This window comes from Diadema antillarum, unplaced genomic scaffold (assembly GCF_040938485.1).
Source record: "Diadema antillarum isolate AM-2024a unplaced genomic scaffold, OU_Dant_1.0 seq00000581_RagTag, whole genome shotgun sequence".
NCBI classification, from domain to species: Eukaryota; Metazoa; Echinodermata; class Echinoidea; order Diadematoida; family Diadematidae; genus Diadema; species Diadema antillarum.
The window spans coordinates 111,382-183,470 of record NW_027271515.1 but is presented as its reverse complement, the minus strand read 5'-3'; the positions used below and the strand labels follow the sequence as shown (position 1 = coordinate 183,470).

Sequence of the window (72,089 nt, the reverse complement as noted above, 5' to 3'; positions counted from 1 at the left end):
CTCAGGTTGAGGTCCATGGGGTATTAATCACATTTAGTGATAGTTCTAATCTGTATTGCATGTATTGTTGCTGCCAGTCCTCTGTGGTACATTCTCATTATTTTCTGAGCAACACGTTTTTGCTTGTTTGTTTACATTTCAATGAACTTCTGTTGTTGTTTTTGAAAGAAATGTAGGTAGGCTATTGTTCTTTAAACTGTAATATTCTCTGTAAAAAAATAAAAAAAAATAAAAAAGAGGCGTATATTCCTTGGCAATGTAGCCCACATTACAGTATGTGTGGGACCTTGATATTTTGACCTGGCTATAGAAACTTCAAAAATTCATAACTTTTTCTTTTTCTAATTTTGCTCAAACTGTCACTGATATGTTCTAATAATGTTGCTGAATTCTCTCAGTCCACATGATTTCAACGTGAACTTGCGCAGTACATATTACTTTTATGATATCATCAAAACATATCTAATCTCTTTTCTGTTACTCTTAAAAAAATTACAACATACTACAGTTATGTGGTCATGGCTTTATAACACTGTTTAATTGAAATATCAAACAATCGCAAGAAATATTTTGATGAAATCGTAAAAGTCAAGTTCACAATGAAATACATGTGGATTGAGAGAATTCAGCAACATTATTAGAACAATAAACATATCAGTGACCGTTTGAGGAAAGTTAGATAAAGAGCAAGTTTAAACTTCAAAAATTCATAACTTTGTTATTAAGCTCTATAATATTATCCACAATATTTGTAAGATACATGAATGCCTATATTTATTGACTAATTCAGCTAAACAGTTTGAATGCATGACAATTATAAATTTGACATTGGTGTCAGATTTTTACTTGAATGGATTGATCCAGGTTAGCTAATCTTTTATCTCAGCTCGTTATGGGCCTATTGGCAAGTATTTCGTTGAGATTTTGTTTTGGTACATGTACAACACATTAGCAATAGCACGAGCAAGAAATTACGTAGGCCTGAAGGGAAAAGTCACCAATCATAAAGTATAGTAATTTATTACTGTAGATGAATAAGCCTTAGTAGATTTATCATCAAACTTCCAAGAAGGCAAATTTGATGAAATGCGTGATAAGCAGGCACCATGTATAAGTAAACTCGCATTCACATACAATGTAAAAGCTTATTTATAGCTATTATCTTTTTTCTTAAACAGATAAAGTTAAGGCTCGTTATAGTTTGGTACAATGTTGATTAAGACTTAGGCATGTATAGCCCTTCATGAAATATTATAGAAATATGAAAGAAGGAGTTATATGACACATTGTATAAGTGGTACGCCAGAGGTCAAGAAAACTATACATGTAAGGTAGACTGATATAGAAAAAAAAAAACACCTACAAACTTGTTGAGCTTTTAATGCAAATGGGGAGTGCATTTTCAATGTACAAAAACAGAGAATGATTTAGGCCTGTTTTAGTATTTCTTTCATAAAGAGATTTATTGAGAGAAAGGTGAAAATAGAGGGAAAAATCATGTTGGTCTTGACATGATTCAGTAATTATGAAGAGTAGACAGACGGACAGAAAGAAAAAAGATCTAGTGAGAGCTTGAAAAGAGAGAAAAGAAGAAAACGAATAAACAGAAAGGGAATGGCAGGGATATGTTCCTTGGTTCCTCATGCAAGGAGGTGGTCACTCATTGCAGACAGAACAGAAGGGAGCATTTCTTGCTCTAGAAAGTACATTCCGAGGTGTTACATAACAGTTCAAACCACCATCTGGCTTTCTACTCAGGTTGACCTTTATCTCAGTGGGGGTCAGCCAGACAGGCCCCCATAGGACATGTCAATCACGGTTACCATGACAATCCTCTCAGAATGAAGCTCCGCCTTATAAACATGAGGACCCAAAGGTTGTACAAACCCTTGTTGGGAGAAGCTACAACACAGGGCCTATGGGACAGTGCTGAAGTGGTGCATATAGTAGTCTTGGCGCAGACTCCTTTACGACCAACAAGGGTTTGTGCCTGCAAACTGGCATGCATGCGCACGGAGGTAAGGGTGGACTGGGTGGTCGGTCGAAATGTAATTCTGTTTCGTATGACTGACAATTCGTTTGTGATGGAGGATTGTAACTAAGCTAGTTTATCATTATTTAGTTATTTTACGGCCAGAATGTAGACTGGATAGTCATGTCTCACTATATATTGATTAGTATGTCTTTATATTCAGCATGTGCGGAATAATTAACAACTAGAATAGTCTAATATTGATTTTTGTGCTAATCAAGGGCAGGGTTTAATATGAATAGTTCATGACAGTGAGACGGACTGGACACTAGACAAAGTGGTATATTCATTATTAGCATGACCAGATGGAAATGATCAGTTTGGGTAAATGTTGAGAGTAAAACTATATCAGTTGGGAGTACACCAATTGGGTATAGACGAGTATAGACCAATTGGGAGTAGACAAGTTGGGAGTAGACCAATTGGGAGTAGACCTATTGGGAGTAGACCAGTTGGGAGTAGACCAGTTGGGAGTAGACCAATTGGGAGTAGACCAATTAGGAGTAGACCAGTTGGGAGTAGACCAATTGGGAGTAGACCAGTTGGGAGTAGACCAGTTGGCAGTAGACCAGTTGGGAGTAGACCAATTGGGAGTAGACGAGTCGGGATTAGACCAGATGGGTATAGACCATATTGGGTATGGACAAACTAAGGGTTGGACGATATGATAACTAGACAAAGTGAATGTAGACTAAACGACTTGTAGACGAGGTGGGAGTAGACTAACTAGTAGTAGACAAAATAGATATTAGACGACATGGCAAATAGACATTGTGAGTGTAGACGATTTGGCTAGTAGATCAATTGTTTTGTAGACGAAATGCTCCTTAGACGAGTTGGGTATTAGACAATACGGGTAGTGGGCAAAGTGACTATTAGACAATATGGGTACTGGACAAAACGAGTTGTAGACCAAATGGGTATTAGACTAATCGGTAATAGACGATATGCCAGTAGACCAATTGGAAAATAGACAAAGTGGCTGTAGACGAGGTGACTATAAACCGTCAAATCACCTCATGAGCAACGTTCGAACAAAAGTAGGCCTATACAGCTCTCTCATATACAAGTTAAGAGAGAGGGGGTGGGGGTGGGGGAGAGAACCATGCTCTTAAAAGGTCAAAACAAAAAAAATAACTCAATTCCTTATGAAGTCAAGGACCTTAGATAAAAATGTGAAAAGCTGAGCAGATCTGTGATCCGTCAGAACCTATGCATCCCCACAGCGAGAATGCTGAACGGAATCTTGATACATGACGGCACCAGAGCCGCTAACCACGTGTGTCCGTACATCTTCAAGAGTGTCCTCACGCGGCGGAAGTTGGCAGGAGAGCGCCCGTCGACATCGACGAACTGGTACTCTTCGGCGAGCTCGACCGTCCAGAGAATGCGACCTGACTTCTTCAGTAGGTTCGGGTCGTTGAAAAGGGCGACGATTGCCTTGCCACTGAACTCGGTACTCTCACCGTTCGAGAACAGTTCTCTTTGCTGTGTGTCATGAAAAATAAATCACAAATAGCGCTTGACATTGCATATCAGAGTATATTACGTCCATTGATGCGAGTCGATTCATCCATGTTTTACGAACCGCAAACACTTCAACATCAAAGAACAAAAACATGTGTGTCCGAGCTAGTGATAACCATGGGAAAATAGAAATCGGACAATCGAAACGACTCAGTTGTATCGATATTTTATATAGTATACTGTATATTCATCGGTCTATAGTGTTCCACACTTTTGATACTCACGGTCACTTTGACGTCTCCGATGTCCCAAATCATGTCCGGATCAGTAAACGTGTCCTCCACATACTCGGTACGCACTGCCCCCGGCCACAGGGACACCACGGTCACATTATGCTCTTTCAACTCGTGGGCGCAATCAAAGGCCATTTTGTCTACCTGTTCAATATGAGTTTTAATTCGTAAAGTTATTCTGTTATAATGGTCTGTGCATCCTACCATGTTGTATTTTTCAGGGCCGGCGGAGCGTTTTCAAAAGTGTGTGTGAGTGTGTGTGCGTGTGTGGGGGGGGGGGGGGGGGGAGGGGGCACTTCCGGGTTTCATGAGCTAACCAGCAAAAAAAAAAAAAAAAAAAAAAAAAGGGCTTCTGCGCAACTTTTGGTGCCACTTCCTGGTTTCTTCCGCTGACAAGCGAAAAAAAAAGGTCTTCAGCGCAAAAATAAAAAATAATAACCTTATACCGTGCTCACGCTTCAAGGTCTCTATCTATTTCTTTCTAGTGCCACTTACGCACTTCCGGATAAAAAAAGTGGGGGCCCAGAGTGGCGACACCTAATGTATTCCTTTGTATGTTCAAAAAAGTGGGGGGGGGGGGGGGGCGAGCCCCCCTGGTCCCTCCCTGGTTCCGCCGGCCATGTTTTTATTGGTAGGCCTATGAAATTCGGTAGTGCTTAAATTGCTAGAGGCCTGCTATTTCTGTTGCATAACATGCACCTTCACCTGCATGATCTTAACCCTATAGTCATTGTATTGTTCCTTTCGACTAAGGTTAATCATGATCAAAGTAGACCTATACTTTTTAGTGTGGTTACAGCATTTCCAAAAGATCTCTGCACTGTATGCCGTCCATAAAACAGCAATTTTCTTGTGCTGCATAGCCTTTGTAGCTATTTTGCCTGCGTTGAATTGAACATCTTTATAACGATAATCTTGTGTGTGTGTGTGTGTGTGTGTGTGTGTGTGTGTGTGTGTGTGTGTGATATTAAGGCCTACTATTATTACGCAACATTTACGATAAAGATCACTGTCTACAGTGGCTTTTTGTTATTTTTTAGTAAAATTATTCGCTATTCGCCATCAATGTATAGTATTTCCTGTGTTTTATGTACAATTTTAAGCAGTTCATTACTTCATTTAAAACTCCTGTTCACAGCTTCGTCATGTACATGTACATGCACATTTACCACTGTATTCTGGGGGCTTTACGCCTTTTCAAGCTATCGCTTTTTGTAGTCCCCGTTCTCCTCATCAATATTCCTTTTTTGCCATGTTGATCTCACAATGTATTTGTTTTTATGATTGAGATGAATAAACGAATTGAATTGAATTGAATTGAATTCGGTATTATTTGGTCATTATTTTGCTAGAGCAAGACAAAGCAACACAACTTGACTAAGCAAATTAAATTCATGCCAAAGAGAATCTCCTTTAAAGGAATTGTATATTTCTGGTTGAGACCTAACTTCAGGTTTCTGCCATTTTTCGGTGAGATGATGAGAAACCTCTTTGAAAATATGAAAGAGCATGTAATGTTTATTTAATGAAAATTTGTTTTGAAATGCCTGAGATATCATTTGTAAAGAGCGATCGTTATAGAAGGTGGGACCGGCACCTTTTATTGAGATCGCTTTGTTTCACTTTGTTTTTGGATGTTTCAGCCATTCCAAAACTGATTTCCATCAAATAAACTTTGAAGTCCTCTTAGAATGGTATGTTCTATACTCTTTCATAAATGGTTTCTTTGTATCTTGCAAAAAGTTAAAAGCCCAATCCTCATGTCAATCAATACTATATACCATCCCTTTAATCGGTCAATGCGTAATATACTCACCGCCGCTTTGCCCACTCCGTACAACACGTTGACGTGGTATCGTATTGCTCCTATTGACGAGATGTTCACGATAAGTCCCTGTTTCGCTGGTACCATCAGCTTGGCTGCATGTACAATACACACGTAGTGATTCCTGTAGGGCAGTTATGAGCAATGAGTTATCAAATTGGTAATACTATAATCTAAATCACTTTCAATATTCCCATTTATTGTAATTCATATTATTCTTAATTGTAGTTATGACGATGGTTTGAACTCTGTTTTTTAACTGAGAACGGAGATGTCAGTCCTGCAAAATAATGGGCGTCTTCTCAAGAAAGAACTCAAGACTTTTTTTTGTTCCAGAAACTCTGTGTTATCTGTCAATCGTGGTTCTTTTCAAATAGAAATTAATGAATTTGAATGTGAGGAAGATGTCTCACCTTCTTCTTCGCCAGGAGAGTCACTTGGTGACAGACATAACGCATTAAAAGACTTCATCCATCATCATCATCATCATCATCATCATCATCATCATCATCATCATCATCATCATCATCACCAGTGTCATAATATGGCACATAAACATGGCTGCATACTAAAATGATTAGAACTCGTTACCCAAATTGTCAGATTGGATACCAGTAGTGCAAGTAGCAGGCCTAGTAAAAGACTAAATAACCCGACGTATTAGTGATATCATTAGTGACAATTATGATCTTACTGACAATAACAATGACCATCAACAATAATGGCAAGCACTGATGCGATTTTTACCCCCCCCCCCCCTCATGGGGTTTCAGTTCACTGAGACAAGAGGAATATTAATTGTGGATGGGGTTAATCAGAATGCTTTCACATTTTCACAACAAAACTCGTAGTTTATGCTGAGATATCTGCTGACACCACACACTTCGCATAAGACTTGATGGGAATGGGGGTATAAAAAAAAGAAAGCATATACTATGACAATACAATCCATGTTGAGGACCGACGGCTTGTCTCCGAGGTATTATTTCCTACCCTTTTGACTTTCCGCACCCCGTAAACGTCAGAACTGCGTGCGCCTTCATGGTTCTCATTTTTTTTTTCTGGCTATAGGCTATATTGCGGTTGGAATCATTAAGCGAATCGATATGAAAGCATTGGTACAAGACGTATTGTTACAGAAATGATATCGATATTGGTTACCTTAAACCCACGTTGTTAACCTCGTCCCACATTTGGATTGGTTGCTCCCAAAATGGCACCTGAGACACTTGAGTAATCGCCTAATACAGTTAAAGCAATAACAAAGTAAAGTTTAATGAGAAGCGCGGTTGTGTCATTGCGTTTGATAGTGCTGTATTAATACAAGCAATAAGGATATATTGATTATTCAGTATTTTTGCAAAACACATTGCTATAAATTTTGTGGACTATGGTTGTATACACAGCATGCATTTGATCCTTTATTACGATCTACATCATTCTTTTCGAAGTATCAACGAAAATGCGTACTCCTCGACTATCCTCTTTCTCATGTCACTGCACAAAATTAATCTTCATTTTCCTCACTCAGTCGTATCTTTTTAGCTATTATTATGTCGGTCTAAGTTTCTAAAATAACTTGAAAGGATAATCGCAGTGCAGAGTATCTAGAGAAAGGAAAACGAACGGACAGGGAGAAGACGAAAAGAGTGAAGCAGAACGAAAAGAGGAAAATAAGATATCAAATCAGAGAGAGAGAGAGAGAGAGAGAGAGAGAGAGAGAAAGGGGAAGTAAGATGAAGATATTGCTACCTTGGAAGCAGAAATTCAAAAAGTGTCAAAATAAGCGGTTACAATCATGACAATATATCACCATCGATACTAATGGAGTTTACGTTCTTTTCTTTCTCAATGACGCAATGTCATGATTAAAACATCGACAAGGATAAAAACATCTTACGTGAACGGCCGAGAAAGCATTGTTGACGAGAATGTCAAGTCGACCATTCTGCTCTCTCTTGATCCTCTCAAACACGGCCTCGACCTCCGTTTCGTGGGCGTGGTCGCATTGGATTGGTATGCAATTCCCCCCTCTCTCCGCCACCTGAGTTCATGGCGATAACAACAATAGTTTTGCAATCGTAGACTTAATTTTGATATAGCGCATTTCCTTGTATCTCGGACGCTACATACCTTAATTTGAATGAACACTGCTTTCGAATGCTAGCTATCCTAGCTATCCTATAGCTACATCTTTATGGGCTTTGATTTCCTTTAAATTGCTAACTTTCTCGAACTTTTTCCCAGTATTTCCCCCCCCCCCCAAAAAAAAACATACAAACTTACGAGTCACATCAGACGACGATATAAAGTCCATTACCGTATCGATCTAGTGTAGTGATCCAGATATTCTAAAACAATCTTTATACGTCCAACACATTACCGTGCATTTGTCGTGCAAATCATGGAAAATAATTCCCTTTTCGTATAATACCAACACCTATATTATGTTACTATAGCTCATTTGAGACAATTTACGTTTCTTGTGCTTTGAACGTCGTAATGTGCATGTCTCTCAAAATTCCTAAGGTTGATGGAAATTGCCAATTTCACAAGAATAAACTTATAGAAAGAGGTATACACGTATAAAAACTAGAATGATACCCAACTTCTTTTGCCGTTTCTTCCAGTGATCCTCTGATAGATCCTTCGTTCGCCCTCAAAGTCCGACCTATAATGATATGCGGGGGGAAAAGACTTCTCAATGTGCTTAAAGGAAACTCCGAAAGCCTCGTGTAATTTTATTGAAGGATATCATGTCCACAATCATGTATATGAACAATTATATTAGAGTCGACACTAGTGCATGGCCATACACTTCTTTTGATAGCGAGCAGATGTCATCACAATTTGGTAACAGATGTGATACAGTATACGGTGGATGACACTGTGACACACACATAAAAAAAATATGTATATACATATATACATAAAGATCTTGTGATGTTCCCGCTTCTATGACTTTCTACACATTGATTACGTTTCTTTTTTTCTCGAATGCTATACAGGTCTTTGTCGATACCGTCAATAAACAGGGAACCTCTCTCATGAATTCAGTATACCGAAATAAATAACACATGTATGCCATAAAGACAGTGGAAAGATAGAAAGAAATATCAGCTAAATGTGTAAGAGGGATCGAAGTACACTGTCTTAATGAATTCACTGTATATTCTCACTTCAAACCAATATACATCTAGGGCTCGACAATAACCTGCTACCTTTTTTTTTCTTGGTGGCCCGTTCGGGCCAATGAAATATTTTGATTTGAAATTTTGGTGGCAAGAACTAGAAATGCATCGGCCTGAAATGAACAGGAAACATGACAACCCATTTTGAATATTTTGAATTTTAGTTGCCAAATCGTGACTCCAAAAGATAACTTTAATGAAAATTAGGTGGCCTGACATTCCGTCCAGCGATGGCCCCACGGCTAATGTCGAGTCTTGCTATCAGTCAAATAGGAATATTACATAAAACCTTGCAGATGGTATGAGCTTACTATCCATCATACAGAATGAGAATCTTATTCATCAGGTAAACAGGGTTATTAGAAAAAAAACAAACACACAACATTATATGATATGTATTACCCGTGATGTAGACTGTTGCACCAGCGCCGCCCAGCTGCAGTGCGATGCCCTTCCCGATACCCCGGGTAGCCCCTGTCACCAGACAGACTTTCCCCTTTAAGGGCTTCGCCATCTTGTCTGCTCACGAATAGTATCTTATCTGTAAAAAAAAAAAAGATGATTCGAAGTAGAATAGAATGACGCGTCATACCTTTAAAATTGATATGAACCGATGATAAAAGCTGTATATGCGTATTCTTCTCAATGTTTCATTGAAATATGAAGCTGATCTATTATTGTGTAGCATAATCTGAACACGACAGGACGTTGGGACAATCATTTTCCTCAACCTGTGAGGTTTTCGACAAAACTTGAATTTCACTCCCTCACGACAGTGGGGTAAAAATGATTAACGCATTTTGACTTTTCGGACAACCGTAAAATTTACAACTCGCAAGCTGGTGCGACAGGTGCAGTTCGGATGTGCACATCCGAGAGAGCGACGGCGTTGGGTCACTACAGTTTGTGCACCCCTGGACGAAAGGTGTAATATTGTGAACATACCCACCATAAATTCAACATTGATGGAGTTGTATCAATACTTACATTGTACATATAATGAACGTACCGGATCATCCGCAAAGTGCAGAAGACTGATACGATGACTTCAACACTCTCTATAGCAGGCCTACTACAAAGAACAGTGCGGATCCAGAGGGGGCGCAACCGGCGCACGCCCCCCCCCTTTATTTTTCGTGAAAAACATAAGAAATCAAAAGAAAAAACATGAAATGAAACCCGGAAGTGCCACCAGAAACATTAGTCACGCCCCCCCTTACAGAATTCGAGGAATTACAGGATTCAGCATACGATCTAATTGGAAATCTAAATTTTACTCGAACAGAAGTTATCGCTAGGATTTTTCATAGTTTGTGTTAGTCAAGGTACATCTCTAGGAGATCACCGACGGAAGAAAAATATTTGGACGTCTTATGTCGAAGCGAGATACAAATTACTTACAATATCCGTCCCAACACTCTCTCGGAGTTCAAACAACCACAGCAGTAGACTTTTAAAGCTATAGGGCTGCATACACTAGCAATCATCGTCAACGCGTTTCCCTTGTGGAAGTTCAGACAGGTTAATGTAGCAAACTTTGCACTTTGATCGAATATCATACACACAGCTATCATATTCACACGATATTTTTTTTTTCTGTAGCAACGGGAATACATTAAAAACTTAGGTCACATTCCAGACCTTGTTTGTCCCCGTTGCACCTGAATGATTTCGCTTGAACACATGTTGAATAAAATTATTATTTTGTTGTGATATGTCGTTTTCTGCGCTCTGCCTTGCTTAAATTCACAAAGTGGGGATTTATATCCCTCTTCTCTATAAGTTTCCCCATTGTAAGATTACTTTTTTTCTTTAAAACTGAAATGATAACTAGCCAAAGAGACACATGTTTTGTTTGTTTGTTTGTTTTATGACAACGTTGTTTGAATAAAGTGTATACCAACAGCACGGTGTAAGCATAACCTCTTCAGGATGGAATTGCTGTATGTTATATAGGCCCAGATTCGATAACCACAGTTGATTAATAATTTATACAATTCTATAGATTTTTTTATCTATAACATAGATTATCAATCAACTGTGATTATCCCGGCGGATTAATCAAGGATTAATACGTTTGAAAATGCTGTATGCATAGAGCGAGACCAGGGGTCACAGTGCATTACCAGATGAATTAAATGGGGACAAAGGTTCAATATAGTGACTGTACAGCGTATGTATATACATGAATGTATGTAATATGTATGTTTATATAATCATTGTATTCATGTATGTAATATGTATGTTTGTATAATCATTGTATTCATGTATGTGAGATATCAATACAATATGCATATGATATATACTTGTATGATAAAACAAGTACATAATTTATGCATAATGTATTGATATATTACATATATATGAATGCAATGATTTTACCAACAATATCACTTTATAAAAAAATTGTTGCCAGACAAGGATTTCTGGTGGCAAGGTGGCCACCGTTAATGTTGAGCTTTGTGTGTGTGAGTGTACATATATATATATATATACACACACACACATATATATATATATATATATATATATATATATATATATATATATATGTATATATTATATCTATATATATACATATACATATATATATATATATATATATATATATATATATATATATGTATATATATATATATATATATATATATATATATATATATATATAGTGGGATGATGCTGATAATCGTACCGTACGCCTCTGTCATCTTAGAAAGAATTATCACACGGTAAATTTTGCCAGTAATAGTTAATTTTGTTATATATTATATAAATGTGTATATTGTATATTTTTGTGTTATGTGTCTATAGGGACACCATTTACTCTTTACTATACCCGGGTTCCATGCCTGCCATTGTGATTGTTTGTAAACCAGCTGTAGGAGTTAAAGACCGGCAATGACCACGAGAATGCTCATTGTATTGTATTTTTCAACAATCCTCCACTGACACACTTGTATGAACACTGAACCTAATTCTTTATACCATCGGACCCTACCCTACTCCTGCCTGACATGCACCACCACACACACACCTTCCCTCCCAATATATCACATGATCACTCTCATCCCGCCACAGACAACCACAAGACACCCCAAGAAACACACATACGTCTGCTGAGCAGGTAACTACATTATTAAGTTTAGTCATGATATGTGTTTAATATTTTTTATTGTATGATATGCCTGTATTTAACATACTGTATACCCATTATCATATATCTACAATGCACACTGTACTTCCAGTTATAAATTGTTGAATGTTTTGCAATTGCCAAATATGTTGCCAAGTATGCCCTGGAGCTGTTAACTCATGCTGAAATTGTGTTCAATGTATTATGTTCATTACTCCGTAATATGATCTGTCATGCGCCAAACATCCATTTCATATCATAAACAGACAATAAAGCTGAAGAAGACCGAAAGTCGAAAGCTTCCACCAGCCGGCATCCTGCAACATCTTCTGTCATCATTACATTGTCTTGATTAAATCTAATATATATATATATATATATATATATATATATATATATATATATATACATATATATATATATATATATACATATATATATATATATATATATATATATATATACACTTGGTGCAGACGTTGCTCTTGATCTCCCTTTTAATCAATCGAGCTTTCGGTCTGTCATCAGGCTATCGCACTATAAATAATAAATATGTATTTGTATATATATATATACATATATCAATAATAATGTCACAATAGAGGAATGCATTATTACATTATAATACATTATTATTGCTATTTCTAGTACTGCCAATACGCGGAGCAACTACAATATATATATATATATATATATATATATATATATATATATATATATATGTATAAGTGTATATACTTATAATACATATATATATATATATATATATATATGTGTGTGTGCGTGTGTGTGTGTCTGTCTGTCTGTGTGTGTGTGTACAGCAAACTTGTAGTCGTTTGCCCATTACAAGTCTTATTGTCATGTCACGATTAACTTTTTTTGTTAATTGAATATTGAATTTTGCATGGAGGAAAAAGATACTAAAAGAAAAGCAGCTTGAGAAAGATATGACTAAAAATTTGATTTTCATGTTTATTCCATTTATTCACACTTCTTCAGTTAAAGGACAAGCTCACCTTCATATACATGTGGATTAAGTGAATGCAGCAATATTATTACAACACATTAGTGAAAATTTTGGGGAAAAAATGGACAATCTGTTCAAAAGTTATGAATTTTTAAATTATCTGTGCAGTCACTGCTGGATGAGAAGATTACTTAAGTGTATGATGTCACATGTGTCCAATGATATCAGGAAAATATAAAGAGAATTTCACAAAATTAAATTTGTTGAAAAAAGTGCACATTTCCTCAACCTGTCACTGATGTATGTTAAGGGTATTATTATTCCCAATGCCTTCTGAAAGAGGCAAGTCAAGTGTTATTATTTATGCAAGAAAAGTTAAAATATGTTGAATTTTCTTTGTTTTCTTGATATCGTTGTTCGTATGTGACATCACAAGCTGTAGTAGTCTTCTCATCCAGCAGTGACGGAGCAGAAACTTCAAAACTTCATAACTTTTGAATGGGTTGTCCAATTTTCCTCAAACTCTCATTGATGTGTTCTACCAATATTGCTGCATTCACTCAATCCACATGTCTATGAAGGTGGACTTGACCTTTATTAGGAAGGCACAAAACAAGAATTCTACAACAAACAAAATGGATGAAGTTGGAAGGAACAAAGTCTTGAAAAAAAAATAACATCAAAAATTCTTTAAACAGATTTTATTCTGCTGCCAGAACACTGATACATTGCATAGCATCAGGTGAAGCCCAGCATGAAATTGAGTTACAAATCTTTCGTAGTGATGTAGCTGGAAACCATACAGTATACAACATATGTGATTTTATTAACTTAGAGTAGATGAATAATATCAGAGTATAATACACACATACACACTCACAATGTTCTGTTTCGATAGGAACCAACTGACAAGGAGCTTACATGCATTGTATCACCTGCCATCTAATTGCAAAAATGCCCTTATAAATCCTGAGGCACATAATGCGTCCACTAAGTTCAAAACCAACAGAAAGTCGGTGACTAGGAGTTGCTGTGACGGACCAAAATATGTCATTTGGGCTGACAGACTCAAATCATTAGAAGTTTGTTTTACCTGAGATAGTGATCTTTTTTTTTGTTTAACTGTCGAAGTTTGGAGGCTTAAAAGAAAGCTGAATTTGAGATATTAGGGGTTTTTTCTAGACCATTTTTGTTTCCATTAACACTTCTGCACAGCACACCTGAGTGACCCAATCTTTAAATCCCTTTTTCTCCCTTTTCTATAAAAATGCACCTCCTAACTCTCTAATTTTCAATCACTTTTTGAATGGCTTAGGATGGTCCCTTTTTAACATGTTATATATCAATTTAAAGCTTAGAGCTTATTCTTTTAGACTATATAGAAAAGTGGAAATTAGTTTTCACCTATTTTTTGTGGGCTCTGAGCTGTGCAGTGACACATAAATAACAGCGCAATAGCAAACAGTAATACTGTATAGATAATGTCACTCAAGGGACATCTGCTTTTATAGAATGGGTTGAGAGAATCCTACAGTCTCATCAGTTTTACTGGCAGCAGGCCCAATCACTGAGGCACAGTAAACATGCTATTGCGCATACCTGTATCAGCGAGTTCACGAACTCAGCAAGAGATGGCTTGCTGTGCACAAGGGAATAGCAATAACAAGTAGCCCAGCTTAGCGCACTTGGCAAGTGTTCGTGCTTTCATGCATTAGTAATTACTGATGCAGGGTTTCTATGGCAAGCAACAAAAAAAATTCAATAAAATAAAAGGCATCAAGTACATTTGCTAAGTGATGACAATTGTTGAAAATACAATTAAAACAATGAAAGTGGATTTCTGGTACAAATTTACCACCATTCTATAAAACAAATAATGTACATGAACGTGTCTTTTTGTGTGTCAGAAGGAATAGTGTGCATTCAGTAATCATGGACTTTAGCCTAAACCCACTCAGTTTCGTCATGTGGGTTAAGCATTCTATGCTTACCTTATGCACACAATTCCTATTGATGCACTCAGACCTGTGCATCATTTGTAGATTGTATTCAGTGATAGATGAACTGGTGTCAAGTGTCATCATAACAGTTGATGAATGATTCCATATACAGTCAAACCTGGCATAGTGACCACCTGTCTATAGTGGTCACCTACCGTGTATGACCACCAAACTCAATTAATCCCAACAGAAAAGTCATATTAACTACCCTGTCTATAGCGGTCACCTGTCTGCAACGCCACTCTTTTCATCTTCCTTGGGTGGCCACTGCATAGACAGGTTTGACTGTACATCAATACAAGGCAAGTAATCGGTTGTCTGCAGAGAAAGTCTTCACCACCATTTTCAACTGTGCAGACACATCAACATTCACACTCTTCACAGACAACAGTTGGTCTTACCAATATCAAACAAATTTTTCATCATAATGTAAAAGAACCATATCATATGATATACTAAGTTGCATCCACACATGTTCACAAGTATCAATAATGCCCAGTGAAATACTTGCACTGATCTTAAGGTCTACTCTGACATTCTATCATCTTGTATATGACTGACAACACTTGCATAAAAGCTTGCTCTTCTGTAACAGTTAAACTGGTGAAGTGTACTGCAATGTTTAGAAATATGATCCAGAACAAAAAGGAATACATATTTCATCTTATGAATAATCTACCGGAAAGACATCAAGTTTGAGCACACAGGATAGCATCACATCTTGTTGGCATGACAACAAGATGGGGAAGATAACATAACTATGCAGGTGATGCTGCTGGAAGACACCATATCATTTCTAAGTCGGCAGCATGAGGCGATGGTCATCTGCTTTCCCTGAGACGTTTCCACACTGCCGCACGGAGTTCTTCCAGACTCCCTGCCAGCGTCTCCCTCGTGATGCTCCGCAGGGCGGAGGAGGGGCAGAACGAGATGCAGTGGTGGAGGAGGCGGGTGCAGGACAGCATCAGTTCGGTGGTCAGGACCTCGCCCTATCCATCAACAAAAAGAGATCACAAAATGCAATCAAGTCACAATAACTCCCATCAATGACAAGACAGACATTAGGAGATAAGCTTCTTCTTTCCACTAATAAGTTTCTTCTTTGGTTGATATTTTTCCGCCAAATTTTTCCACAATAAGTTTCTTCTTTAGCGGATACGACACTCGAATGATGCCCTGAGGAAAACCATGGATATACGACACTTTTCTGACAGATATAATCACCCCGATCATAGAAGAACCGAGATAGCTCCTCAGCCAATGTTCTCAAGTAGTGGTATATGAATTTACCTGCAAGAACAAAGTTGGGTTTCCATTGTAGCAGGGATGTGATAAAAGGCTGAACAGCACAATGTTTAAATTCAAGATGTATTCAAGAGGGAATGGAGAGGTAGCATTTAAAAGTACAATCTTTTCTTGAAACATTCAAAAAGTGAAAATAATAACATTCTACTGTGGACGTATGCACAAGAATGACAATGTGCATCAACCCTTGGTAGACCAAATGTGTTCAAGTATTCATGTGTTCAAGGAATGTCTCAAAATGTCTCGAACTCTATCAGATTTTCAGATTAATGTGCCAAACAATTGGTCATCTTAACAGCAAAGGATAGAGTCACAGACTTTAAAATTGTTCATTCAACATTCCGTTGACATCGATTAATTAATTGATTGATTCATTCATTTATAATCAATTAATTAATCAATTTATCAATCAGTTCCTTCCTTAAAATATTCCTCCAGTCCCACCTCCTCGAGTCTGACATGTTTTCTGATTCCTCGGGTTGGCTGGGGCTGCTCCACTCCCACCCGGCAGTACAGCTCTCGCATTGCATTGTGGGACTGCAGTAGGGTGGCCATCAGCTGAGGATGTTGGGATAGCAGAGACTGCATTTGACCTTTCACCTCCAGGAATGACCTTAGAAAACAAACCAGAAAGTATGAATTTACAGCTCATAGTAATGTCAAATGTGTGGTCAACCAGTAAATGTTGTACAACAAAGTGAAGAAGAAGAATGTGCTGCTATGATTCAATTCATAACTCAACACTGTGTGCTCATGGCATGTAATGCTATTTGCCAACTTACATTTCAAAGTTTTCTCAAGGAACAGCATTGTGCTAGTACTATACTCAGCTTAATGCAAATTGTGGGGAACAAATTAATTAGTTGGCAAATTGATAAGACCATTTCTTGCCATCAACATTGAATCTATATGAACAGTAGCACTGTTTAGCATGAAGAAAGGATAGGAGAGAATTTTGATCTTTTCCTTGAAACCTGCATATTCACTTTGTACATAATTACTGACTGAAGACCGAAAAAACAGAGGCTACTCCTGTTATAGCAAAGTCCTTGTGACCAGCAGTTTTCTTTCATTTTATCAAAATTTTATCTAAGCCAAACAAATTAAGAATTTCAAAGTATGTGGACAATAATTTGGGGACCGGAATCTTTACTTCATCACGAGTATTTCTTTATAAACCATGTTCATTTATACTAGTAATGGGAGTTCACTATACCATAAACCAGGGCTCTACACTAACGGTGGCCCGGTGGCCAAGGGCCACCAAAAATGCATGTTGGGCCACCAAAATTTCAGAATGTAGAATTTGGTGGCCGGATCAGGCCACCAAAAAAGGTCGGATGTTTGCCTTTGGGCCACCAAAAATAAAAGTTAGTGTGGAGCCCTGCATAAACTGATAGACAAGTACGGATCTGTTGTGATCTCAAATGCCTGTGTAGATGTGTTTGTGTGTGTGAGAAAAGTCTGCATAGTCCATTTCAACATGTTGAGAACCAACCTCAGGATGACAACAGGGTATAACGATGAAGCAGACTCAGAAACCACCCCTCTAGGAAGGACTCTCACATCTAGAAATAAACAACAATAATACAATGTAAGTGAAATTAGGTCAAAGCACATTTCAGAATGGAAATCAAATCTATGCTTTAACAACACTTCTCAAAAACATTAAGTCACAATAACTACACACAAAGAAGAAGCTAAAGTGCTTGATCCAAAAAGAGGATTAAGTTTGCTTATGTCTTTCTCCCTCTCTTTTTCTCCACACCCTTTCTCTGTCTCTTCCTCTTCCTTTCAATCCAGCCATCCGTCAATCTATCTATCTATCTACCTACCTATATATCTATCTATCTACCTACTGTAAAACAAGATATATTTGCGGCATAAAATTTTCGTGAATTGCCACTGGCAAATCAATGCATATAGTGTAGGCAAGAACTTTCACGTGCATTTTAACTTTGCGAATCTTGGCTCTTGTGAAATTTACAAAATTAACAAGTAAGCGAACATCCCTTGTTTTACAGTATCAATCTATTCATTTATCTATTTATTTCCTCCTCACCTTACATCACACTGTCCCTCTTGTGTTTAAAGTAATTTTATAACATATCACATGTTCTTTTGTGATCTTAGGCCTTAAATCTTCTTCCATGCAGGATGAACACACATTGGTACATTGTGATCCCTACAAGAGTCTTCATCATTCCTTGGTTCAAGACTCCTTTATGCACAGATGATGCAGAAAAACTGATGAACTCTTTCTTAGGATGAGAGAGGTCACTGACCTGACAGAGCCTGGAGAAGGTAAGGGATGTTCTTGGTGATGAGATGAGTTGTGGTTGGATGATCCCATCTTTTAGTCTGTCCCTCCACCATGCCCCAGGCCTTGTCTGCTATTAGACATTCAATCAGTCCTACACTGATCTACATAAGTTAAAATATGAAAGAGAAATATAATGGTGTTAGTTTTTACATTATATGTTTCAATGTGCATGATTGTTGCACAATGGTGATGTCTATCCAGTCATGAAAAGGTGTTTTCCAAATATAAGGATTATATTTTTTTAAGTCTGGGCATGTGATTGGGAGACAAAGTGCAAATTTTTGTGATACTTCGCAAAATTTGGAAAGGTTGCCAAATACAGCTTCTTTGCCTAACCCTCTGGAAACCAGCATGCCCAGTTTTCTTACATAACACAGACATTGTATGCAGCACACTTACCGGTGACTGAGTTACAGTGTATGAATGAGAGACTGGACATGAATAGATTTTCATGTCAGAAAAAAGAAAGCTTGTAAGAACACTCAATAGATGTCCAATATCAGTTCTGATACAGGGCCGAATGAAAATTGAATTAAGACATTTGCTACACAAAGACATATAGATGAAGAAATGATCAGCTTGGTTGTGTTCTAACCTCTGAAACAAATGGTAAAGATGTCAACGACATTCAAGAGATTGTCCATTGCTCATTTCAATGCTTTGCTTTTCGCACTAGCACAGGATGATATGATTCCTTTGTATTTCTTACAAACTCCTCTTCAATTCTCTATCTTCCAGTAAATGATCGACAACATTACTTTCTGGAGTCCTAAATGCATTTTGATGTGTCCTCATTAATCGTCATATGACAGGCTTGATGGTATCATACATATGGACAAGTTGGTACCAATGCATGCTAAAAGCTCAAAGGACAAAATGATGAAAGCGAAATACTACAGATGCAAATATATCATCAAAGATTGAGGAGGGGGGGGGGGGTGTAGGAGCAATCAACTACAAATTAGGGGCTAAACAACTCTCAAAAGATTTGTCTTCTTGGAGGACTACTCATACCGACTGCTGCTCTTGGCGATCCTTGGATGCCAGATGCAGGACCGCATCCAGGGTGGCACTTCTGTCTTCTGGTCTGCACTGCTGCATGACTGCCGTGTGGATTGCGATAGCACACAGCCATGGAGGGGTTGCCGTGGAAACACGAACATCAGTTCTGACTCCCAGAGCCATGGATTTCGACAAACCAGATGAGGTAGAAAGAGTGGATGATGACGTTGATGATGATGCTGATGTTCTTTTATGCATGCTTCTGCCTTTCTTGACGATACCCTGAGCACTGTTAAACAGATCCCTGAATTGCTGGAAAACCTCTGGAGCTAGTTTTTGCCCGTAGCCGTGCATGATGAACGGCCACAATCGACTCCAATGAACCTGAGAGATTCAATGACAACAAAACATGTATTTTACGATGCAAGCAGGTGGTTGGCCATCACAATTGTTTGAAACACACATCATATAGAATCCAAAAATTGAGTGAAAGTCAAAAGGACAAATATCATAACTTTTCTGTGGTGAGCATGAGATCATGGCAAAGTGTCACAGCAAAGTTCACATAAAAGTTACAGAAACACACTCTGGTCTGACATTTTTCTGATAATGATTCACTTGTTTCTGGCAAAGAAACCATGCACAGAAAAGTTGTGATATTCCTAATGTTGCAATTTTCCCCTACCAGTATGACCACCCTGTAATATGACTGTATAAGTAAGCACATTCCATCACTCTATTGTACTCACCAGTATGGAGGAGATGACGAGAGGACAGGATACCAGAAAAGGCCGCAGGAGCGCATCACTGGTCTGTCTGGACACCAGCATCACACCCTGAGAATAATATACAAGTGATATACTTAATAGACAGCTTGTTCCCTCATTCCATCAGAATGTCCACACACTTTCATATCACCCACTCACAGGAAAAGTTGTTGGAGATCCCAATTTTCCTTGACTCATTACTGCATGATTTGTAAGTATGATATTTGAATTTTGAGAAAAGGAAGACAAAATAAAAGTTTTAGAGTCTCTTAATGTAACTTCATGAATCACACAGTGCAGTAAGTATATTAAATCATTATCATCATTGGTATTAAAAAAGGTGGGGATAGGGATTGGGGTACGAGTATACTATCATCAATACTATAGTATTAGTATCAATTTACTGTGCGACTGTTTCATGAAGAAAACTAAAGTAGGTACCTTGACAAGATGTGCAGTTATCAGGTATGGTAAGCTGCCCCATGCCTCCTGGCAGTGTCTTCTCTGATGAATGAAAATAGACAAGATATCATGTAAAGAGCAACCAACAATACACTCGTTTGGTATACCCCATCTCTGAAATAAACACAAATTCAAACAAATAAAACAAATTCAACATACGATTGAAGCCAATCTGAGGATTGATAGAATAAAAACTACATATCATACTGAAAGGTCAATATCTACAATGTTTCGAAAGTAACTATACAGTTGAAGAGAAACTATTTGTACTGCACATGAATTCTACTATGGAGTGTGAAAACACTGATGCACACTCCATGAGTTTCTTGAAAACAGACCTGTATGAGGCCAGCATCATATGCACCAGACCTCATGATGGAGAAACACAAACAAATGAAGGGATATCTGCTACATGAACATATGACATTAGGCCATAGCAAATCTCAAATGGAAATTACATCTACGTGGTGACAATAATTATATTAACCCGTGGAAGATGAGTCCCGAGTAAACTCGGGCAAGGGTCTGTGGGGAATGTGTGTTGTAGCAAAATCAGCCCATCCTCATCGAGTTAAAACATCAAATCATACCGTGTACAGATAAGCAGTTGTGAACTCTCAACTGCTTGATCCAAAAGAGATTGTCTGACTAATTATGTCTCTATTGCTCTCTTTCTATTTACACACTTTTTGTCCTTCTTCCTTTCAATCCAGCATCTATCCTTTAATCTATCTATCCGGCTGTCTATCCATGTATCAATCCTATTTATCTGTCTCTCTATCTACCTACTCATCTATTTATCTATATATTCATTTACGTATCTATCTTTCCTATCTATCTATATACCTATCTATCTTTCCCATTCATCTATCTATCTGTCTGTCTATCCCTCTGTCTATATATATCTATCAATCTACCTATCTATCTATTATACTTATCTTTCTTTCTATCTATCTATATCTTTCTATCCATATTTATCTATCTATCTCTCCTTTCTATATCTATCTATCATCTATCTATCTATATATCTGTCAATCTATCTATCTATCCATCCATCAATTTATTCATTCATTCTTATCGGCAAACTGGATGCAGAATGGCAAAAAGTCAGGATAGCTTACTTAAGCCGTTCAGCTCAGGTGAGCTGGTACTGTAAAAATGAAGAATGTTCACGTGCATTTTAATTTCGCGAATTTCGCAAGCGGTAACATTTGCGAAATTAAAATGCACGCAAAAGTTCTTGCCTACACAATATGCACTGGATGCCAGTGGCAAGTCACAAAAATTTCATGCTGTGAGAAAGGCTGTCGGCTCCAATTCGCAAAATTTTCATGCCGCGAATATATCGTGTTTTACAGTAGCTCATTTGACCCATTGAGGACAGGCTCATTTGGCTACAACAAGCATTTCCCATAGACACTTGCCCGAGTATACTTGGGACTCGTCTTCAACGGGTTAAGCCGTTCAGCTCAGGTGAGCTGTTAAGTACAAAAGAGGCATGTGATGTCAAATGGCAGAATGAACTCTGTCAATTTGTGGATTCTGGATCTTACCAAGAGTTGGCTGATGAAAGTGGACAGCTTCTGCAGGCTGCTTTCACTTGGCACTTTGCCAGGATGAGATGAGAAGATCAAATAGGGTGGCAGGCAGCACATCAACCTTTTCAAAACCACCCATCATGGAGAAAAAGAGCACATATAAAATATATGTTTTTATCAGATGTGGAAATGAAACGAAATGAATGAAAACAAGGACAAAGTGTTGCAACTGATTGACAAATTACGCTTCATTGACATAAATACACACAGATAATCTAGTATTTTAAGTATAATAGCCAAGATAAAAATCATGGGCATAGATACTCTGGTGGGATTTGAAGCCACAACATCGGGATCATGATGGCTAGACAGACATCATATCCACTAGACTACCAAGCATTTTTGTCAATCCGTTGCAATAAAAACAATTTGACTAAAGAATCATTAATTTTAATACGCTAGTTCGGAGTTAGGTCACGGGCGCATTGGTACGAATGACCTTTCTCTTTTCTCAGTCGGTTAGGGGCACTTAACTCGTTTTAGAGCGACATAACGCATAAGCTTTACATAACAATTTATGGGATTCACAATCCTGTTCAAACAAAGAATAGAGTTGCATAGACCAGATGAGCAGAACGATCCGTCAATTTACACTTGGGAAAGCATCCATTTCATTATTTTGCATTGAATGTATTGACAATCTCTTTCTATTGATATTGCCAAATACTACTTTTGCTGTCAGGTGGATGTGCTGGCAAACAACATTTATAAGTATCTCATGAATAATCAGTACATTACAGATGCTTATCCCAGTGAATTTAAAAACCATTATGCCTGTTGGTCCGAATGACCTTGTTTCTGCTCATGCGCAAAGTGGAACTATGAACTGGCTTATAGATATGCAGTACCTGGCATTATAAGGGATCAGAATCATCACTGGCAATAACTGTGAATAACCAAATTTTGAACACAATACATTGTTTGGCAAAACAAGCATGAACATAAATCTAGATTCACTTTATCTCTTCAACTTAATAATGTGTCACTTTAATCATGTCAATCGTGTCCTCACCTTGTAAATGACTGGACTTCAATGGCCTCTAGATGGAAGCAAACACCACTGGATGCAGAGTCACTGGTCCCTTTGGAGGTAGCACTGTCCAGTCTCTTATTGAGAACTCCAAGCAGCCAAATGTCATGTGACTTGTCCTCCTGACCACCTGACACATGGGTGGTGGCATTATCCAGGCAAATCAATGGAATGAGCTCCTGTCAGAAAAAAAGGTATGTAAAGGTGAATGAATTACTTACAGTGCAGATGGTTAAGTATTCTATTTAACAGTCATTTGAAAACACAAGAACCAAATGCTCCTTGAGTATTATCATGGCTATGTAAAATTTGAACAAATCTCACAATTCAGGGCATGCAGGGAAGAAATATGTGTTAACTGTCACTCAAATGGATTGTTACAATGACTGAGTCAAGCGCATCTTTCATGAATTCACACACTGCATCCACCGGTCAGCTAATATACAAACAGTGAATAGTCACGAGCGTGATGGAACACAATTTCGCACAAGGTGAAAGATAGAGGTGCTCTATTCAATGAGGCGAAGCCGAGTTGAATAGTGCACATCATCTTTCGCCGAGTGCGAAATCCTGTTCCATTACACAAGTAAAGACCATACACTATTTGTTTTATACAACACCAGATATGGTCAGATATGGTCCACACAGATTCTTGAGTTTAGCACAGAAATGGCAACGTTTTTCCGTGAAAGACGAATGAGTGGCACAGTACAGTCAATTGTACACAAAAGCAATCGGTCAAAGTTGTGTTCAGTAAAATGAGTGACTGAATGTGTGCTTGTAACTGATCTAGTGCGCATGGCATTTACTCTGACGTCAAAGGCATGCAATGGTGAAAAAACTGAGTATTGCTCACAAGTTTAACACAGGAGTCGATGAACATTGGGGATGTCAGCTGTACACTATTCATTTTTGCTCGCACAAAACTGCATGTCACATGATGAGCAATCAACCAATCAGATAGCTAGAATCTTTTCAGATGTTGTATAAAGCCAGTCTGTACCTGGAGCATCTGAAGCAGTTCCCTCCAGCAGGTGTGTTGGTTGCCATGGGGATACCAGGGAGGGCACGGGGCAGGGTGTGGCCCCAAGAGGTCAGCCTCACTTGACCCTGCTGCGGTGCCATCCTGGGGGTTAACTTCATTGTGTGTTGCCACGCCCATGGCCCTGGTCTGGTGGTCCAGCAAGCCATGCACCAGGTTCTCACACACCAGTCTGTGGGACCCTTGACAGCCCCCCTGGGTCTTTGGGTGGGGTAGGAAGTGACAGAGGAGAGCCCACTGGTGAAAGTCATGCCTGGAGTTAAAGTGAAACAAGTTTTTACAAAGCACATCAGCAAACAATTTGAAATTTAAGTTCCTTTCTTCAAATTACCTTTGTTCTCCATGTTGTTTCCTCAGATCTGAGTTTCATATAACCAAGATAAACATAAATGCTGTTTTTTCTCATCACTCACAAATATATTGACTGGAACATGTTTCATAATTAGTCAGATACGATTTTAGTGTCCTACTGTCTTGAGTTTGCCTTGTATGGATGGTGCATCAACACTTTTTTCTTTAAGATAGCATGCATTTCTCCTCATTTCAGTTATAAAAATGGTGATCAATATTTCTAATAATACAAAAATTACACAGTAGAAAGAAATAAAAGCAGGATGAAGCATAAAAACAAAAGAAAACTCACTCTGTCTATGCTGATAATTATGCTTACCATGATATTTAATTCATCATCATAGTCACGACAGGAATATGAAAATTGATAGATTATTGCATCGTATGAGGAATAAACACAAAATGTACACTCACCTCTCAGAGTCATTAAGGTAATCTTCATGAGGGAGCACACACAGTTCATAGGCTATCCACTTTCTCAATGAGAGCTAGAAGGTGTAAGCAGTAAGAAGTACAAGACCGTGTGAACATAGAACTATAACAAATGCTTGAAAAGTAGGATCGATCACTTGGTCTTGTGATGATTACAAGAACAAACATTACACACATTTCTAAAGTGCAGAAACTGTAGGTATGTATTACTATGGGTATAGATTCCTGTAGCTGTAAGTACTCCTTATGCAGCTTGCATGACAAACTGATAAATCTTACCAAAGGGAACAACTTACTACATCTTTAATAAACAAGAAACTGCCTTTTTTCTCACAGGTTTCTTCAGGCTAGGGAATGAATGGCCACTCATTCCATGATCACTCCATAGAAACAGCGACAACAATGTATAATAAATCAGTTAAGGCTCAACATTTCAAACACTCAGTTACTGGCATGATGGTGTGAAATTAATGCCCAAATGAAATAAAAGTCGATGCTTAACAAGTGACATGTTGAAATATGAGCACAAGTACTACCTTCAACCCCTCAGATATACTAACCGGAGTTTTAGAAAGTTGACTAGGAAGTAATCGGGTTGACAGAATTCTCTTCCCACAAGAAATCAAGGCATCTTCCTCTGAGTATGAGAAACACACAAACAGGAACAAAACATTGAAAGGACATCAGTCAACTTTCTATTTTTGGACAAAAGTTTTATTCAAAATGATTGAAGGGTCTGTAATCTGTAAGTCTGTGATGTATCAGTACAAGTTGTAACAAAATGTATACTTGGAGTCAAGGGGGCCTGAGCTTTTGATCCTAGCAGAATCTTCTTCAGAGGCAAAATGACAAACATGTATGGATGCAATCACATGTAAGGACTACACACAAGAAGAACAGTCTGGGCAGGGTTAGGGGGATACAGAACAATGAGAACAAAAGGGGGTGGGTTAAAAGTCAAAGGCAGGCCAGGAGCCAAACAAGTATGGAGGGGGGATTAAAGCAAGGGCCATGAACAGACAAAAGGCAGAAGTGCGCCAGTGATGATCCCAAGGATCTAAGGGGGCAACCTGTGAAGGATAAGGATGAATAGGGAGGCAACATCAAACAAGATAAAGAACAACACCATGGTAAAGAATAGAAAAAGAGTGAAATAGCAACAGCATGAGTGAAGGGGGGGGGGGGGTGGTTGAATAAGCAGCAAAAAATTCTTGATACATTTTCTACTGAGAAGATACATAAGACAAGGGGCCTGTTTCCTAAGAGTTATGACTGATCTTGCGCTTGATTCATTGAGTGCAGGGAATTGAGTGTAAGATCAATCTCACTATCATTCTTTATGAGACATGCCCCAGATGTACAGTTTGATATATTAATATATTGGATCATACAAGATTATTATACTGCTAATGTGGAATATTTCATGGTATGGAAATTTTCACAAAGTGAATGGTCTTCATAACTATGGCTAGGATCTTAACATGTGAATATTTTGGGGAGGTATTGAAATATGCACAAGACTATTCTCATCCACAAAATCAAATGTAAGTGACCTTCAAACTTTCAAAAGTTTTCACCTTTACGGAATAAGATTACACATGATATCAGATAAAACATACACGGTGCTTGCAAGTTCTTCTTTACTTACACTGGGTTTGACTATTTTTTGGACTACGTGTAGAAACATGCAGGTTATCTAGTTTCAAAAGTAGTCAATTTATAAGCTTGTGATGGATGAAAACCACTCAATACCTAGCATTTCAAGTGACAATTTGACAGTGATATAAACATCTTTTTCTCAGAGAAGCACACATACCTTCTTGAAGACATATGTCGACTGCATAGTCACTGCTCTCCCTCAACACAGGATTGACCCGAGGCATAATAAAGCAGAACTACAGGAAATAAAGACATTGCAGAGACATACTTTCTGTGAACAGACTATAACAAAATCAAACTCATAATAAAAGTGAATCAAAGTGGCAATCAACTCCCAAATTCAATTTGGCTGTGATAAAAAGAGAATTTCAGACATAAAGAATAAGGATTGTTTCATATAAAATCAGACAGCTGACAAGAAAGTTTTAGAAACTTGAAATTTGACATGCTTTTGACATTTGTCAGAGTCGCATATTTTTTAATTTAGGTGGAGTATGGCTGCACACTAACCGCTTTCTTCTACTGGTCTGACCTGTCTGTCGGATAGGTACCAAATTTTTCAATTTTTTACTGGTAAATTCCTGAAAAAGTTACTGGTCTCACAATGTTTGGTCACAAATGGAGTTATGGATCAAAAGTTATGACCCATAATAGAAATGCGCCATAAAAACTTAACATTGGGCCCTAAAGTTCATTGACCCCTGCCTGTGAGCTTTGACCTCGCGGTGTCCTTCATACATGGTAAAATGTGAAACTTTGTATGACCCCTCTTCCCTCAAAGGTTTAATAGCAATTGAAGCCCAGAGTAAAGAGTTATTGAAGTTTTTGTAGCGTTACGGACAGACGATGGACGGACGGATGACGGACGGACAGACGCCGCAGGTGATCCCTTAGTCTCCCCTCACCTCCGGTGGGCTCCACAAAAAAGAAGAAAACAAACCACAACATTGTTAATGTCTGCAGTCGCTAAGTGAGACTTTACAATGAAATATCTAGCAAGTAAGGCACATGCAGGATGGAAATAGTATGTGCATGAAATTTTAGGAATTTTGAAGGTGAGAATGGAGTGCTAATTTATGTACATCATGCAAGGGCTCATTAGTAATGGAGATCACAGACTAGCAACAAACACTGTCCATCAAGGGTGAAACCTCACAAAAGAATCAAGCATCATATACTGTAAAACACGATATTTTCTTGGCATGAAATTTTCGCGAGTTGCCTCTAACATCCAATACGTATAATGCAGACAAGAACTTTCACGTGCACTTTAATTTCGCGAATCTTGGCTCTTGCAAAATTCCAGAAATTTCATGCACCAGAACATTTCTCGTTTGACAGTAATCAGAAGCAACGTGGGATACGTACCTTGTCTAGAAGTGTTTGAGGTATGTCGCCCTCTAGAGAGCTACTGGCCATCTGCTCAGGGTTATTGCACTTTCTTGTGATCAGAAAGAGATGCAGGATGACTGATGTAAACCTGGAGCAAAAAAAAAAACAGACATGAATACCAACTTTAAACCTAAACTAGAAATGTCGCTATGGCGACTGGTATGCCTCCGCCACAATGCATGATTCTCCTAATAGGTCTAAATAGTACATGTGGACAATGTGTGATTACATTTTCACAAAATTGGCAAATGTTAAAATGACAGGTTTGTCACAAATGTGTTGAATGCTCACCTTCCATCACCTAGGTTTAATTGGATGAATAGGAGAGCATGTATTTGGGATTTACGGACTTTAACTTGACTTTGACCCATTCATACATTTATGCATTGAGTAATTTTCAAGGTATGGAGAAAAAGTGCAATTTCTGTATTGAATAGTAAATTGTTACCATTTTCATCTGGCCTTTGACCCTAAAACTCATAAGATAATCACTGTCAGGCAGAAGATGCATAAATATGTAGTACGTTTCAAGATAACTTGAGCCACTTCCGAGATATGGAGGAAAAACTTAGTTCAGCACTTTCACTTGATCTTTGACCTTTTGACCTTTGAGGCAAAAACAAAAGAAAAAAAAACTTTCCAGAGAATCTCTATTAGGTTAAACATGCATACACCTAGTGTAAAAAAAAAAATCCTGCTGGCATTGCACAAACATGAGGGAAATATTTAGTAAAATTTTAAAGTGTTGCCCTTGACCTTTGACCCCATGAACCCTAAATTCTCTAGATAATCACTGCCAGTCAGTACATGTATATATATACTATGTTCCATGAAGAGACCTTGAACAATTTCCAAGATACAGAGAAAAAAGGTGAAGTTTTGATATTTTTACTTGACCTTTTGACCTTTGACCTTTGACCTCATGACCCAAACTTTCACCAGAGAATCTTAATTGGGTAATACATGTATACACTAAGTTTCAAGAAAATATCTTCAGGCATTGCATAGATATGAGGGAAATAGTGAGATTTTATGTATTTGACCTTGACCTTTTGACCTTTGACCTTGAGCATGTGCACCCAAAAGTTGATAGGCACAACTTCACCCCCTAATACACATACATGCCAAGTTTCATTAGGATATCTCAAAAGCTTTTGATAGTTACCTTGTCCACAAAAAATTCATTACAGACAGAAGGACGGACGGAAGGACGGACGGACAGACGGAAGGACGGACGGACGGACGGACGGACGGACGGACAACCCGAAAACATAATGCCTCCGGCACCACTTCGTGGCGGAGGCATAAAAATACTTTTCTAAATGGTCTCAAAATTCATCTTCCACCATCTGGAATTTGCTTGCAATATACTGAAAGGCTGTACTGAGAAACTTGTCAGACTCACAGAATTTGCCAGGATACTGAGTTTCTTTTTTTTTTCTTCAGTATTTTGAGATCGAAAGTGTGATATCATAAAAGTCGCCGTTCCCAACTTCTATTCCTGAAGCACTGTTTCTTTTCAGTAGTGGGTAGATTGACAATGACTAGTATATGTGATGATCAAAATGCGCCCTGCAGTATAGCATTCAACTGCACGAAGCTTACAAGCTACACACGCAGCTAACAAGCTGCACATGCAATTTACTCTCATGCAATGGATACTGCTATGGCCTGATATATTGTAATCAATGTAATAGATTCGAAAACATCACATTGCAACCATAATCAGGGATACCTTTTCCTAGTGCTGTTGTTATTGTTCCCTCAATGATGTGAAGTGTATAGCCAAATCTTACCTTGCAGTAAACTGCATCTGTGATGAAGTACTGATTGACAATTGTCTTGACACTTCTTCTAACAGACTGCATGCTCCCTGAATGAGAAAATTTGTTCACATCTGGATTAGATTTCACAAATGACTTTCGATATACTGTAAAACATGATATATTCGGGCATGAAATTTTCGCGAACTGCCACTGGCATTCAATGCATATAGTGTAGACAAGGACTTTTGTGTGCATTTTAATTTCGCAATCTTGGTGCTTGCGAAATTCGCGAAATTAAAATGCACGCAAACATGCCTCGTTTTACAGTAACATGGCAGGAACATAAACCATTTCCATGACATAATTTGAAACAACATAAAGTGTACCACATTTCACGACATTAACACATTACACCTTCTCTATAGCATTCATGCTGATACTATAAAGAATGTTGCAACCTTGCTTGATGAATAAAGTCAATTTCTGATTTCACAAAACATGTATTAGCTTTAACACTGAATACTTCATTGTGCTTCCCAAGGGATTCTCTAAGTGAATGTGTTTTGTGAAATCTGTCGCTATTAGTAGTTTCTTTTATTCATGCGTTGCATTGATGTGTTACATAGACAGCTCTTCACATGGCACTCAAGAAGTTAGAAAATGTTGGAAGGAATTTATTCTTGGGCTGTTAGCAGAGACTCCAACCACAAGCATCTCTCAAACTGGAGATTTTCCCAATTGGACCCCCAAGCATACTGGAGACTTAGCTGTATACAAATTAGTATGTGCATGCAGCGCATGGAGGGCGCGCAGTGCAACCTCCCTTGTGGACAGTCCTGGGCTGTGTACTGTAAGTGCCTCGGATGCTTCAGGGTTTTAGAATCTATGTGGTGCTGTCTTAGCTTAATTCTTTGATGTATGACAAAGTAAAGTTTGGCAGGATAAAGCTAAATATCATGAGGAAGAAAATACACCTCAAACAGGAGACACACAGCCACAGCGGGACAAATTCAATCTCAAGCAGGAGAGCAGGAGATTTTAGCCCATTGAGGATGGACTAATTTTGCTACAACACGTATTTCCCATAGACCCTTGCCCGAGTATACTTGGGACTCATCCTCAATGGGTTAAGAAAATGGCCTCAGAGCGAGAGATCTCCCACTGAAAGTGGAAGAGTTGGAAGTCTGAGTGTGTGTGTGTGTGTGTGTGTGTGTGTGTGTGTTAGATTTGAGTTAGCATAAGATACTTTACCCCATGTCCAGTGGAAGGAAGAACAGGAGGGAGCAAGGATTTCTCAAGCTGTGAACAGACCAAGAAGCAGGCTAGACCGGTGAGTGAATCCCCACTGGTGGAGGAATCCTGAGGTGTTTTTTTTTTTTTGGAGAGATGAGAGAATGCAACATACCACATGGTAGTAAAAGAAGTCTTGGTAATTTAGAAGAAGCTTAATAATTGAATACAAAAGTTATGATAATTTAGCATACACATTTCTCCAGTCTGTACCAAAGCTGGTTATTTCATAAAATTTTGTGAACATGTATACCAGGGTTTGGAGGAAATGGCATAAGAGTGAGCAAAACTGATAAAAGTTACAAGCTGATGTAAATAACTGATGTGAAGTTTTGTCTACAGTAGTCTGTCTGACTACAGGCAATTTCCCTGCAGTTTGATTTCTTTGTTCTTGCAAGTTGGCCCAAGAGAAACGTGTACTGCAATATTAGGTATGACAAATAAAGGTATACAGAGTTCACTCTTCATAGATGCTCTTGCTACTACCTGACATGAAAGATGAATATGACAAACATGACTGCTGATATGATGGCATAAAATATTGATCAATAAGAAAATATGCTACAACAACACCATGGTGTGTACACACAAAACAATACAAATATATGTAATTATCTCTATTTATCCAGCTACTTTATATCTATCTACAGTATCTATCTATCTATCTCTCTCTCTCTCTATCTATCTATCTTTCTTTCTATTTATTTATTTATCTACCTATCTATCTTTCTATATATTTGTCTATCTATATTTCTATCTATCTATCTATATATATCTTTCTATCTACCTGTCTATCTTTCTATCTATCTTTCTATCTATCTTTCCATCTATCTATCTATATATCTATCTTTCCATCTATCTATCTATATATCTGTCTATCTGTCTATCTATCTATCTATCTATCTATCTATATACATATATCTATCTATCTATCTATATATCTATCGGTCTATCTATCTATCTTTCCATTTCTCTATCTATCTATCTTTCCATCTCTCTATCTATCAATCTTTCTATCTATCTAGCCAGCTGTCTGTCTATCTATCTATCTATCTATCTATCTATCTATCATTTCATTTCATTCATTTATTTATTGTCCATAAAATGGAAAATTTTTGTGATTCATGTCCCTATCAGAGAGACCAAGAGAGAGCACACCAGAGGGAGACACATACACACGCAGAAAGACAAACAAACAAAAACGAACAGACAAAGAGATATGGAGAGACAGAGCACAGAATGAAGGACAAATGATGCAAAACACACAAAGAGAACCAACCCCACCCCAAGTCATTGATTACCGCACCTGCTGACATGCCATGGTCCACACACTGTGATAGATGGCAGAGCACAGATCAGTAAACCTGCTCAGCATGCGAACAGTTTGTCTAGCCCAGCCCATGTCTACCAGCTTCTCTCTAGCCTCCGCAGGATTCTGTTTTAGGACAGCCAGCTTCGAGCAGATGTTGCTGAAAGTATCCAGGATAACTTCAGCAACCTACGACAAGACAAAGAAAGGGATTAGGTAGAGAAATAAAGGGGGAGGCACAGCTGCATATCTGAACTTTGTTGGAATACATGTACTGTTTGAAAGTACTACTGTATATGCTGTTATTTTCGCGTAGAGATATTTTCGTGAATGAGGAGGTCACGAACATTTTCACGAGATGTTATTTTCGCGAATTGACACAGAGGCCTACATAAGCGCACTACTACCTTAGCGTATGATGACATTTTCGTGTGTTGTTAAATTCGCGGCCCAACTGTGAATAACGGCTTATACAGTATTTTGAAATTTGCTTACTGTACATACGCAATCTACAAACTGCAGACAGTCATGTAGTCTGTCTTGTCAGTAAATTCTGTCTCCTGAGGCTAACAGCCAGGTCCAGGTAGAATACCTGTCTTTCTATAACTATTAGTTGATAAGTAGAACTCTAAGTTCTATAATCAATAGATTGTGATATTCATCAAGCATAACCATAGCACGAAAACATTTGTGCATTTTATATTACTCTTTCTATTCTTCATGGCACTTCAAGATGAACGCAAGAATATTGGTCACACTTGTTACATTCTTTCTCTTTTGCATTATCACATGACATTACCCCAGTCACTGGAATCAGATGTTTCATAAAGCTGTTCTTAAAGTTACGAACGACTGAAGAATGACTGGTGATCAGTTCTTGTGCTGAATAAATGACATTCTGATATTATAAGTATAGCACATCAGAACTGATCACCAGTCGTTCTTAAGTCGTTTGTAACTTTAAGTACAGCTTTATGAAACACCCCCCTGTTCAGAAGCTAGACATAGATACTGCAAAATTGACTGGGTGCATTAAGCATCGCGATATGACTCTATGTCTCTAACTTCTGGGGAGTTCATGGATGCAAGAGGGTGTTGCAGGCTTAATCTAACCTGTTGTAGAGCTGGACTGTGCTTGCAGTTGGTGAGATCGACTGGAATCGTACCACAGGCATTGGTAGCTGGTTGTGGGGGCGGGGCATCAAGACCCATGGAAACTGCAATCCTGTCGGCAAGGAGAGTCATCTGTGCCATGAGCTCACCTTGGAGACAAAGGAGAACCAGAAAACAGTGTATGGCTGAGAAATTGATCCAAAAATACATTTGTATTTAATCCAACTTTTCTTTTAGCTTTCCATAGAGTTTATTTTCCAATCATGCCCCTCATCATTTTTTCTCACACTTAGCCTCCCATACATCCCAATTCCTTTCCCTTTCCTTATGCCTATTATACACTTTCCAGTACCTTCTTTACTTCTCACCCATCTCCACACCTCATGACTCTTTTGTTCTGCATACAAACATGTCTGGGTTTACAGTAAGTAAAAGGCTGAGATACCACATGAAATAGATTTGTCTGACTTACATTCTCCTTCTCCTCTTGCTGTAACACATGTCTGCAGTTTCTGTAGTCCCACCTGTAGGGCTTCCTGTGGCTCCATACAGTCCTCCAAGGCATCTTCAGAGAATGCTCCTGGATATAATATGAACATTCAATTCAATTTCAATTCAATTTATTCATTTCATAAAATCACATATAAAATATTCACATAAATGTGTGAGTCAAAGGAGGAAATCACGCAAAAGCCCAGGGCTTGGAAATGGAGATTTCCTTTACAATATAGTTTAAAATCACAGTTTTGAATGAAACATATATATATATATATCAAAATAGAACTTAGATTAGAGACTGTTACAAAATCAACAATAATATTATGATGGAAACAGGAAACAGGCAACAAAACAATGACTGAACTAATACAATGTATTACAATACAATACAATACAAAACAAAACAAACATGCAGGGTATTTGTCAAAGGTTTGTATGGGAATTGCACAATTTTCATCATTCATTCATATATAATAAACAATCAGTACAGATTAAGAAAAAGCTGCTTATATTGAGTCATAAAAAGATTCAATGTGTTAGCAGTTTTCAGTTTCATGCTTAACATATTCCACAATTTAGCCCCTTTGTACTTCATTGAGTTGGATTGACTAATTTTCAGACGATAAAATGGTGAAACATAACATTGTTTATTGTTTACGACAGATTATTGTTCATGACAGATGTGACTCTGTTGCAAGTGATTGACAAATTGGCCTTCATCAATGTACATAAGCACTGATTATTCAGTGTTAAAGTAGTAGCCTCGATATTATCATGGTACGGTACTACTACAACTTTGAACAATCAAAGTTTATATGTATGTATAAGATGAAGGTTAGGATGTGCCTTTTACCATGGAATAATCAAATCTTGCAACTTAACCCTTTATATGCCCAGGGGGATTTTGCCCAGCTATTTCATCAGTCTTCGGTAAGCCATCCAAACTAGTTATAAAGTTACCAAGCCCATTCAGGTGTAGCAGTGTGCTTAAAGGGACTGTACAGAACTGGTTGAGGTGGGGATTCCTGTTTTGAACATTCCTAAGTGAGATAATGAGAAACCTCTTATGAAATATGAAGGAGCATGTAATTTTAAGAAGGATTCAATGTTTATTTGATGAAAACTGCTTTTCAAATTGCTGAGATATCCAAAAAAGTGATAATAATAAAAGGCGACAGGCCACGCCTTTTATTAGGATCCCTGTGTTTCACCTTGTTTTTGGATATCTCAGCCATTTCAAAACCAATTTTCATCAAATAAACTTTTGATACCCCTTAGAATTGCATGCTCTTTGACATCTCATAGAGTGGTCTCTGAATATCTCGCAAAACGTTAAAAGCTAAATCCTCACCTTGATCAGAACTGTACACACCCTTTAAGGGGCATGGTGGCACGTCAATAGGGATTACGGTGATTAGGTAATCTCTATTCACTGACTGTTCAGTTTCCAGACATTTGCACCAACACTGGCAAGCAAAGCACAGTCGTGGTTAGGGGAACTGCTATCAGGTTCTGTGCTGATGATGTCATTCTTTGTCTTCAGGAAAGTTAACTGATGGATAAACTATGAACTACAGTCTTTCTCAACTGATTTTGTTTTAATCAGACAATGCCAATCTATATGAGATGCAACATCATTTGATAGGCAGCAAAATAAACAGTATTAGTGTGGTCAAGCCACTGAACCAAAAGCAAACACACATTTTGAAATAAAAGGATAGCCAGCATAAACAAATTCTATTTTCTACTCACCCCACCCCCCCCCAAAAAAAAAAAAAACCTTAGCTAAAGTTGTACAAAGAGAGAAAAGTTGTATCTCTTAGACATAACTTTAAAGTATATTACTTGTCAGCCTCAAATTTAATGTGGTTCACAATCTTTTGTGATACAGCTGACTCATCTTATATTGCTTTTTTTTGTTGTTGGTAAGGACAGTCCAAAATCAACTTCAGTTCTCCATCATCACTGTTAAAAAAAAAAATACATTTGTAACAAAGAATAACAACAAACCTACTGTCATCATCACTGCACCGACAATGAACTTCGATGCTAAGCTACTGGCTTTCGAAGCAATGGACAGGTCATTCACAAAGAGATGAAACAACCTTATTTAATGGTATTAATGTTATGTAATATCCAGCACCAAACAGTCATTCTTTTTTTGTTTATTTTTGGCAATTGTTATGTATGGAGACTGATATGTAATGCAAGTAATTATATTACAGATGTATATATATATATATATATATATATGTATATAAGTAACAAAACTGCAACAAAGTTCATGCTGTATTCACCAACGGTTTATTTCTTCACACAAATTTTCGAGCGTCTCGCCGCCCTTTCTCAAGTGTATATACTGAGAGAACAATAACAAAATTAAGCCATAACAATATATTGCAACCGTGTTACCAAGGATGCGCGCTTTAACGCATCAATGCTACGCATCCTAACACCCAGCGCGCATCCTGGCAACAGTGCAATGTTACGTCATAATGAAATGACAATGAGTATAAAGCATACATAAAAAAACTTGGCACGACTGATACAGAAGTAATTCCTCTGAAGACGCAGCTGCGGTGGTGATGTAAAAGCAGTGCGTTATTTCTTTCAAAATTCAACATACACATAAATCAACTTTAATTCTAGTGTATAAATAATCTTTACATAATCTGAAATTATCATGATTTATATAAACATTCAATTTTTTTTTTTTAAATCAAACTGAATCGTCACTCTGTGATGGTTATTTTAAATATGTACAAGCAGTTTACTATTCCTTTCAAACTTCAGCATACACATACATTAACTTCCAATTCTGGTGAATAGATAGTCTTTAAATAATCTGAGACTATAGCATGACTATGAAATATGTGAAAAATCCTTTTTTTTCTCCTCTTTTGATTAAACAGATACGTCACAAAACGTCTCAGAGTGAAAACAAGACTGGTTCCAAGAAATGGTTAAAAAGAGAGCGTCAGCATTATATTACTCAAGCAATAAAATGATAAGACCTATTGCAGCGGGGTAAACGGGAGAACATACAACAGTAAGCGGCGCACCTACTTGTAAAAAGTGTAGTTCGTGAGCCATGATAGATCTACGTTCATGCCCTGTCCCTGGAAGCTCCTTGTGCGGATGATTGTTTTTAGTTCTTTCATGTGTCTTTCTTCAAAGGCTTATATGTCCTTGTATAAAATGCAACATTGCAGATCTGTTAGTGTGTGATTTGTTTTGTTGAAATGTTGTGCGACTGGATGTTGTGTTTGACTTCTGATTATGGTGCTTTTGTGGTTGTTGAATCGTCGTCTGAAGTTTGTTGTTTCTCCGATGTAGACAGCCAGGGGACATTGCTTGCATGTAAGGCTGTATACTACGTTCTTGCTGTTGCAGTCCCCTGACGTTGGATGGAGGGTGTGGCCAGATCCAAGTTTGATATCTGTATCTGTGATTAGGTGCATAGGCGCCGGAAGTGGGGGGGCAGCCGCCCCCCCAATCCAAAAAGTGGGGGGGCAAAACGCATTTTTGCCCCCCCCAAAAAAACAAAAAAAAACGGCAGCTTTTGGACTGTAAAATGTCAAAATTTTCAAGCTCGCTCGCTTCGCTCGCTCGCATCCAGCATTTGAGCCCGGTGCGCCTCCCCCTTAATTTCTAAAGCGAAAAACATAGCTACGATGCAGTTGTTGGATTCTAGAACGTTAAAATTTTCAAGCTCGCTCGCTTCGCTCGCTCGCATCGAATCGTTATGCCATTCTCCTAATGTTGCTGACAGTAATTGCCAGTAGTTGCGCCCGATGCCCCTACCCCTTAATTTCCAAAGCGAAAGATAAATATAGCTACAAACGGGAGTTTGGGGACTGTAAAATGTCAAAATTTTCAAGCTCGCTCGCTTCGCTCGCTCGCATTGAATCTTTATGCCATTCTCCTAAAGTTGCTGCCAGTAATTGCCAGCAGTTGCGCCCGATGCCCCCCCCTTGATTTCCAAAGCGAAAGGTATAGTTACAAACGGGAGTTTTTGGACTGTAACATGTCAAAATTTTCAAGCTCGCTCGCTTCGCTCGCTCGCATTGAATCGCTATATGCCACTCTCCTAACGTTGCTGCCAGTAATTGCCAGCAGTTGCACCCGATGCCCCCCTTAATTTCCAAAGCGAAAGATATAGCTACAAACGGGAGTTTTTGGACTGTAACATGTCAAAATTTTCAAGCTCGCTCGCTTCGCTCGCTCGAATTGAATCGTTATGCCACTCTCCTAACGTTACTGCCAGTAATTGCCAGCAGTTGCGCCCGATGGCCCCCCCCCCCTTAATTTCCAAAGCGAAAGATATAGCTACAAACGGGAGTTTTTGGACTGTATGTCAAAATTCTCAAGCTCGCTCGCTTTGCTCGCTCGCATTGAATCGTTATGCCATTCTCCTAATGTTGCTGCCAGTAATTGCCAAAGTTGCGCCCGATGCGCCCCCATTTATTTCCAAAGCGAAATATGTAGCTACAATTAAAACTCCAGTTTGGAACTGTAGAATATCAAAATTCTCAAGCTCGCTCGCTTCGCTCGCTCGCATTTTATTGTTATGCCATTCACCACATCCTTATGATGCTGACAGTATATAATTTGTCGATCGTTTCACACCGTCATTCCATAATCCATGTAAGGAAAACTTACAATGTTCCTCAATGACTGCGTTGTTGAATGTATCACATTCCGTAATGTATTGTAGTCCCATTATTGCTCACCCACACACGCACAAGCATACAGACCGTCAAAATTACTTTATGGTTCCCCCCATGTTTCGACCCATTTATATATATATATATATATATATATATATATATATATATATATATATATATAATAGATGTGTGTGCGTGTGTGTGTGTGTGTATGTGTATATTGTGTAACATATGCATGGTCTAATCTTGAGCCCCCTCCAATGTTTGCCCCCCCAATCCAAAACTGCTTCCGGCGCGCCTGATTAGGTGAGCGCATATCTGACATCATTTGTTTCCACATTTATGATTTCCAGTTGGTCTGATTGTTCTGTTGACTTGTGATTGTGTAAGCAAACTTTTCAGGTTGCGTGGCTGTCGTTGTGCATGTATGGGATGTGCTGTTAACTCAGGGGCTACCGATTGGACTTGTTTGAGCGTAGGCCATTCTTTCCTCACTTCCTTCATGAACTGTTGTGATGTGGGATGATATGTTGTTACAAAAACTTTGCGTGTGTGTGAGTCTTTGGGTTTGAGATTATCGTAATGTAGTAAGGATGAGCGTCTTTTTGCAATCGCGCGGTCCCTCCCTGCTTGCACAATGTCTAACGGGTACCCCGCTGCAACGAATTTTTGCCCCAGCTTCAAAGACGCATCCAGAAATTCCATGTGATCAGAAATGATTCGTCTGTAGCGGAGCATTTGACTGTACACAATTGATCTCTTAATATGATTAGGATGGAAGCTGTTGTACTTAAGATACGTCTGTCTGTCTGTAGGTTTGTGGTAAACAGACGTGTTCAGCTTCCCTCCTTCTTTGCGGATAGTCACATCAAGAAAGTGTACTTCTGACCTAGAGCTGTCCATAGTAAATTTGATGTCGGGGTGAACCATGTTGAGCTTGGAGTGGAACTCCGACAGCTGTTCGTCAGTATGGGGCCAAATGAGAAAAATGTCGTCAATATAGCGGACCAACATGCTAGGTTTTAGAGTTTCTTTCGAGAGGAATTCTTCCTTGAGTACTGCCATAAAAATACTGGCATATGCTGGCGCAAATTTTGTACCCATGGCAGTACCCTGAGTTTGTAGAAAGTATTCATCATCAAATGTGAAGTAATTATGTTTCAAGATGAACTGGGCAAGACGACTAATGTCTTCTATGGGCATGTCAGAAGAAGGGTCGTGTTTGGTCAAAAATCTACGCAGTGCATTAACCCCATCGGAGTGAGGTATGTTTGTGTACAGACTGACGACATCCAAAGTGACTAGAGTGCAATTTAGAGGAAGCTGAATGTTGTCGAGTCTATTAAGAAAATCATTGGTATCTTTTACATAGCTCTCGATGATATGTAAGACCCCTTGTAGATACTTATCAATGAAAGCTGACATCGGTTCAGTAAGTGAACCTAAACTGGAAACAATTGGCCGTCCAGGCGGAATGATCTTATGTTCTCTCGATAACTCAGTAATTTTGGAAGTTTCCAAATCTTCAGCATTTTTGTCAGTGGCATTTGCTACCATCATCGGAAGTTTATGGATCTTAGGTAATGTGTAAAATCTACTAGTTACCGGCTTACTTGGTACAAGTTGTTTCGCTTCTCTCTTATCGATGTGTTTCAGGTTATTACAAAAGAGTCTCAGCTTCCTTCGTGAACAAGCTCGTAGGGTCACTGTCAAGCTTCTTGTGGAGTCTAGTGTCGGACAGTTGTCTTTCCACCTCGGTGATGTAGTCCGCTGTATCCTGGATGGTGACGGCTCCCCCTTTGTCAGCAGGCTTAATCGTGATGTCAGCGTTGTCGCGCAGGGATCAGATGGCGTCTTGCTGCTTCCGTGATATGTTCGATGAGGTTCCCGTTCAGTCTCCTTCAGCAGCTTGTCGAGGTGTCTCTCCACATTGCTCACAAACGAGTCGATGAAGGGGTTTCTTCCGCTGGGGACAGCAGGGCGTCGCTTTTGATAGACTAGTTTCCTCGTCGGCCTAGGTTGCGACGCTTCTTCTTCTTCTGCTACTGTCTCAGATTTTGGGCACCTGTTTGCAGCGCGGAGTTCGGTTCGGCGGATTTTTTGTGTGAAGTGAAAAGTATCGGCGCACAGTTGTACTTTATCGAGTCGCCTGGTAGGGCAGAAAGACATACCGAGACCAAGTACGCTCTCCTCCCCTTCAGACAAAGTGTAGCTCGACAAGTTAACTATAGGCCTATTGATGCGTTAAAGCGTGCATCCTTGGTAACACGGTTGCAATATATTGTTATGGCTTAATTTTGTTATTGTTCTCTCAGTATCAACACTTGAGAAAGGGCGGCGAGACGCTCAAAAATTTGTGTGAAGAAATAAACCGTTGGTGAATACAGCATGAACTTTGTTGCAGTTTTGTTACTTATCTTTTTATCTTGCCAACACGTGGACTACCTTATCAACATATATATATATATATATATATATATATATATATATATATATATATATATATATATATATTTTTTTTTTTTTTTTTTTTTTTTTTAAATTGTACAAAACAAGTATTCTGTATAATGTCATGTTTGCATAAACAATATTTATTGAAACCATTGGAAATTGATGTAATTGTAAAGCAGTGCCATACAGAGAATAAATCAAATCAAATCAAATCATATCAAATCAAATCACAACCTACCATCCAGGAGTTCATTGAGTTCCTTGGCACAGGCCTCCTCGTACTGACGGTAGACACTGTTTGGAATCTTGTTAGCACTGTATTAAAGAGATCCCCAGTCAGACAAAGAAGAGACTTGATTCAGTACAATAGCCACACACTCACTTTGCACTAGCCCTCTTTCCCCATCACAAATTCTAGTAGTAATGTCTTTCATGTCAATTCCAGATTGTCAAAAGTCTTCTCAGTACATGGTGTCCACAACTAACTACAGACAGTAAATTGCTCTTCATAAACTCTTCATTGAAACAAAGTAAGGAAGTCTTCTTTATAGTACATGGTGTCCAAAACACAATGTAGATAGTAAAGTGCTCTACAAAAACCCTTCATTTAAACAAAAGTACGGAAGAAAAGCATTACACAATCCTCATGAAATATCATGCATGCAGTAATTCCTCCCATTACATAGTTATGATAGGAGGGTTAATGTCATTTATCCTTCATAAGACTTAACATAAAGACTTTTTTTATGAAGGAGGACAGACTCCTCATATTAACCCATTGAATACGATCTGATTTTGCTATAAAACACATTTCTCATTATCACATTTCTTATTATACTTGGGACTAGTGTTCAATGGGTTAACCAAGGTCATGCACAAACATCTTTTCTTCTTTTTTTTTTTGGGGGGGGGGGGGTAAATTTTACTGCAGGGATTTTCCGACTTGCCTCTTCATTGCCTCAATCAACTTCATCTTTCCATCTGCAATGTCAGGCAGCTTTGAAAAAAAGAGAGAGAAGAAAACAAGAATGAGAATAGATTGGGTTGTCATGCTGTTTTGCTTCACATAAAGAGCTCACATTTAAATAGCAGAGGTGCATATCTCCACATATTTTCTGTTGACATGAAATTGTCAAGATGAAAAGAAGAGTTAATAAAGTTGCACATCATAATGAGGACTGTAAATGTAATGTAACATGGCAGACTGACATCCTCGTTTAAATCAGGTATTCTCATTTAGCTACAAAACAGAGCAAGATTCTTGAATAGAAATGAGTGTATAGTGCAGTCTCAAATGACAACTTTCAAGTCACACAGTACATTCATTGCAAAATTTCTGTTCATGAAGACATGTAACTGGCATCTGTAAAACTTATTGCATGGGGACTAAGAGAAGAGATGATGTGTGCTAATGCAATGAAATTTTATGAGAACATATGTGAACACAGAAGAGTCAATTCTCACTCTGAATTTGTAAATAATTTGGACTGTAATCACACACAAATATTTTGATACCTATTGCCATCACAAGACAAACTTTTGGCAGATATCGGATGAGTTTGCAGAGAACAATAACACCATGTGTACAATAAACAGACTATAATGAGAGCTTTCTCAAGATGGATTTTACTTTTCATTGATTCAACCATTCTACTGTGACTACATTCACAGGTCCACTAGAGAGAACCCCACTTCCTCCACATATTCTTTATCAAATGGCTTGGTCCTATTTGGTCTACACCCCTACAACGTATTTGTTAGTTGCATCATTCTGACAAGATCAGTTATCTCACATGTCAATTAACCAAAATCTAAATCCTAAATCCCCCCTCTAGTCCTGAATCCCACGACCCCAATCTGACACAAAATCCTAATCCTTACTCCACAGTACTAACTGACGCTTGATGAAAAACAGCAAACATGGGAGTCTACCCATCTCACTGAAAACTCACCATTCTTGGAGTAAGGAGAGCAGGAAGAAAGTGTGCCACGTAGTAAGGTTTCTTGAAAATGCTGGAATAAGAACAGTAAGGGAGAACTAGTACAGAGTGCAATGATAATTATACAAAGTAGTGTGAATTCTTGTTCCATGAGGAATATAGACCACTCTGTACAGGTAACTCCTGTTATGATGAAGTCCTCATAAATAAATTAGGGCCAACACCATAAAATCACTTTGAATTTCATATTTGCACCCAATTTGAAACTGATGTTAATCTCCTATGGCTTTGTCCAGATACATAGATATAGGTGGCACTTCTTATTTCACACGTTTACTTCACATGTTATATTATGTTTGAGAACTTCAGCTTAATATTGCCATTTATGATTAACAATACTGAAAATCTGTTCAGTAGATCACTGCATAGAATACCGGCAGCAAGTCACTCCTAACCCATTGAGGACGGATTGACTTTGCTACAACACGCATTTCCCATAGATACCTGCCAGAGTATACTCGGGACTCATCCTCAACGGGTTAAAAGGAAATGTTACAACAAAAAGTATACTGCTAATTTTAATGTGTGACAAAACCTGACTAGTCTACCATGATCGGGTGAATTCCACGAGATTCTCAACAAGTTACCTTGCCTCCAAGACATTGGGAGGTATTCTTCCATTGTTCTCGAAGGAATCCACAGCCACGTCTACATCCATGAGAGCCTGATCTCTTGGCTGAGGTCACACACAGACAGACAAACAGAAATGAGACAAACTCACTTTGTCTTTTCTTTGATTATCTGAATTAAACTCTAATCACAAGTTCGTTTTACACGGATTGAAAGTTATTTTTGTCATACAGTTAATGGTGATGACTATTTCTTCTTTAGAATTTTGGCATATACACCGATCAGAACACCAGCAGCTACATCACTAGAATTTCAATGTCTGGATTTACCCCCCATAGGTTGCTGGAATCACCTGGACATTTACAATCCATGTCGAAAGAAATGTTTCTAGATATATAATCTGAAACTTGAACTTATTGTACAGCAAGCTATGCATGCAACACAGACATCCAATGTACCTTTAGACTTTGCACGCCAGTCCCAAACTTGCCAACACGACCCGCTACAGTAGACTGCCAAGGTTCCTGCAAACAAATGATGCATAATATCAAAGAATGTGAGGCATCAGTTGTTGTGTTCCTTGTTGTGTTGATACTCATATTTTGACAACCAAGCACAAGAATGGCTTGAAAAGCTCCTAATTCACGACCACCAGCAGAGATCAAATTACAAGAGATCATAATAGGCCTGTCTTCCTCAGACCAACATTTCAAAATATTGCGCTATTTTGTGGTTAGGAAATGACCCCGATGTCAAATGAACCCGCTATTTGTGCAAAAAGATGCTAATAGCGTGCTTTTGATCGGGAGAATTTCCAAAAAAATCTTGGTCTAGTTTGTAAAATGGCGCACCAATTTGTGAAATAGCATGCTATTTGGGTGCCGTCTCCATCAGCTTGAAATTTTCTTGATCCCATCATTTGCACCGCACATCAAGACCATACAACTTTATGTAGAGTTCTGTGGCTGAACGGGCCGAGTCATGATGCAAAGTATGCATGCACCAACTTCGGGCTAATTTCCCAGGCAGGCTGTTTTCGAGCTGATAAAGATTAAAATTTGTGATATCGGGATACTTTCCTAGATCACAAAATAGTCCATCAGTTTGATCCTTGATCTGATGAAAATATGCCTCATGAGTGAAATTTCCTATGGTTTAATGTCAATGCATGTAACAAATTACATGTCTGCAACCAACTCTTAACCAACTATTACAAGGAAAATGATATAAAAATGCTCTACCAGAAACTGCTTTGTTGTTGTGATTGTTATGAAGCTCATTAAATTTCTCCACTTCAGTTCTCCTCTGCCTTCCGTTTAGCTTGAGGCGTGTTAGTATCAGTAAAGTTATTCTGGGAACAGTTATTATCAGGAAATAAATTCCCACAAAAAATACTATCAGTAATATTGTTCTGAGATCAAGAATATATGACTGGATCATACGAAGCACTTTGGGGCAAAAGGGAAAGTGTCTGCAGTACCAACACACTCATGACTAACCTTTTTGACTGAAATGTTTGTGGTATCAATTAATCCATGACTAATTTTGATATTACGATGGTATCACTGTGTTCATGACTACTTGGGGATCTCAGTGATTTTCATACCAATGGTTTCACTACCTTCTCTGACGTTTCATTGTTTGTTGTATCAATGAATTACTAACTTTGAGATTGGAGCATCTGTGATAACAATAGATTTGTGACTAACTATGAGACTAAGGTATTCATGGTACAAATGTATAATAACACTTAGTTTATGACTAACTTTGAGACTAGGGATATTGCAGTATCATTGAATACATTACTACCTTTTAAGCTTTAGTATCTACGTTATAAATTGAATAATGACTAACTGTGACATCTGTGTGACTGCAGTATTAATGATTCCATTACTAACTTTAAGGATTGGGGTGTTTGTGGTATCAATGAATTCATGACTAACTTTAAGGATTGTGGTGTCTATAGTATCAATTCATTCAGGACTAACTTTAAAGACTGGGGTGTCCGAGCCATAAATTCATTGAAAACTCACATTGAGATCTGACAGTCTGGTTTTGGCCAACATCAGGTAATCTCTGAGTATGTCCTGGCACTTGGCTGGTGCTGTGGGTGGATTTTGAATATGTGCCTGAAAAAGACCCAACAATAACAAAAAAATAAGGATGAGAGCATAAGTGCTTGGTGCCAGACAACTTTTCTTCCAATACGAGGCAATAGCCTCCTATGGATGGAATAAACTCAAGATAGACACAGACAGACTGAATTCAAGACAAACTGACAAATGGCATGCCTCCAGGTACAGTATGTGCAGAAACATAAAAACATACCCCGGTACAAACACACACAAATGCAAATAAATATAACAAAATGATAGATTAACATACGGAAGGAACCCATGTTCATCACATGTAAAACTTTGTACTATTCTTCAAGTGATTATGGTAACTGTTTGCCTGCATGATCAGTGCCATTGATTAGTTAAAAGTCAGACATTTCTTTTCATCATATATCATCGAGTGTATCCCGATGTCTGCAGAGATTTTTTTTCTTTTTTTGTGCATTCTTTTAGGTCTTTAAAATCCTGCAATTTGATCTAAACAATTACAGAGTTCTCTTTGTTAGAAATGATTTCAAACAATCAATATTTCAGTGTCTGTGTGTCAATCATGTATTATTGTTTGCTGATTGGAGCACTTTCTGCACCAATTGGTAGAGATGTATAGAAATTAATTATCATTGATTACAGATTAGCCAACTCCCCTAATCCCTATTGTGTCACCATGTCATCCATAATCCCTGTTGGACCAAGGCACAGTGCTACACCTGAGTGGGCTTGCTAATCCACCAGGTGAAGTTTGGAGGGATTATTGCATGCTGATGAAAAAGCCTGACATGTTTGGCTAAAACTGCCTAGGCACATATAGAGGGTTAACTCTTTATGTGCCATGGTGCAAACCCCCTGTGTGCCACATTATTCTGAAACAGCAGCATAGTCATGCTTTGAGAAAACATTTTGTTTTTCAAATGTATGTAACCTTTATAGATTTTTGTTACTACGGATACATAATGAATAGAGTTGTAAGACTGCCAAGCTTTGCTTAGATGGTAATTGTGTGACAAATCTATGATGATTTTTCTTTCAAATGCCCAGTAGCTACACTATTGTAAAGCCAAGACATTTGTACACAAACAGTGACAGAAACATTTACTAGCAAATCCACTAGCGAATACTGCTTCATCGTCACTCACCACACAAAATGCAAGCTTTATGTGACAGGACTGGAATCGCGAGAAGCGCTTTCAGTTTACTGTGGCATATGGTATGTTATTGATTGGTTTGGGCAGGTTTGTGTGTTTGAGCAAAATATGCGAACTTGGCATGCCGTCGACTGAGTTGGGCATGCAACATGGCACATAAAGTGATAAGTGTATGTCTTGTGCTAATTCCTGAACAAACCAATGTTACACTGAACTGAACTGAACTGAACTGAACTGAACTGAACTGAACTGAACTGAACTGAACTGAACTGAGCTGAACTGAACCAAACCAAACCGAACTGAACCCAACCCAACCCAAACCAACCAAACCAAACTGAAATGAACTGAACTGAACTGAACAAGCTGGCAAACTAGAATGAACTATATGTTGCTTGAAGGTTTGTACGGTGAAGTAAATGAGGGGAAAAGGTTTATGGTAGCACTATCGAATGAACTAGCTGCATCCTCATGGAGAGAAAAAGAGTGTCAAGAGAACAAAACACCAAACCTACCCGTAGAGAAGATGCCATCTCATGAGGCACGAGGTTGGTGAGGAATTCTAGGAGGAAGGAGAATGCTTTCTTGTTTGTTGATGATGGTCCAGAGGCAAACGTCTCCTGAGATAAGAAAGACAGAGGAAAACAATCAGTTAAAAGTCGACAGGAACACTTCAAAACAAGCCAACAGAATTTCGGGTCGATATCCTGCAACATCTCATGGGAATTCTACCCAGTCAAGTAAAAGACAGACATTGTGATGAAATATACTCTGTTATCACGATTTGCTAGTGCCCTTTGCTGGAAAGTAACTTTTTCTTTGAGGAGGAGAAGAAAGTGGAGGAGGAGTGGGAGGAGGAGGAGGAGAAGAAAAGAAGAAGAACATCAAAATTTGGCAGTGATAGTTACTGCATTCTTCCATGGGGACCATCAGAGGGATATTGCTGAGAAACTGATGTCTTACCACAACTCATCTCGGATAATCATATACAAAAATATCTGTAATCTTACTATTCCATCACTATTTATTGACTAGCTGCAACCACAATCATTTGACCCTACTGCCAGGGATATTACTGCAAGGAATACAGAAACTGAAAACAGAACACAGAAACTTGACTGAAATAACCACACTACCTTAAACCACGAGGCATACGGTGGAAAGACATGAGGCCCTTCATTGGCTGCTTGTCTGACCAATAGGAAAGCAGAGATGAGGGGTCCCTCTTCATAGCTCCCCAGGGCTTGCTCAACAAATTCCTGAATGCATGCTGCATGAGCAGAAGACATGGTAGCAGAAAGAATGATGTGAGATATGCCAGGCTGTTAACATTAAAAAGCATGTCTAACAAGCAGGAAAAGAGACTTTAACGCATTGAAGACTAGTCTCGAGTATACTCCGGCAGATGTCTATGGGAAATGCATTTTATACCAAAATCAGCCTGTTAATCAGAAGGAACAGACTGAGATGCTTACAAGAAATATTAAACATTATAGGAAAATCAGGAGACAGAGTATGTGTTTAAAATGAATGTGATAATCAGAAAGATTATCCGGTATGAGACAAAATGCAGAATAATAACCATTGGTCATTTTGCAGACAATAGAATGCAAATAAGGTATATCACACAGGGCATTAGAAATATCCACAAAATGATAACTTTGGAACTGTCAGAAATGCACAAGGCGAAGCCAAGTGGGTCTTTAGCCAAAAGAAAAGACTGGTCACATGATAGCTCTTAGCCAATCATTTGACTAGGATCCACATCACCATTTCATAATGATTTTTTATAAATGCCTTCTACTATGCCCTTCAAAGTGGCAGCAAGTAACTTTGCCTTATACCAACAAATGTTCATTTTAAATCATTTTGTCCATCTGCTTCCCCTCACAAACAACGTGAGCTTCTCTTCTCTTATACTGTCTCTATAACATGACACATAAGAGGACATGATTTTACAAATTTATACATCCCCTATACCAAATCAAAACTGAACTTTACACAATAAAGCCACAAAAAATCTACTCATGACAAGGAAAAGTCCTTATCTACAACTTGCCGACATTTTATCAAGTTGCTTCTTGATACATCATTCTCTCTGACAAATAGCAACACAGTGCACTCCCGTTATAACGAACATGGTTATAATGAAATTCCGGTTACAACAAAGTAAATATTCAGGCCACAACATTTTCCCCTCTATGCATTTTCATTGTTTATTTATTCGGTTATATCAAAATTTCGATATAACAAAAAAAACAAACAAACAAACTGCCGGTCCCGAGGACTTCGTTATAATGAGAGTCAACTGTACATAATCTCGGAAAGGTACTCTGTGGGATATGGAAACAAGAAACTCACATCTGATCAGTTCTTGAGCTTGAGGAAAGTAGATCAAAACTGTTGAAGTGTAGATCAAAGTTGACTTCCAGTTGACCTGTGTGACATAAAGACAACAGAGAGTAACTATGGCAACAGCTGCCACTGACCAGAGAGTAAACTCTGCTGTAGGTTTGGAAAGTTTATCAACACCAGGAGACTATTAGAAACTGGAGAAGCACTCTGCGCGGGCAGACCCCTGCCAAGCGGCTAGTTTCCACCAATAATCTTGTTCTTCCATAGAGATCGGTGATTTCCACCCATACGCATGCATGCTAAAAATCGCCCGAATTCCCAATATACATTCGTAGAAGCATTTTGTTACATCATAAACCCTCAGCTGCACGGCACGCCTCGCCCTAGCAGCGCAGAAACTAGAGCACACACGTAAGTGCACGTATGAAAACCTCAAAATACCCAGCTTGAACTCCGAAGTTCATTGACCCTACCTGCCAAAATACCAAAAATCCTTCATAAAAGCCATAAAAATTTCCAAATCACTCCCAAAATCTAATCATCGGTTCATTGTGTCATTCTCAAACTTTCCTGCAAGTTCATCCAAATCCCTTCGCAACTATTTTAGTTATTTTGCACACGGACAAACAAACAAATGGTAATAAATGAAAACATTACCTCCTCCCTTGGCGGAGGTATAATTAATTGACATTTCATATCCTGATTCATCAAATTACTGGTATCTTATATCGTTGAACCCAATTTCTACAGCGGTTCTTGAGCTCCAGTAGACACACCGCATTCCAAACTCAAGTGAAGACGATGAATATCATCCATCAAGTGAGAGGCGGTTCCCTCTGAAACTTTTTGTCTTGAGGATGTCAGGGCTGCCATCTCTCTTACCAAATTTTAACTGTCTCACTCTGATGAAAGAATTCTCACGCAGAACCCTCAAAACAGGAGTTGAACAAGAAAATGCCCGCCAAATCCCTGACAATCTGAACTTTCAGAATGCCCAAGCCCAAACTTTCAAGACTTTCCCACAGGCACACTCTCTCTATGCATGCATTGAAATTTTTACTGAAGTATTCACCAGAGTGTACCATTTAAAATGTTAAGTTGGCAAAGCTCCCTCCAGTTGAAAGGGGGGGGGGGGGGGGTGTGGGTTAGGGTTAGGGCTCCCCTTCCACACCATTCCCAACTGCCCCCCCCCCCCCCCCCCCACCACAACCACCGTCACTTTGATCAATGAGGTTTGGTCACTCACATCCTCACAGTGTCTCACTCCAAACTCTCGCTCATGGTTAGAAACCCTGGGATGTAAAACTCAAAGCATGACACTGGACCCCCAGATCACCCCTACCACATTGCAGATGATCGATTTATATGACAGAGCTACCAAGTCTCACGCATTCTGTGTGAGACTCAAGCATTTAGGGGCCATCTCACGATCTCACGCATGACACCCATTTTTCTAACGCATCGGGCGAAGTCTGCAACTTGGGCCTATAATAATGAGCATAGCTCAAAAGATTTAAGTGATAGTTGCAATTGAAGGTATATTTCCCTTTTGTCTTTCAAAATAAGTAAAAAATAGTCACTAAAGTATGCACCTGATCGCACCATTAAGAGCTAAAAATTGAAAAAGCTCCCTACCGTGGGAGGCCACGGGGGTGGGGGGGGGGGAACCCCTCCCACACCCTCGCTCGCGCGCACATTTGCATGCCGAGATGCCGAGTCATGATTAATTTTTTTTTGAACTTGGCATCCCTGATATGATATTATACCATTGCTCCCAATATGAATGAGCTGTTATGCAACAGTCCAAGAGTATGTCTAACTTCATTCAATATTCAATGATTCTACATGATATAAGAGAATGATACAAGCACAACTGACATGGTTTTGTCTGCCTGTACCTGTTCTTGTTCCAGCGCTCTCCTTAATAGTCCCACTGCATCACTTTCATGTAAAGCTAACAGCAGCTGTCGGAAGAGGCTAACCACGTATGGTGATGCTTTGGCAAAGGTCCACTCATGCTGCTGACCGAACGTATCAGTGACTGCTGCAAAGTCGTAAAAATATCCGTCAAGGCTAATATAAATCTCATCCTTTCTATCCATTTTCACTATTACTTTTATAAAAAGTTTAAAGTAATAAAAACATTGACATGTGATGGTAGGTACAAATGTTTAATTTCTCTGTTGTTACTGGCAGTGCTTAGACCTTGTTGACTGGCTGGCACGAAGGATATCTGAACATTCAGTATCATACAAGCAAAGCATTTTGAGAAATCTGTATTTTTTTAAGCAACTGAAATCATTTATTCTAATTATGTGCGTTTCCCCTTGTATCTCTCAAATTAATTTCACAAAAATCATTAACAGGAAAAAACATTGTAACTCTTACCATTAAAAATGTATTTTCCAGCTCATTATTGCACAATGCTGTAAGACATATTCTGGTTGTGACTTATTCATATTCACAGAGAAAAACACTTTTATTGTATTTCTTCCTTTTTGTTTGTTTTGCTTTGTTTTCCTTCAAAGATGGTGAATTTAAGGAGTAACGGGCCACATGATTTTAAAAGCTGGCTACTATACTCTGTGAGCAATTTCCCTATATTTAGCATTATTTAATATATTGCACAGTGGAACAAACTGTGGTGTGGCAAATTAACAAAAGGGTGAATGGTAATTACCGTCACGTAGTCAAAGTAAGAATTGTGATAATATGAAGATGATACCCAAAAATGCAACTTTGCTGAGGTTCTGACTTCAGCTACTTTTACCTGAGCTGCCTGTTTTGTGGCTGAGGAGCTGAGTGATGTGACGAGAGGCAAAAAGGCGACAGCTCTCCATCGGGAGCAGGGTCTGGAGTCTCGACATCGGAAGAACACCCTCGTGGCTCGGGGGCTCACCACCCTGCTTACATGCAGCCTGGAACACTCCTGTGTGATCAAAAGTGTTTGATGCAAAGAAAGGGAAACTTACCAGAAATGCATGCAACACAAATGAAAAGTGAACAAAGAAAATCTATTGGATTCAAACCTGATACATCTGGACTGCTAGACCAGGGCTCTTACTGACAGAGCAATGGAAAGCCCTTACTAGTACAACATGTACTGTGTTCCATCTCAGAAACTGCTAAATTCCCAATGCATGTATGGTCAGAAGCTTCCATAAACCTGAAATTATTCCAAAGGATAGAAATCAACTTGAGTACAAATGTCAAGGATCACCAAAGTGATGCAACTTTTTGAATACATAATAAATGTAAACAAAGGGAAACTGACCAGAAATGTTTATCATAAATGAAAAATGACACAAAAGCTGTAGATACCTTCTCCAACTGAGCATTTACTTTCCTTCACAGAATTCAGTTACTCATTTGTCGTGAGACGATATGAAATGTGTCAAGACAATGCATACTTGTTATAATCACTTCACAATATGTCACTACTGTATCCTCTACATACTGCCAGTCTAAACACATGATACAGTATCCTATTACAATCTACATTCACTGTCAAAACATTCAACCTCTTGACAACGGACTGATTTTGCTACAACATGCATATCCCATAGACCCCTGCCCGAGTATACTCGGGACTCTTCCTCAACGGGTTAAACATTAGGGGGAAAAAGCCTGATTGACCTTATTTCCAATTTGTTTCAAAATATCAAGAATGCTTACTCCAGAATAATTTAAGTAGGATCAATGTACAAAATAATGCAAAAGATAATAATCAAGTGCCCTGTGAACACACTAAATTCACAGCAGTAGGTTGGATTTAGTTCATAGATTATGCAAATTTTGATTGCATTTCTTTTCATGAAATTTTTCGCATAAGTTAACAGATATCCATTAATGAATGTGCATATGCAAGATATGTCTATTTCATTCTTGTTTTAGTCTGTGGACAAAATTTACAACAAGCATTTGAAATTAGAATAGTCTTGCAAATTCAGGCAATTTTGGTGCTTGAAATGCTCTAACAACTTTGGTAACTTGACATAAGTCCACCTACAGTACTCTCACTCTGGCACATTCATGTTAAATACACAATGAATACATCAACATTTCTTCAAATACTCATACCAAAGGAAGAGAGCAGCATCAAACTATTTGAAACTTCCTTGGAGGAAAGGCAATTACTAATGATATTTGCATTGCAATTCACCAAAACATATCTCAACTTTGATAGGTTAAATATTCTATCTTTGCCATCAAAACATCATGAGGAGCTTGGGAGGTCATCCTTGGTCATTATAACAAGCTTTTTGAAAGCAAAAGGAATCGTAAGAAATTTCAAAACAGCTGGCCGACACGATACTGATACAGCTGAATCAATACGTCTTTCCTGTATTTTGTTGTGACAGATGAAATGCATGCATGCTCACTTGTGAAGACTTGCTCAAGAATCCTTTCAGCACACTGCAAATTCCAGACGAAAATGAAAGGAAGAGAAAAGAAGAGAATGAGAAAGAAGGGGTGGAGGGAGAAAGACAGACAAAAAAAAAATTTCAAACTAATCTGTGACAATACCCACTTTAATCCTTTAATTATCACATCATTGAAAGTTACATGCTTCTTTTCTAGCAAATTCAAATCTATTTACAGAATATCAAAAATGCTAACCTGGTTCTACAGTTTGTCTAATAACATATCTCTGCATACCATAAGCAAATAACATGCATGCTGTCCCATTTGCCCATGTTTTAGCTTATCTTAACAATTAACACTCAATTCTGGTTTTTATGATATTTTGCATACAATCTTACACCTGTAATACTTTACCCATGAACAAATGTTGTACAAATAATGTAAATCAATAATTACTATTATTTTGCTGAATATTTCAGTGAAATAGTGTGTATATCAATACTCTCCACTTCCACATTTTGATGAAATTAAGCCCTGACACTAATAGCCTGTAACAATTATGCAGTTTTGTTCAAAAGTGAATGGGTGAAAATTGAACATCTTTGCTGTCACTGTGCCAAATTTCCAAAATATATAATCAAACACGGAAACATTTACTCTTAAGAGCACTGACTCAGAAGTGATAACATTCAACTCACCTCACAAATCCCTCTAACTTCAGGCACATCGCTTGAAGAAGAAGGTGCAATCTTTTCATGATGGACAAGTTGAATGAAACAAACGAGGGTGTCTGAGGAGAAAGACATATGTAGGAAAGCAAAAGAGTTCACAACGGTAAACTTGGGACCGAAACACACCCTAGGCTGTGTACAGGAGAGGCCTATATATGAGTCGTGAGCTAGTGCTATCAAGATCATATAGACAAATAAAGTGAAGATAATGGTGCTGATGCCTTTGCTTACAACAACAATGACTAGAAATGCCTGTTGTCATGCAATGGAAACTGTATCCCCAGGTTGCTGCAAAATCTCTGCCATAAAACATAGCCTGTTTTGACTACAATGAAATTCTATCTGGAAATATGAACAAAATCCTTCACGAAATAAGGCTAGGACAGACCATATAGCAGGCCATCAAACAAAAAAAAAGAAGAAGCTTTTTGTGTATGAAAAGGGGGCATCATCACCAAAAACAATAAGGGGTAAAGTTTCACTACGATGCAACTCTACACATGCTTTGAATAAAAATGTAAAAGTTCATATACAGTGTGTTTGGAACATTTCTTCGGACATCTTGGCTTTTGAGCAACTTCTTCATGTAGCTGACTGATATTCACCTATGAAGGTAAATAAAAAAGATTATTACCTATATCACATAGTTTTACTGGGCAATTGTAGTTGGTGTTTTAAGTGGTCAGGAAACCAACAGTTTCCAGCGGGCAATATTAGTGGGTATTTTTCTTCTTCTGGGTTTCACCATTAACTTTAAATGCAAACACTCCAGTCAATCACCAAGAGAAAATATGCACAAACCGCTAGCATCCACGCACTTGAGCTCTCGGTGATGAAAATTTACTGTTGATGAGAGTTTCTCAGGGAGAGGTTTTGCAATGAAGGGCAAAGAACACGTAAAATTAGGGGACAATCGCTGCACCGTGTGTAGGCGTGCGTCTGACTGTGCGCGCTGGCTATTATGTGCACAGCATACCCGAGTTTCACGACAGAGGGCAAATTCCCATACGTTAGCACATAAAAATAGAGGACGATCGCTCCCTGCGACTGTGTGAGCTGGCTGTTACGCGCACCGCGTACCTCATAGGGATTGTGTGCATGCATGTAGGTGTATATAGTTGAGCACAGTGGTGTAGGGTTCGACCTGGCGTCGAGTGGAAATTTGCTACTGTAAATCAGGAAGTTTACATTGTAATGATTTAAGTTACTGCTCAAGATGCCTAAAATGGGTGATAACAATGATATGGACTGTCTACTTTCGGGGGATACGACATTAATTGCCCTCACTAGAATTGTATTGTGCTCGTCTTCGACTCGGGCGATACAATTCTAGTTCGCGCAATAAATGTTGTATCCCCTTCAAGGCCATAGCAGTCCATATTATATAAATAGTTCATAGAACCATTTTATAAAACAAATAGTGCACAGGTTTAAGTTTGTGGTGTTAGTGGAGATGCAGCACACTCTCAGGTACTCACAATGTTGTGCGACATGCAATAGGCGCATACACCATTGTAAATACCCTCCAGTGCTCTGCATCTCCACTAACGTCCTCTCACCTGTGCATATTTGTATACTATCGCTATACCACCTTTCTTTATAAGTCTACTATAATATCACAAAAATTAAAAGGAAATGAGTATGGTTGATACAATATTCGTATCTTATTGGTATCAGAGCTCTTACCAATTGTCATTTGCTGCAGGAAGTCACATTTCTCAGCATTCGCACCCCTCTCCCAGCTTCCCTCCCATATACTTGCAATGTCCCCAGCCAGACCATCCAGAACAGTTTGATGATTGATGTGTGAGGTCAAATAGAGGTCAAAGGTCATCAGGGATTCCCTGTGCAGGTGCCACAACAACTCAAGGGGAAGTCCCTGCTTGCTCTGCAATATCAGTAAGGCATAGGGAACGAAAGGAAAATGACACAGGCTGAAGCATTACCACAGCACGACAAATAAATTGTGAAATTTTCACCGTACTTCAAGTCAGATTGGATTATCATTAGTGTTTTAAGTTCTCTTATTTATTCCTGGCAAATATCTTTTCGTTATATCATACTTCTTACATGTTTCCTGCAAAGTAAATTGATCTCAGTAACTTCACCTGTGGTATCCACTCAAGTTTTGTCTGCACTTGTGTGAGATGGGACTTATAAAGAATGTGTCAGACTGCATTTCTATTCATTTATTCCATGGGCACTCCAAGGTGCTTTGGGTAAACTGTTATCAAAAGGAAATGTGGGACTGTCCATATCTGCAGCTAGTCTGTGTACTAATCAAATTATTGGATTGAAATCTACATGAGGAAATTATGAAATATCACAGAAACCAAGAAAATCAATGAGCACTCCAATGAATAACCATGAAAGAACTTAAGCAAGAACTTAAGCAAGAAATGAAGCAAGAATGTTTTGACTTTATCAACACCTGTTGGTTTAAGTCCCTGTCAAAATCTTTAGTTAACTGTCATAAAACATTCACATTCTGAAATAAGCAACTGACAAAGAACACAAAGGACAAGCAGTTGAAGCTAGGCTTACTGTAAGTGAATTGAGTTCTTCTGCCAAGCGCCCTCTGTGGAAGATCTTCTGTTCAGTCAGTGATTTGATCAGATCGAAAATTTGATCCACCTTGGTCTGTGATTTCAACAATGCAAAATACCATCAATTAGATCTGGTCACTCATGGAAGGAAATATTTTTCCTGTAATATTTGTTGGTGGGTGAAGTGAGGAAAAGAATGCCACACAACCCTAAATACTTTCCCTGTTATATTCTTTGATGGTTGAAGTGTGGAAAAGAATGCCATACAACCCTGGCACCTCTTGAACTGGCCATTATCTTTATATTCAAGCGGTTAAATTTTTCACTCTCCTGCCCCATTAAATCCAAGAGCACAAAACATATATCCATTTTGTCTCTTGAAAAGAAATTCGTGTTAATTCAAATACATTGCATTCTTGTGAAACAAATGCATTAAATTGTTGTGGAGGCTGTGAGACACTGCTTTTTTAAATCTTAGCACATGATTCAGTATTTCTAAACATGTTTCAACCTAGTATGAAAACGACTATCTCATAGATTGCTTACATCCTAATTTGCATTTTCCTTTAAACTTGGTAAGATTTGGGGGACTTCAAGGACTGGATTCACCATGAATAAACTTGAGACTACAATCACCAATGTCTTTACTCACGGTGCTAAGTTAACTCTGTCACTTCTGGTTCTTGAGAAGAAGAGTTTTAACCATTTTTAATTTCGGGGCTTCTGACCAGATTTCATGAAAACAATGTCACTTAACTTAACTTAACTGCAGAAGTGATCAGAAGACTGTGTAGTGCCATTTGATGTGATGAATTTCTCTAGTTTCTTGATGCTAAAATTAGATTTTTACATAATTTTCTCTAATACATCTCCATCACCAACACGTTTTGCATCAATGCTGGTAGACTAACCTTTGCCTCTGGTGTAAGGAGTCCATGAATCATATGACTGTCTCCTAGCGACTGGTTGCTACTGGCAACAGTACTGAGGAACTCTGCACACTTCTTGGCAGACAACAGCGAGACAGGCATGCCACTCAGTTCTGCTTGTTGCCGCAAACATGACACTATAGCTCCGGCTGACATTTTTAATAGAAAAGTGGAAAAATAGAGAAAAAAACTAGATATATCGCTAGGGCGACTGATATGCCTCCGCCATAATGCATGGTTCTCCTAATAGGTCTATAGTACAATGTCTTGACAATGTGTGATGACAGTTTCAAACAATTGGCAAAATATTAAAATGACAGGTTTGACACAAATGTGCTGAATGTTCACTTTCCTAGAACTAGGTTCAATTGGATGAATGATTAAAATGTCAGAGTGCAGGTATTTGGGGAACTGATGATTTTTACTTGACTTTTGACCCTTTTATAAGTTTATGCATTGAGTAATTTTTCAAGGTATTGAGAAAAAGTATAATTTCAGTATCAAATGGGAAAATAGCATCATCTGAACCTGGCCTTTGACCTTTGACCTCACAGTTCCAAAGAGAATCAGTTAGGTTGAACATGCATAAATATGTAAGTTTCATGATGATACCTTGAGTTACTTTTGAGATATGGAGGAAAAAGTGCAATTCAGCACTTTCACTTGACCTTTGACCTTTTGGCAAGAAACTTCCCACAGAATATATATTGGGTAATACATGTATACATCAAGTTAAAAAAAAAAAAACCTTCATTCATTGCATAAATATAAGGAAAGTAGTGATATTTTGAGGAGTTGACCTTGACCTTTGACCCCCCTGACCTTTGACCCATGACCCCCAACTTCCCTAGATAATCACTGCCCATCGGTACAAGCATATATACTAAGTTCCATGAAGATACCTTGAACCATTTGCAAGATATGGAGAAAAACATGAAATTTCAATTTTTTTTTCACAAAATAACCTGACCTTTGACCTTTGACCCTGTGACCCTAAAATCCACACAAAGTATTATCCCCCAAGGATATACTCTCATACCAAGTTTGATGTAAAACCACCACACGGTTCTTGAGATATCGACAAAAACAAAACGGGACGGACAGACGTACGGACGTACGGACGGACGGACGGACGGACGGACGGACGGACGGACGGACGGACGGACAACCCGAAAACATAATGCCTCCGGCCACTTCGTTGCGGAGGCATAAAAACAGATACAAGCTGCTTAGTTTGTGCATTGTTTCTGTTTTCATTCTATATCCTTGCCTTCATTGTACTCATTCTTTGAGCAACAGTAGCAATCTCTAACAAAGGAAGGATGCTCTAAAATGTTGTATAAATGACGAGAATTGAACTTAAAAATACCCTTACTTTAAATACTCTTAATGGTCTGTAATACCTGTGCATTTTTACAAGCAAAAATGCCTGCAATGAGTTCATGATCAGGCCTTCAGCACAACATTCATAAACATTGCTTCTGCATGAATGGCATTCATCAGACCTTACTTCTTACCTTCAAAATTACTGTAGCTGTGGAAACACTGAAAAACATTGATATCAACAACGCTTGTCCTAAATTGGTCTATTTCAGGACAGATTGTAATTCTAACTATTTGTCAAATGAAGAAGAGACCATATGCACTCACAATCTTATAGGATACTCAATTTCAAAAGGCAATCTTAACTATTAATGCACAGGAATCAGGAATATGTATGAAGAGACACAAATGCATTTCAGTCAAGCCAGATGCATAATGGAGTGAGAAACTTCTAGGTATGTTACCTTGAAATTGATCACCATCTGGTGAAATGTTCCCACACATGCCATATTGGGAAGGTGAGCCTGTGGGAGACACATCAGATCTGCCTTCATCCTGCTGGCGGCTTTGCAAAGGTTTCTGTCACAAGTCACAAAGGATGATCTTGCAGTGATAATGGTTTCTGCTTCACTCTGGATATACATACCTGCTTGGTGTAAAGAAGATACTGTGGTTGCTAAATATTTGATGGGTATAACAATGTGCAAATTGGGAGTTGTATGACCTTCTCTCCGGTGATTGAATTTGCAATTAGGAATGCAAATATTGCTCTGCACAGCATAATCATGATATTTATTATGTACAATTGTACTTGTAGGCATGACATGCAGGTGTGTATAATAGGCCAGGCATCTGTAAGACTGTGTGCAGCTGCTGCCTGTCCATGCTGCATCATGTTCATACTAATTGGTAACGTATCGGGGGGGGGGGGGGGGGGGGGGGGGGGGGGGGGGATACTTTGGGACTTTGTTAAATTTGCAAAAATAAAACCCTCAACTAATATTCAGCACCCACAGTACCATCGTTTGATATGAATTTGTGACACAGCTTTGGAGGCTTTTTGCAGTGTTTGTTACATACACTACATCCAATATTCCTGATCATTTGGAACTTCCAAAGAATATTTGATAAACAGCTTCTTTCAAAAGTTATGTTCATCACCAAAGCTGTAATTAGCTTTAAAGGAATAGAGGTGTCATACCTAGGATATGGTTACCTTCACCCTTATCACTGTAATACCAGTACCTTGGTCTCCCTCTGCATCTCTTGGAGCAATTTGTCGACATCTTGGTGATGATCCAAGAGCCTGAGGGCAGCATTCTGCAAGACTTTCTTTGTCCTTGATCCGAGGCCTTTATTCAGGATCTTCCTCTGCTCTGTGGTATTTAATCATCAATGGAAAAAAAGCTTACTTTGTAAACCACGACACTTTCATATCTCTCCTCAACAAGTGTTGATCTTGATCTGTGGCCTACTCATTGTGGACACTCAAGATATCAACATGATATTGCCTCTACCTTATGTTGATCCTCTCCTAAAGGTTCACTAGGGAATATGACCAGAGGTTACAGCGCAAGCAGAAGTAGACAAAATTTGAAGGCTTTTTTATTACGGCAGATTTGAAAGATGTACCAGTGCCTTTAACAGCCGAGTGTGGCCAATGTTCCAAAGGTGGACTGTTTCTGGGGGAAAAAGGACTGACTGGAGGGTACTGATGAACACCAAAAGACACAGAATTACTCATCATCGGTGCTTCTGCTTCTCTGTGGTTTATAATACGGGACAAATGCCATGGGTAGGACATCTACTTCTCTACTGAACACTACTGTACTTGTTATATATCAATTTTACAATGTCATTTAAATTTGTTGTCTAAGTCTGTGAACTAGCTGTAAATGAGGAGAGTGAGTGTTGAAGGAGATTGCCAAGGAGATCAGTTACCCCCTTGCAATCATTTTCCAGAGATCTCTGAATGAAGGAGTCTTACCAGTGGAATGGAAAATGAGCAATGTGACACCGATCCATAAGAAAGGTACCGGTAACAGTTAACATGCTAGTAACTAAAGGCCTGTAAGTTTAACCCGTTCCATACTGAATTCTGAAGTCCCCATAGACTTATACACGGGCCACCAGGTTCCCGTATGGAACAGGTTAACTTATAGGCAGTGTCACAGAAGTCTATCACAAGGAGTAGTGCTACGGAGTGCTACCTCTCGGGATGAATCCTGGCAACTCACCTTCAACACAGCTAAATGCAAAGTCATGCACATAGGAAGAGGTAATGCTATGACAGCTTACAACATGAACAACTAGGTTTTGCAGGAAACTGCTACGGAGGACCTTGGTGTCATTGACAATGAACTAACCTTTCAAGAACATGTTGCTAAAGCTGCGAACAGAGTCAATTAGATGCTAAGGCATATCAAGAGAACATTCACAAGATTCTCCAATTTTTTTCAAAGCTCTTGTCTGCCCTCTTTTCAAGTATGGTAATGTGATTTGGCATCCCAGGGTTAAAGCTGATGCTGAAAAGATTGAAAAGGTTCAAAAAAGAGCTCGCGACAAAACTGATCCCGGATCTCATGCACTCACCTTATCAAGCGTGACTTATAAGCCTTGGCAGGTAGGCCTACTCCCATGTAGAGGTGACATGGTTGAAGTATACAAGATAATGAATGAACCTGTGAACATTGACCCCAAGATTTACTTCATCTCAGCCGTACATGAAAGTCCTACAGGACATAACCTGAAGTTATTCAGACAAAGATCCAACACAGCTCTGAGAAGAAACACTTTTAGTCAGAGAGTGACCGACTCCTTAAATAGTCTCCCTTCATCAGTAATCTTGGCTCCATCACAATACTTTCAAGTCTAAGTGGGACAAGAATAAGTCCTCCCAACACCAATCTCTTTCCCAAGGGATGTACTACTACTAGTCCGTTCACTCACCACATACCGTATACACTTAGGATCATGTACCATATGAAAGAATGACCAGAAGTCTCAACAGGACCACCTAAAGAGATGGTGATGAAGATGATGATGATGAAGCACCTCACCCTTTACATCCATTTCAAACTTTACATCTGTAAAACTCCTCTAAACAGACAGATCTTTCTGCCTACCTCTCCTCTGGTGCTGTCTTTGTGTCTCAGTGGTTTTTCATTCCATCTCTTTAGCTCTATACTCATCAAGACTCAACTTGTTTGATAATTTATACTTAACTCATTGTGCACTACATGTTGAGATACCAGTCAATAAAAATATTAGTATTAAAGGCCAAATCCTGGTTTATGTCGATCACCACTCACTAGTGTGTACGTCTTCACTTTGTGCCAAGTCTATGGAGATATGAAGATGTTACCTGGTACCAGCAGTGATGAAATGAACAGCAATGAAAGGAGTACAAGATTAGTGATGACAGAAACAATGATAAATTAAAAATACCATTAAGTCTGTATTAATGTAAAAGTGGACATTCTTGCGTTGTACTGTGGAAATTTCCATGCATTTCGCGCAACTAGAAAAAAGCACACAGATAAAAGCATGCAAATATTTTTACTTGTCATATGTTTCACTGAGTGAATGATTAATAAATTTTACCTTGATTGATTCCACGGAATTGAAAAATTATGCACAAAATTCATCTTATTCTGCACAGCGTCAAAATATCCACTTTGAGTTTTACTGTGAATTACTGAGTATTAAAGAAGAGTCAGATCTTGTGCAGAACAATTCTCATATCAATAGATAAATCTTGATGCCAATTTTTATCACATAAACATTGAATCCATAGCATAGGTTTAACATTAGAAACTCTATCTATCCCTCTTGAATTTCGCATCTCATATAAAATTTAAGGCCCTACTAAGGGGTTTCTCATTATCTCACTAGAAAGTGTTAGTAGAAACCGGCAACCTGTACTTGAAGTTATGTAAAGATGCACGCTTTCCCCTACCACTTGCTAAATGTCACAGAAAGATTAAATACCCGTGCACATTTGCGTGGCGTATCTAATAGAGATGGTCTCTAACGGTTAAAACTAGTCTATCTTTGCGTTGCGGTACATCACAAAAATGTACGAATGGGACTAAAATTTAGTCGTCTGCATTGCCATTGAATGAGCACTGCACTCACGGTTAAAAATGTTTAACATTTAACTGGAATATTTCCTACTTACTTATCAAACACCGAAGAGGTGTAGTGGCCCTTGGCCTTACAACCTCTGAAGGTGATAAGATACCGTGCCCGTGATTATTTGATACGTTCATCACACCGGCATACTCTTCTTCAATTTTTCTTCGATCGTGTGGTCTCTCTCCCTGCATGGTGCGCAAGAGGGCGGGCGGCAAGCGACAAGCCACTAATGATCTCTACTGATGACATCACAAGCACATCAACGATGATGACGAAGATGGTCGAAAGTCGCGCGGATGTTGTTCCGAGAAGCGCGCGCCGCCTCGCTGTCTGTCCAATCGCATGTCGCCTTGCCTCTTACCTCGTACTCTGCTTCGAGCGAAAGACAACAGCCCTCTTGAACTGCACGTGCTACTTACTAAATTTTAAGATTCATGATTACTAAATACTAAGATTCAAGAGCAAAGAACTAGTCATATTATTATGAAGAACAAATCAAGTTACATGGCTAGCAAAATTTTAGCAAAGTTCCGTCACAGCTTTAATTAGAATATCACGGAATTCTTATTTCACTTTTTTTTTTCTTTGAAAGGTGATATCGGTCACATGTCACTACACAAATTACTAGAAGATGAGGCGGTGAGGCCACGGCCTCTAAAATCGCCCATTCTCTTGCATGCAAATAATCTTCATCTTTGAAGGATATCAAGAAGAAATGTGACAAAATAATTGTTCTGGCGTTTAAGAAATTATAAAATTGTTATGAGGAAAGGGGTTATATAGCTGACGAATCATTGAAAAAGTACAAATTTCTAGCATTAATGATAATATGTTATTAAGTGGCATAATACCGCCATTGCGTCTCTCATAAAAGGAGGGAAAGATGCTATCAAATGGAAACGCAACTCATTCAAAACGCTTTTTGAATAAATGTTTTTCAGGACGATTATAAACTTGGATGTTGTGAATGAGGTCTTCAAAAAGATGGGATAATATTGGCTAAAGTGAAGGGGCAGCGTGCTTAGCAATAGATTGCTCTCTATAAAACTTAGTCTGAATGACAAGACGAGGCAAAATATTGTTCAAAGCGATCTGAGATCGCGGGAGAGCACAGTATTGGATCACTAAAGATTCATCGAGATATTTGGGAGCGGCACCATTGAAAGGAGACACCAGTAAAACTCAGCAGCAGTGCATTGGATCATGTGTGACTATATCTTTAAGACTGGATTTATTATGTTCACGAGTGTTCATGACTGTGAGAGCATTATTTACGTAGACCAACAAATAAAAGAAATGAGAAAGTTGATAACATCATCGTAGTACGTGTCTCAGAATTTCCATAATATGGCTTATTCTACTGTTTGAAGAATTGTACTGTTTGAAGAAAACCCAAACTTAAATTCATGTAGTTCCTATCATTAATTTTCTGATCTTTTGTGTAATCTAATATTTCATGGTCCTGTTTCTTGTTTTTCGTGTTCGTTTCTAAGTCATCAACTTCAACACAGGGCGAAAAGTATTTTCTCCTAATTTATCCCGTATTGTAAACCCAATCTCTAGTCACAATACAAGAAATATCATGTAAATGTTCTCTGCACACATATCTGAATTTCCTCGACTGGTTTCTTTTTCTTCCTGGGGAGTTACGAGGTGGGCTTAAAGTTTGTTGACCTTCGTATCATCTAACACTTGCACTAGGCTGATGCGCGCACGCGATTGGTGAAAAGTTCGTGACCCATGGCATCAACGCACACAGGATCCAATGATGTCGCAGCAAGAAACAAAGTGCCCGCCTACGGCCGCGGAATCGAAAGACCTATTGTTTGGGCGCAATATACTTAGTACGTGGTAGTTGTGGCATTTTTCCAATTACCTGAATGTTTGTGACGGTTTTGTCCCTGTTATGGTACCACATGCTCACGCCATATGATTTTGATCCATTGTGTGACGTGTCAACTGCACTAGTTATGTAAACAGCGGTGTACCCGTGACATGTACATGGTAAGACGAAGAATTTCCGGTTAGCGCCATTAAAAGGGGCCGGGCAAGATACCAGAGACTCCAACCCCAGGCACCTTCTGATCTGGAGATTCTCCCGCCTGAAACCTCTAGCAAACGGGAGACTCCAACATTGATGTGCGCGAAGCGCGAAGTTCCTTACGGCCGGGGTCCAGGAGAGCGTTTCATCAAAGTTGTCAGCGCTGACAAGTTGTCAGTCTCTTACAATCACCATAGTATCAGTCAGTGACCTAAGCTTCTCAGGCAATTGAACCAAGGATTTTACCGAAATTGTCAGGGACTGACAGCTCGTCAGCGCTGACTAAATTGATGAAACACCCCCCTGGTCTAGGGTTCTAGATGCTCTCTCATGCTATCTAAGGCTTGTTTTTCAACATACGACGACAATAAGTAAGAAATCATTTCAAGCGGGAGACACAGAACCAGGGCGGTAGAAATTAACTCTCAAGCGGGAGAACGGGAGATTTTGCAAGAATGGGCTTTCGGCGGGAGAGTTGGAGTCTCTGAGATACGTCATCTCTATCTGTGATTAACTATTATTCTAATCATGGCAAACTTAAATTTGCCGATTTATGTGTCTTCTAGAATTTCATTTAGCCTGATATAATTAAAAGTCGGATAATTTAGCAACCAGTTTCTTCTTGCCGAGGCGTCATTATCATAATGCCGTGTATACACACACCGCTATGAGAGGTAGTCCCTAGATCACAGGTGCGGATCCAGGAATTTTGGAAAGGGGGGGGGACAGGGTCCCCCCCCACCCCCCCCCCCCCCCCCCCCCCCCGTAGGGAGATTTCTTATATTATGTTGTTCATCATGCGATTTCATGCATACTTCGGTATTTAAAAAGGAAATAAAGGGGACACCTAGTACGCCTCCCCCCCCCCCCCCCCCCCCCCCCCCCCCCCCCCCCCCCCCGCTGATCTGCCACTGGAGCATATACCCAAGCCCAGGGCCACACACACTAATTTGGTTTCGTACACTGTATTGTCGTTGAAAATCAAAGTGTGTTTTCCATTTCAATGTCCATACCCATCCATACCTGACTAAAAGATTTGTCATGTAGGCCTGAGCGAGATTTTAAAAAAATGAATATTAAAAGCATATTCCCCTCTATCATGACCTCTGATCATGACGACATGTCTACACCATTGAATAAATGTTGCAGTTAGACTTATACACAATAATATTGTCTATTGTCCTTAAAAGAAAGAAAGATATGACAAGTGTATACCAGATTAGAAATGTAATATGCTCTCCTTGACCTTGATTGAATCCCTGTCCAGCTGCAGCCCAAGGGTTGTAAAGCTGCAAAATTTGTCAGTTGGGTGCCTTGAAGAGATGTGTGATATCTTACTTTTATCCCTAAAATCAAAACAGTATGTGTCACCTTGGGAACCACCTTTTAAGAGAAGTGCAAAGTTTTCCTGTCATTAAATTAGTACTAATAGTAGTCTAAAAATGACTGTACATAAGCAAATAATGATGTGTGAAAATGTTTGTGCATCGTTCAAGACTAAACTCACATAGCATAGGACAATGTCCTTAATACCCAATTACACAATGGTAGTTTTGTGTTGGTGTGTGCAAACAATTTGATTTTCAATTTGTTGTCCAATTATGCACTGGTGGTACTAATGCCCATGTCTGCCAACTTTCACAGAATCTCATCAGTCTTGAGCAAACGTTTGTCACAACAATAGATAAATAAATAGATAACAACAGGCCTAAATAAACAAATAAGTGAGAGTGAAGGTGGTGGTATCAGGAAGGTGGTAGTCTAGTTCTGGACCCTTTTTATCGATTCTCTTTTCGCCGACTATACGCGTTAAGCCGAGTGAGGGCGCGATCCCGAGAACTGCGCAACGGAGGCAGAACTAGACTAGGAAGTGGGGGCATGGGTATTCTCCAACCTGAAGGTTCAATCATGCAAAAAAAAAAATGTGAAATGCTTCTTTTAATATCCCTTTGTAGCTCTTCTTAATCAAACTTATACTGGTGTTTTAAGCTGAAAATATATATTTATTTCACTTCTCAGCAGTTGTGGGTACTGATAGTTTGTTTATCCTGATGGTAGTCTGAAAAGTGGACAGATTACTTTGAATTTAACTGGGCTTTTGTGATAAGGTTTGTGTCCATGTTCAGCCTTTTTACACATTTTTTTTTTTGAGAAATATCAAAGTGGTTAACAACTATGGCTATAATTGATGTTGGAAAAGATGACAGTGTTAATGTTTACCCTTGCCTGCAATGAAATGCATCTTTTCAAAAATTGTTCCTGTACCTCATATATATGTGGTATATGTTTCTATGAGTATGTGTGGTTCAAACGAAAAAGCAAATCTATAGCAAGTGAAAGGTAAAATGAATATGCATTTCAGTCTTTTGTGAGTGTTGGCAAGCCATAATCCAAATGTAGTCTTAATCATTAAACAAAATGTTGTCATGGAAACAACCCATTCATAGGAGGTCATGGACAGCATCCATCTAGAATAGAGGATTATGTTTTAAGCTACTCACTAAAAAAAAAGGGGGGGACAATCCACAATTCATATGAATCAGTGTATTCTATTACATGTACGCGTACAATGTGCATGGAAAAACTATTTAACACAAAAAGACCTTTAATTCACAGAGCTATGCAATCACTGAAGCACAAGGATGTACAGTCGAGCAACAGGAACAAACACCGGTTTTCTTTAAAGCTGTCCAAAGTTACTGTTTTAACATCATTGCAGCACCAGGAAGTATCAGCTCTAGCTGTCAAGTGCCAGTCTTGTGGTGATCTTTCTTCACAGGGGGTCTTGCTCTCTCACTTCTAATTCTCTGGATCACATTGGCATGAATGGCAATGCATAGCCACCACAAATTGATAGGCCAGATTCATCTCTAAGCCAACATGTAGGTCAGTGACTGCCAAGAAGCTGTTGACCTTGCTTTTCACCATGACTCACACCATGCATATATTTGGCCAGCTTTATATGGCAGCATGAATAGCCCACTGTTGGCTTTCCTACTAATACAGACACTATCGGTGCACTTGACTGCACAACAATAATGTATGATGTCGACTGTTTACAGATACACAAGGTGAGTAGTTGTTGAGTGGTTCTACAGCAGCTCTTGAAGGAATAGGAGAGGAATAGTGATTGCTGATAAGAACTACAGGGGTTACTTCTTGCTTAGAAGTTTAAAACTTCACTCAACATATGCTCTATCGATGCACCTTCATTTCCCCAGATAATCAGATTTTTTTTTTAAAGATTGGAAATGCATACAGTGAATGTAGTGCACTTCATGATGAGGGACATACCTTAAGGATTGTGAACATCTCTTGCAATCACTTTGGGTGTGAGGTCGTTGTAGAAGAGAGATACAGCTCTGCTCACACAGTATTCTATGCCAGAACTCACTAGATTTCTACCTCCTCAGTGTCAATCACATATAAACTTATGGATGGAGCATCAAAAGATCAAATTGTGTTACCCCACATACAAACATATTTTGGTATCCAACCTTCCCATAGCAGAATTAACTTGCACTGGGTTGAAAATGTACCAAGTCACCTGAGCAATCTGTCAACTGTGTTGCACATGTCATGATATCACATGACATACTAGTATACCATCCTCATATACAGAAACCAACAGGACTGACATAAGTAAAGGATAATATCATCTCCCTGTCCAATTTGCATGTGCAATTATGACCAATCTTATTGTATCCTGACAGTATGTGTGTGCAAATTCCATTCTTCATTTTCAATTTTATGTTTGACTTTGATGAAACCTTTGTTAAGGCCAACTTGGGCTTTTATAATAATGGGAGTGTATTTTAGCATTTTAGCTTAAAATGTGACAGTGAAAAGAACCTGACTACTTCATCATGATGAAGTAGTCAGCTCCTTATTATAGGCCTAATGGGTTTTGTCTATGGTTTTGTTTTTGAGTTTGGAGTGAATATGAAGAGATAACAACAACCACATTGTTATGATTTTAAATTGTACAAATCAATGAGTGATATGGTAAAAATTAATATGGAACAGAAGAAACACTCAGTAGTGACTGATGATAGCAAGAGAAAAGAAAAAGACAAAAACAAAAACAACCATCCAAACTTGTTGCAATATTATGCAATAGACATCTGGAACATGGATAATGAAAGTCAACCAATATAATGTCACAGTATAATGAGAGTCAACCATACTTATCACAGTATAATGATGTGATAGGAAGGCACACAGATGCTTGCATGATAAATCTAATGAAGATAAACATCCACAGATTTTGGGGCTATAATCTAGATTTCTGCAGTGCACAGTATCAGTTTACAGAGATATGGGCCAAACTATAAATGAACCTATGTAAGTGTTTTACAGAATACGGTACTTATGAAAAAAAAAAAAAACAACTATGATGAGGGTAACAAGGCAAGTGCCAAAATGTGTCTCGCCCATTCGCGTAGCAGAAATTAATATTTTTCTAAATTCATTGACCCCGCCTATGACCTTTGACCTTGTGGTGACCTTCAACTTCCCAAGGGACATTTACTAGCCAAGTTTGGTCACAAACGGACATATGGATCAAAAGTTATGAGCCATAATTGAAACGCGCCGTAAAAACTTAACATTGAGCCCTAAAAGTTCGTTGACCCCTGTCTGTGACCTTTGACCTTGTGGTGACCTTTAACTCTCCAAGGGACATCTACCATCCAAGTTTGGAAACAAACAGACTTATACATCAAAAGTTATGAGCCATAATCGAAATGTGCCGTAAAAACCTAACATTGGGCCCTATTTAAGTTCACTGACCCCTGCCAGTGACCTTTGACCTTGAGGTGACCTTCATGTTTGGTAAAATGTATAACTTTGTATAACCACTCTTCCCTCCAAGTTTGATTGAAATTAAAGTCCTCAGTAGAGAGTTATTCAAGTTTTTGTAGCGTTACGGACGGACGGACAGACGCCGCAGGTGATCCCTTAGTCTCCACGTACCTCCGGTGGGCTTGACAATAAAACCAGGTCAAGGCTTGAAGTTTGCAGTTATTGTGATAACTGAAATGTAATACCTGAAATATTGTTTTTTTGATATCAGGAAAAGTTGACATTGATATACATTATGGGTCTCAGCACTTCATAGATAATATTAAAGGAGAATTCCAGGCCAGTTATTCTGATAAGAAGGAGTAAAATCTCACAAGTACAACAACAAACTGTGGAAATTTGATCAAAATTGGATGAAAATTGGGAAGGTATGAAATTGTGAAGTTTCACTAGTTTCTGCAGAACAGTTCTCATGTGCAGTTGATGTGAATATGCAAATGAATGACCTGATGGTGTCATCACCTCACAATTTTCCATCAATTTTGTTTTTAAAAAATGACAAAAATTCAAGTCTTCTGTTATCAAACTGATGTAAAACATAATGTTGTTTTTGATTGAATAAGTTCAAAATATTGATCAGTCAGATATATATCAAGAACTTAGACTAAGGCCCTAACTATGTTTAAATGATCAACTTGAAATATCAAAATCTTCAAACTCAGTGGCTGATCCAGAGGGGGGCACTCCGTGCACGTGCCTCCTCATTATTTTTATGTTAAAGTAAAAGAAATAAAAAGAAAAAAAGGAGGTGAGGGGGTTGTGCGCGCCCCTTTCATTTTGTAAAGGCACCTCCCCTTTACGGAATTCCTGGATTGGCCCCTGAAACTATATGACAAGTTGTGAGGGGATGACATCACCTCTTCACTATAATGCATATTGTTATTGACTGTCCAAGAAATGTTTGGGGGAATAATTCAAAAAACTTCAGAATTTCACAACTTCCTTATTCTTTTTTTCATACAATTTTGATCAAATTTCCATCAGGCTAAATAATTATACTTCTTTCAGACTAACCTTCCACTGCACTGGAATTTCCCTAACAGCTTTCTCTGGCTAAAGAGTTAGTTAACAAAGGCCAGAATTATTAAAATTCTTGGACTGCCATGTTTCTCTCTGTTTAGCTCCCTTGGTTATAGTTCGTTAACCCCTTGAAAATGGGCTGATTTTACTATAACATGCATTTCTCATAGACATCTGCCCAAGTATACTTGGGACTATAGTCTGCAATGGGTTAAAAAGCATATTTAGATTAGGCACAGAAAAGTTTAATCATATTTAGAAATGCGAATGATTCTTCTGTATTCAAAGTGTCTCATTCTAGTCAGGTGCAATATGCAAATTCAAACTGGCTGCTTCCACCTTATAAGTGTATTCACATTGATTGTGAAACACTGTGGTATTTCATAATGTGAATACAGGCAAATACAGCATGTTAACTTCGCAAGAAATATGCATGCGAGATTTGATCGAGAATCGTGTCACAAGATAACCAGCGATCCTTATGCAGCAGTGTGTTTTTCAAGTGACCTGACATACTTCCCGTCTTGCCACCACAGGAGATGTGAGCATGCACAGTGCTTACCAGAAATAACATGCTACATGTGT

At 38.6% G+C, this 72,089-nt stretch overlaps 2 protein-coding genes across 2 annotated transcripts; both read right to left on the bottom strand.

The window, feature by feature from the left end:
- Positions 1–3,235: 3,235 nt before the first annotated feature.
- Positions 3,236–9,322, bottom strand: LOC139735487 (dehydrogenase/reductase SDR family member 1-like). Its single transcript, XM_071646242.1, has 7 exons — positions 9,211–9,322; positions 8,227–8,288; positions 7,518–7,661; positions 6,779–6,858; positions 5,609–5,741; positions 3,784–3,936; positions 3,236–3,520 (listed from the first exon to the last, which is right to left on the bottom strand). Exons 1-7 carry the CDS (start codon positions 9,320–9,322, stop codon positions 3,236–3,238), a joined length of 969 nt encoding a protein of 322 aa, XP_071502343.1.
- Positions 9,323–15,729: 6,407 nt separating this feature from the next.
- LOC139735464 (Fanconi anemia group A protein homolog) lies at positions 15,730–61,822 on the bottom strand. The gene is made up of 34 exons (XM_071646220.1): positions 61,810–61,822; positions 60,689–60,819; positions 59,908–60,022; positions 58,103–58,269; positions 57,190–57,285; positions 56,332–56,533; positions 54,613–54,704; positions 53,932–53,965; positions 52,320–52,478; positions 51,448–51,590; positions 49,556–49,631; positions 48,331–48,464; positions 47,710–47,814; positions 45,972–46,067; positions 44,397–44,462; positions 43,956–44,044; positions 43,321–43,381; positions 42,316–42,365; positions 41,607–41,683; positions 34,198–34,329; positions 33,750–33,898; positions 32,629–32,825; positions 28,248–28,359; positions 25,203–25,276; positions 24,399–24,690; positions 23,378–23,574; positions 22,321–22,426; positions 20,747–20,809; positions 20,288–20,374; positions 19,551–19,922; positions 18,499–18,637; positions 17,712–17,781; positions 16,658–16,826; positions 15,730–15,897 (listed from the first exon to the last, which is right to left on the bottom strand). The coding sequence occupies exons 1-34, from the start codon at positions 61,820–61,822 to the stop codon at positions 15,730–15,732; spliced, it is 4,233 nt and encodes a 1,410-aa protein (XP_071502321.1).
- Positions 61,823–72,089: the final 10,267 nt, after the last annotated feature.

What these genes read in the sequence shown, in the direction of transcription:
- LOC139735487 (XM_071646242.1), bottom strand. Translation starts at nt 9,322, where the DNA reads ATGGCGAAGCCCTTAAAGGGGAAAGTCTGTCTGGTGACAGGGGCTACC. An exon ending in TGCAACAGTCTACATCACGG is followed by an intron (nt 8,289 to 9,210) that starts GTAATACATATC and finishes ATATCATTATAG; the next exon opens with GTCGGACTTTGAGGGCGAAC. An exon ending in TCGGAGACGTCAAAGTGACC is followed by an intron (nt 3,521 to 3,783) that starts GTGAGTATCAAA and finishes CATGACACACAG; the next exon opens with CAAAGAGAACTGTTCTCGAA.
- LOC139735464 (XM_071646220.1), bottom strand. An exon ending in AGCTCAAGAACTGATCAGAT is followed by an intron (nt 48,465 to 49,555) that starts GTGAGTTTCTTG and finishes CTGCTCATGCAG; the next exon opens with CATGCATTCAGGAATTTGTT. An exon ending in ACTCAATGAACTCCTGGATG is followed by an intron (nt 34,330 to 41,606) that starts GTAGGTTGTGAT and finishes TATTATATCCAG; the next exon opens with GAGCATTCTCTGAAGATGCC.